Below are 71,476 nucleotides of genomic sequence, written 5' to 3' on the forward strand. Positions count from 1 at the left end.
TATTTAAAAAACAACCCTCATGATTAGCAGATATCAATCCATAGTTAGAAATCTCATTATTCTCACTTTAAAGAGGGAGGAATCACGGGCTAAGGATGCTGATTTCCAAAATGGTCTGATCTAAGACATTTTAAAGATCCAAGGCCACCTTGGGTTGCCGTGGAAGTTGGCAGCCCTTGGTTATGGAATGCCCTCCTGTACTGGCTCTGGGAGTTAAAATTCTCAAAGGCAGCCATCACTTTTGACAGTATTTTGCCCTAAGAACATACAATGCACAAATAAGTAGATGGTAGGTTGAGAGTTGAATCTGTCTATCCATATTTCATGTTTATGACCTCTCTTAGAGATATATAGAAGAAATATATAAGCTTTTTTGCTTTTCAGAATGAAATTGTACTAGGGAGGCATTCTACTTCAAGATGATAAGAGTTAATTCTTGTGCCAAGATTTAACATGAAGCCAAGATATCTTCAAATCCAGACCTCTGCAAGCAACAAAACACTGCCCTTTAATGGCTGCTGGATCAGCTCTGTTACTTGAAAAAGGGATTGAAATGAGTTCTAAAATTAAAGTATTTTTAACATTGCAGTTTTTTAATGGGTTGTAAAATAAGCCGGGACAAGTTTTCACATGAAACATTTGTTCTTACGAGTAAAAACCATGGGACCTAAGCCAGGCCAGCTGTGCAACCACTCCTCCTTTACTCCTATACCAGCGAGTGCCAGAGGCTACAGACTCTGGAGGTAGAGAACATGTTTTATTGCTCTTGTTTGATTGCCTTCAGGCTGACACATGGAGTAGAGTTGTCAGGCTTCATGGCAAGCTGTGTCTAGCCTTTTCTGGCTGGAGGTAGGGCTGCTGATACATCACACTCTGAGTTTTGGCAAGAAACACCACCAGTGTTAAACCAGAAGGGACTTCAGGTTACCAGATCCCTAAGGGAGGGCTGCCTGTGGCATCCAAGTTTACAAGCATTGAGAGAAACAGGTCATGGGAAGGTCCCTATTTAGTTAGATGTAATAATTAGCTGTTCACAGGCTGAAGTTCAAGTAAAAGTTGCTCAAGTCTTGAAATGAAGACTCAAGAGCACAGGTGTCAAGAGACAGAAAAGCTCAAAGATTAGGTCTGGCTGGATGTGTAGCAAGATGTGGTGATGCTAATGGGAAAACAAACTGTGAAAAGAAAAAAAAATAGGTCACAAATTACTCATTTGAAATTACACACATAAAAAATCAAAAGAATTTTTGTATGTGGTTTATCAAAAGAAATTGCATCTTTTGATTAATTTGAAGAACAGCAAGAAGATAATCTAGATCTGGAATGTGAATCAGCAAGGCAAATTAAAATATACATGCATTTGCTTTATTGGAAATAAAGGAAGAAGATAGTCAGCCTCTCAAGTGTTACAGAAATGTGAAGTGACTTGAACACAAAACTATTTAGATGTCTAATATAGTAATACAAGTTTTAAATGCTTATTTTTTTAACCAATAAATTATACAGACCGGTTAGTGATGGATACACACTTATATCACTCTCTGCAAGTTTATGTTCCAGAAAACTGGAAACAATCCTTCCTACGTTTCCAGACTGAGAGTTTGTGAATGCAGTGCAACTTTTTCTACACACAGATCCATGTTTATGTTTTCATGATTCATTTATTAATTTATTTATTCAGCCCTCATGTAGAAATTCTGGTACTGGCCTAAGCATCTTAACATTCTTACATCATGCTGTCTTAAATGCCTATATGTTCAGTAATGTGTATACATTGAACCTGAAGTGGCTGGTACACAACAGCAGTGATAAAAAGGTGAGGTAAAGACATTAGCAGCTCAATGGTTGACTTATTTATTAAAGTGCTTCCCCTACATGAGCTATTCCTATCTTATAGCTATAAGGAGAAGATCTAAAATGCAACTTAAATCAATCAGTGCATAAAGAGGAATGTGAATTGCATTGTTTCAGGATAATTTATTGTGCTTTATCTTAAAAAATAAAGAGACATGATGAAGTATAAAAATCTGCATATCAGGATTGTGTGGTGTCCTACTATGCTTCTGCACTAAAGAACCAAATCCATCTCCAAATTCAGACAGCCCCAAACCATCTATAAAAGCATTTGTTGTGGTTTGGTAAATGAAAACCACCCTAAAAACATACGGAAATTATGTTTGGCCTGGTTTCCATACACATCAAAGAGGAAAGATTCCTGGCAAACCTGGAATATGTATTTTGAACATTGTCTTTTTGCCAGCTGGCTTTTCACATTCTGTAGCAAGTTTGCACATTACTTTAGAAAATGTACTGAACTAGACCTGATTGAACATTATGTAATAAATCACTGCAATAACAAACACTTTATATGATGGACCTAGCAGTCAAGTGTAATCGGCAAGCAAATTAAACCAAAATTGTCTTGATCTTGAAATTCATGAATAAAGATGTGTGAAATTTGAGAACACTATCAGTACAGCACCTTTCTTCTGTTCCCCCCACTGCTGTTCACATGGCAGAAGAACATTTTACTTTGTGTGCAAGCTTTTCCTTACAGATTGGTGCACCCCTCTGCCTCACATCTGTTATAAATGGATATGTTTTGGATATGTTCGATTTTGTCTAATTAGTTAAACAACAAAATTAAATTTAGCAGCATTTTATTAATAACGACAATTGTATATAAATGAATACAATCAAAATATATTAGTTACATAGATTTAAGTAAATACAAAATTTAGCAGTGAGTAATTTAGTATAATTGAGGCTTGGCTCAAATAAAGCATAAGCAAAATGGACTGGGGGAATATCCCAACTGGGGGTGCAGGTAGGGCCATTCCTCTCACACTGTACTAAATCAGTCAAGCTCAAAATCTCTTATATACTGTTTATTAACACACATTAATACAGAATCTTCTAGAAAGCTCCTCCTAGCTTCTATTCCTAAAATCTATGTCACTATGTTATATTGTGCATGCTCCACCAGTGGTCTGGGGTCTCTCCTCCTTTTGGGGGTCTTGTTTCCTATGAAGGTTCTGGGTCTTCCTCAGTGTTCGCTGTTTGACCTCGCAGGTAGTGCAGGCACACTAAACTTAAAGTCATAAAATTAAATATGCATTCCCATAACAGGCCTTAGTCCAGTGTCCAGTGCTTTGGAATCATTCCAGTTTGGCCCAATTCAACATCGAAAGGTTTATATCTAGATGCTGTTCTTAGACCTATCCCCTTACTATCCTCACTCCCACCAAACATCTAGAGGATGATTCCATCTGCTTTGTTTAACCATTTCCTTTATCCTTTATAACAATTAAATACAATTTCTCTATTGATTATAAAGCAACAATTTTGCTAATATTGTTACAATTCAATTAGCACGAATCACATATATATCACATCGACAGTAGAACACTGTTGCACACAGGGTCCCAAACTCTGCTTGAGTGAGTGGGTCTGTCACCGACGCCGCTCCGGTGGCTGGCAGGGCGCTCTGCCGAGGCGCAGGTGACACAGCTCAGGACGCTTTCCCTGCGCTGGGGACAGGAACGGGCGAGCTCGGAGCCACGGGCAACAGGCAATGTAAACAGACCTGGGCCGGGGCGGCACTTGTGTTCTTACCACCCCTCCGCTCTCTTTAAGGTGATACAGCCGAAACCAGCCAGGATGGGGACTAGCAGGGGGAAGGCAGTCAGAAAAGCGACCCCCGAGGGAAGATCGGAGCCAGGAGGTGGATTAGGATCTCCTGACCGGGCGGCGAGCTCGGGGGAGGTGGCGAAGGCGGACCGGCAGCTGCCGTGCCGCCGCAGATGCTCCAGAAGGGTAGGAAACTTCCTTTTGTCCTTCCTCGAAACGTTGTTTTTGTAGTAACATAAAGCTGCATGCGTGGACACGTGATTTTTTTTTTTTTTTTTTTTTTTTTTTTTTTTTTTTTTTTTTTTTTTTTTTTGTAACAAAGCCTAGCGATGCTTTAGCAGCGGGTTGTGCGTCCCCCGACACAGCGCTGGCCGCACAGCACGGTTACCGGGGATCAGTGTGTTAGTGTGGGCACCACGGCGACACCAGCCCGCGGCACCCTTCTGCCGGCGGGAGCGGCTCCCCCCGCGGCCCCAGGGCAGGCGGGCAGGGGAAGCGGCCCGGCCCGGCACTCTCGGCCCGGCACTCCCCGCCCGCACGCCCGGGGCCGCGCCGCGCAGGCGCCCGGGGGCCGAGGGGAGGCGGCCCGGCCCGGCCGAGCGGTGGCCGCCGCTCCGCCATGCCCGTGCGGTTCGGGGTGAGCGCGGCGGGAGCGGGGCCCGGCGGAGCGGCCCGGCCGCGGCCCAAGGGGGCAGGAGCGGGGCTGCGGCCGCTCCGGGGTAGCGGGAAAGGGGAGGAGGACCCTGCGCCACGGCACCGGCCAGTAAACAAGGAAAGAGATGTGTCGTGCGGGTGACAGCGGGTCCAGGCTGTGCTTGCTCCTGAAATCAGACATACGATGCGTGTTTTGGATTTTGATTTTTAAGTATTTTATATTGTATTTTGGTGCATGCAAAGCTTCCGCGTTTTCTCAGCAGTACTTTTTGTTCTCCGTCGGGGGTGGGTTTGGAAGATGAGGAGCAGCCTGCCAGCTTTGCTCATCCTGCGGCGGGGTGTTGGTGTTTGCCCCTTCGGAGATCTGTTGCTGCGGGAGCAGGGAAGCACGGCATGCACCGGTGGCTTGACAGACTCCTTCTATTTGCTGTAGGGGCTGAGTGAATACAAGAGAAACTTCAAATGGAGAAGCCCAGAGTTCTGTAGCCCGTCCCAAGAGCAGAAATCCTTGTGGGCCGGACTTCGGTCGGATCAGTTTGGTAAGTGCCGCCTCGGTTGCTGCCAAGGCCCGCAGAGTTTCGCTGTGATGAGTGCATGGCCACAAGTGAACTGTTGGTGTTTACAGTTTGTGTGCTTAGTAATCAAATTAAAACTATCATCTTGCTCATCATTTAGATAGAGTGTGGTTTTGAACTCCATATTCTTTATGGCTACAGCGAAACTTTCTTTTCAATTAGTGCAATTTATCTAAACCTTAAAAAAAAGAATAGTTTCTGACGTTCAGCATAAGCTAAGACCCAAACATGGAACACAGGTGCAGCGTTAACCCATATAGCATGTTTCGAGGGTGGATTGGGTTATCTGTGATGTATGGAAATAGTAAATAAAATTCATTTTTTACAGGGAGACTATCTTGGGGCAAAGTTTGATGAAGTGAAATTGTTATGAACCTAACGGGTACACAGCTAGCTGAAAGAGAAGGTCAGGCACTACACAGAAAATCTTGTGATACTGCAGTGTAGGATTTAAGGATTGTAGACATTATGACAGGGAAATGTGGAGCTAGAAAGCAGGAGGAAAAAGAAATAGCAGTTGGATTGAAAGGCCTGTAGGGAGCTGAGGAGTGATGACAACTGCAGTGCTTTGAAAAGAAGTAGTAAAAAATAGTAATTATTGTAGTGGTGCAAGGCAGAGTAAAAAAAATCTGTGCAGTTCTCTGCAACTGCATTATGCAGTCTGTGTAATTAGAGTACAATGCTTTCATTCCTACCATAATAAGTGTTCTAAATTATGGCCTTTTAATTAAGAAATGACAGCTGGCAATAGGGTTTTTTTTTTTTTTTTAGTCAAGGTACTAGACAAATAAATAATTTAATCTTGCTAAAGATTATGATTTAGGTATATTACTGCTTTCTTCCATTACTGCAAAATACATCTTTCTTTAACTTTGCTTTCCCTAGCACATGGGTCTGTGTATGGGTACCTCTTATTGAGGACTACAATTGTCACGAATTCTGAAATGCTTAAACGTCTAGGCAGGTTAACTTCATTTAAAAATGGCAATCTATGCTTGTTTTCCAGTCAAACTAAACTGCAAATTATACAAGCCTTGCAATAGACTCATGACTTAGCCCCACAATAGTTTCTCCTCTTCCTCACATTGTAATGATGGTTCTGTGCATGCTTGCTGTAGTTTTTCTATGTATTTGTGTTAATTTTCATTCTGACCTCTTTCTGGCCATTTAAACACCCACATCTTTAAACGTCACTCTTGGTACCTCATAGGATTTGCAGATTGTTGCTGATAATTTACTTTACAGCAGAAAGTTGACAGCTGCAGGTGCTTGTAGTGCCTTTCTGCTACTTTTCCACTGGAATGATTTTCCTGTCCTGTATGTGTAGTCAGACATATGGACATTCTATATACCTTTCACCATAGGTTGTTCTTTCTTTCCACATTGCTTGTTCATGGAATGGGAGTGTCTCTCTTAAGGAAGATATTTCTTTCAGCCAGTTAGGGGCTTTCACTAATTCTTCCATTGCAGTTGAGCTCTTTGAAGTGGTTTATGATTTCCCTCCTATGATTTTCCTCTTCAAATGTGTTCAGTTGTTCAATACTCCTCTTAAAATGGTGGGGTAGTTTTATTTTCTCTTGCCTGTGTAAAACCCAGTAATTCTTAAAGTAACTTGATTCTTGGCTTTGTTATATAACATTTTTCTATTTTGGGAATATTTTTGTGTTCATACTGTAAAAGTTGTCAGTTATCTGAGATGGTTTTAAATTGCAAGAGGGTGGAGATCTGTCACAGTCAGAGGGAACCTGTTGAGTAAGGTGTGTTGTGCATGTGCAATGAGAAGTGCTTGTAGCATACTTTCTCCCCCCAGGCTGGTTATTCTGTACCTGTGTTAACCGCATTTTTTTCACTGGGTGTGTGAGTTTTGTTGCTCAGCTCCCAGAATCAATTGGCACAGGATTGTCCTGTGGACATTTTTGCTTTATAAGGTTTAATCCAACATGGTTCTGGGTCACCATATTCCTGTCTGTTTAGTGGAAATGAAGGTCATTTGCAGATAGGAAGGAACACAGAACTTCTCAGCCATGCCCGTAATTCATAGTCTGTCACTGCTCCAAGATTTGTAGTAATCAGTTGTATGATAAACTTACTCTTCTTATAGAGTGATACTTTGTTGTCAGTGAATGTTTCTGTTAAATCTAATATGGCTTTTTCTCAGGAATCACAAGAGAACCAAAATTCATTTCCAAGAGAAGGGTACCTTACCGTAATCCGCAGATTTCAAAGTCTCTTGAATGGACAGCAGATTGTGATTTGAACGACCCACTGGAAACTGAAGCTGAAGAGTTGCATGCTGACCTTAACAACAATAATGTGAATCAGGAAAAACTTGAAACATCTGAAGGACCCAGACTCCCCCCAGAAGTTCAGTCACATGTGGTAGATTCTAGTGGTGAAATAGCTCTTGCACTTGCAGAGAACAACATGAAGAAATCACCCTCAGAAGCTCCACCAAATCAAAATGAAGCATTTTCATCTCCAAAAATTGAATTGGAAAAAATGGATAATGGGGTAAGCGAATTTTATTTTTTTTTTTTTAATTGACCAGTCTAAAAATTACTGTCAGTAATTTTGCACACATGTTCAGACTCTTGTTGGAACTCTTTCCTTGGTTTTGTATTTTGATACTCTCTTGTAGCTTCTGTGTTGGGAGAACAGTGTGTTAGAGATCAGATTTTGGTGCTACTTAGTTCAATAGAATTTGCTCTTCATTTGCATCTTCAGAATGTGTCATCACTGCTGATTTCAATTAAACAAGATTTAGCCAATTATATATATATATTTTTGGGGTAGTTTAATGAGAAAATGTACTTTGCATTAATTTTGTTCTTGAAACCAAAATCGAAACCATTGCTCTGAAAGTGTGTGTTAATGTTTAAGTTGCAAAATATTGTAGGAAAGGGAACAATCATTGTTATTTTTTCCTTTTTTTTTCCCTTGTCAGTTTCACAGAGCCCTTCAGAGGAAAACAGACATAATTATCCCCAGAAATTCTGAATATCAAAGCCAGTTTGTCTGGAAGAGTCCTCATGAAAAGTCACCAATACTTGCAGCTGAACAGGTAACATTATAGAATCCAAAAACCAAATTAATACTTCCTTTTATGTATCAGTAAAGTTTTCCTTTCAAAAATATTTCCGTTTTTTGCTGTTTCGGTGGGGGAACAACAAAATTTAATGTTGTTACAGGGTTTTTTCCTCTCTCACTCTACAGAAGTGTAGCTGAATTGGATTTTTTCCTTGTGATTCTTTGTTGTGGTCAGCCTAAGTATTTGTTCTCCTCAGGCCTTGTATCTCATTGTTTCTAACAGGGTCCTGTTCTTCTGTTTGTATTAATTTATCTGTGTTGACCCAGTTTCTTATTCTCAGTCTCCATCTCTGTGCACATACACTTCTAAGCCCTAAAGTGTGTCTCTCTAGTGTTTTATTCTTTCATGAAAACAGCTTATATTTAAAAGTGGAGTTTTCTGATTTTAAGATACTCTTGTGATGTTTTAATACATCTCATGAGCTTTTGGGATTTGTAAGGTTGAAAATCCTTTTTCTGGTGAGACCACAAAGAGTCAGTAAGTGTGAGACTGCTTTATGTTTTCAATTAACTGCTACTGGGATCAGGACCTAGGAGACTCAGTCTTTTGGTCATTTTGCAGTGTAAAACAGGCATTTCTGCATTTGTCTTCTCCTTCTTCACTAGAGGCATATACTTTAGTGGGATTACTAGAGATGATGTGCTCTTTTTATCCTCAGGTGGTGGACTTGTTCAGTAACATCTTTCAGAGGCAATAAACATTGATAACTAAGATAATAGCTATTCTATCCTTTTTTGGTGGAATACCAAGCAGGTGGATTTACTGCAGGATGTGTTTCCCAGCAGCCCCTTATCCAATGAAAAGTCACTGAAATAAATGACAGTAGTATAGAGAAGCCAAAGGATCTTTTGAGGAAGAGGCAGCTTCCAGAAAGTCACCTTATGGAAAATGTCAAAGAGAATTCCATTTGATTCTGTGTGCTATCAGTTTGATAATTTCATTATTAATGCTTGTGAACATTGTGCTTTTTTCAGAAGAAAGACTTTTTTCACAGCTTACATAGAAGAAGAAGCAGTGAGAATAAGTCTATAGGCACTATACATCCATGGATAAGTAGAATTTAAGAAAATTTTAATTATAAAAATGGTACATATTAACTAATTGTTATTCTTCACTGTTGATATGACTGAGAATATACCTCAATACTGACAATCCCTTTCTCTTGAAGAGATTCTGTCAAAATATCAAAGTAACCCAAGTTATAAGTCAGACCTAAATTCTCATAGCTAATCTATGGAAAATGCGTGCTTCTCACACATGGCACGGTCTTGAAATTTGGAACCCCATGAAGCGATAATACATGACCACATCTTAGACAAATTCTCTACCTTGATTTATAATACTATATTAGTTGAAAAGAAGTGGATTTTAATTTGCCCAAGCTCTAAGCATCCAACTCTAAAACTCAAAACTTTTTTCTGTTACTTATGGACAAGACATGTACTGAGGACTCACATGGAAGTTTTATGGCATGCCTTTAAAAAACCATGATCTTACATACAGCTCTGAAAGTGAACAAAAAATAAACAAATAAACAAAACCTTTGATAGTAAACTTCAGTAAGTGTTTGATCACAGGTTTAACTGTGTCTGATTTGGTCACTTTTAAATGTATTTAAATTTCTCTTGAATTTCTCCTAGAAGTTCATTAGTCTACACATGCTGTATTTATAGAGATGACTGTCTCTCTGCTCATATGTGAGTGTATTTGTGTGGGTAAGTTAGCAGATTTTGAAAATTTAGCCTTAAGGTAAACAAATCACACTTCTTTGTTTCTTTTTCTTCCTCTCATGCAGCTGATTTGCAACGCAAAGAAATCCATACCTCTGGTTAAACCTCCTGCCATTACTTCTGAAACTGCATATGAGAGAAATTCCAAAGGGTCTCCTCCTGTTAAGAATTCACAAGAGAGAGGTGGTTCAGAAGAGAAAGAATTTCTGGTGTGTTAACACTTTAGTAGTGCTTCTGCAGTTTTGATCTATTCTTTATGGGGATGGGTTTAGGTTGAAATTATTTAGTGTTGCTAGTCACACTGGACTCAGTAGTGGTTTTGCTGTAAAGACCAAAAAGAATTCTGTACAGCTCTGCTCTTTGGGGATTCTGTAGTGGGTCCCCTTAGAGCATTTTTTTTCAGTTTAAAGTTTTAAGTTTCTGAGTTTTGAAGTGGGGTTTTTTTGTTGTTCCAAATTGACACTTCGTTTTTCGTAATTAGGATAGTTTCTGCAATCTAAATCTTTGATTTATACTCTGGTACCAGTGTTGTGTCTTGGTGTGCAGTAGGGCTAGATGGCAGGTCTGAAACTTTTTGAATGTCATGAATTAGAGATTGAGAATTTTCTCCACACAGTGGCAAGCAGTATCTCTGTATTCTTTCCATGTCACCTGACTGTGCTTCCACTGGGCATACATATTCCTTTTTTGCCTTTCTGAGTCAGCTCCCTTAGGACCTGTTCCAAAAAGCTGTCATTTTGGTTTTTTAGGAATCTTCTGGCCTGGGTTGTGCCAGCTGTGTGATGCTCCTGGTTAATCTGAGTCTCCTCACTACCCATCTCTGTTGCTGACAGAACAGAAAGGACTGTTGTCAGACAAGGTGTTCATTAGGACCACTGCTGAGCAGGAGGTGTACTTAACATGCAGTGCCTTGGCTTAAACTAAGACACTGGTACTTCTGAAGGGATTGTTGACTTGGAGGTTTTATCATTTAAAATTCAGACCTGCCCAATTCTTTAAATCCAATCTGGGAGGAGAAGTTTTTATGTCTCTTTTGCCTCTTTAGGTAGATAACGAAGAAATCTTGAAAAGCCTGAGGCTTTTGGGAAGCATTTTTCTGGTTTTGATTTTCAAATTTCAGGTCATTTTCCGAGAACAGCTAATAAATTAATGAAGAAGAGTCATGAGAAGGGAATTTTTGTGGAAGTGCTTTAAAACTCCTTTTTATGCCAGTGCCTTGTCTCTGATGAATATCTTGCAAAAGTTTTGGGGGATTTTGGTGGGCTTTAAAATTTTTAAAAAACTGAAATTGAACAATATCTGTGAAGATCTCTAGCAGAATCAGAAGTCATGTGTTGGATTTCTGAAAGAATGAAATAATCAGAAAAAAATATCTTTGGTGTAAAACCCAAACAAATCAATCTAAACTTTTATAGAATAAAATAAATATCCTAAAATTTGCCTTTTGAACTCAGGTTAGAATGTGCAGATATTGTATTATTTTATTGCTGTGGTTCATGTTGAATTAATTCTGTAAAGTGGTCAAAATGGATCATCTAGCTAGCAGCATGTGTCACTCCATCTTAACTTTGGCATTTTACTAGTTTATTTTTGTGTTAGCAGAAGAATATGATGTTTGTATTAAATACTCAAAACAACTAACACTAAAATTACCTATTTGCAAGTGCTTGATGTCAAAAGAAATATGAGGGTTTTCAGATTGTTAGCTAATGTGGTATTTTTAAAATTATCTTTGCCTTAGAGTAAGAGGGAAGAACCGTTTCAAAAACCAGCAGAAGATGCAGCAAAACAAGGGAAATCAGAACAGAAACATCCTAAACAAAATAATAAGCAACATAAAAGTCCAAAGCCCCTCACTTTACATACAAGTCGTGGGTATGTATAAAATAGGAAAACCTAGACTAGTGAGTAGGTGTACAGCAGCCCCATATTTAGAATGATGGACTGTGGACCTTTAACCACACCCATGCTGCAGCTGCAGGGGAAAATGCCCCTTGCAGTGCTGAGATTGAGCTTCTTGGGGGTACATCAAACCTGATGTTATTTCTGTCCTCTTCTCTGGAAGGAAAAAAAAAAAGCTTCAGTGGAAGCTTTGTAACCACTCCTGTTTAGTTGAACCTTGTGATGCAGTAGTAGTATTAATGAATACAATGTGAATGAAATAGAATCAGTGCAGTGCTGCTGCTAAACTTTCTGCAGGTGCTTTGGAAGTCATAAAACTGCTTTATCTACTGTGCCCACTCCATGCCTTAAAACTGTGGTGATTGTACTTGATGTCTGCTTATTCTGGTCTGTGAGGCCTGGTGTGCCTGAGTAACAAAACAAACACACAAGGTAAAGGCAAAAAATCTGTCCTGTTTAGAGTAATCTGGCAAGCATGGAAATGAAGTGAAATTATATGTTATTGAGTGCTATCAAAGTATCTTTTTATTTCTGCCAGATGCCTACATTGCAAGAATTGAACTCATATTTCCATTTCATACATGTCTGAGATATGTCAAGAACAATAAAAGCCAAGAAATAGGCTTTAAAATGCAGAGATTAATCCATCTCTTTTGTGTTTAATGCTTAGTGTATGGCCCAGCAATTGCTTTCATTCTTTATGGCAGTGTTAGGGCATAAGATTGAAGATGGGAGAGGAGACTTGCCTGTCTGAATTCTGTTGGGTATTGGCAGTTGATTACAAAATGATCACTCAAAATTCCATGAAATAAATTTGGTTTATGCAAAAATGCGTGAATATAGTGTAGCTAAAACTTTTAACCATTTGGTTTTCATACTCTTTGCAGTAGATTGGAGTCAATTTTGCAGTGATTAATGTACAAAATTCTTGATCATTTGCTGGGGCTCTTTGCATCTAAGAGCAAATTTCTGACTCTTATGACTTCAGTGTAGTAGCACAAGACAAAATTCTAGTAAAAAAACACTGGGCAAATAGCTGTCAAAATGTGCAAGTTCTCAATGTGCAGACAGGATTGTTACTTGAATGCAAGCTGTGTTGGAATGCATGGCCTGCTTTTGCAGCAGACTCTAAAAGGGATTGAGGCACATGAGGGTTTTTTTTGTGCTAATCCATTGGTTTTGCAACCAAAAATGAAGGATTTCTGTGAGCTTAAAAAAAGGGACATATTGAGAGAGATTTTGAATATAAAGGGTTTTTTGACCTTCATATTTTTCTTTTTACAAGGTTCATTTTATTGCCTGACTTCAGGCTTTTATGACCTATTTCTGGGGAAGGATTGAAAAATAGGGCTTTTCCACCCGTGCTGAATATATTAAAATTAAGTTGGCAATGTTCTGAAGCATGATTAAATCCAAAAATATCTTTAGATTTAAGCTGATACATCCACAGTTCAATGCTTAAGGACTTGAAGTACTACTTACTGTCTACCATAGGTTACATGATGTTAATTTTTCTGTGTTTGTATGTGTGTGGCAGAGGGGAAAAATGAGCCCAAGTACTGAGGCCTTTTGAAGATCAAAGCCACTAGGACATAGATGAATTATACTGACCAGTGTTCTGGCAGTCAGATGTTCCTAGCTCCAGCAGCTCACCCCACCCATATGCAGAGTGCCTTTAAAGTGGAGTTCATAGAAGGAAATGTCTCAGACACATTAATGCCAAACCAGGCATTTTTACTTAAATGTACCTTCATCAGTGACTTAAATCAGGATCCCACATTTTGCCTTGAAGTAATTGAGGTTGATGTGTGTATTATGTTCTGCTTGTTGACTGTCAGGGCAAAAGCTTCTGGTGGAAGTGTTGCAAGGAAAAAACAGTAGGAGTAACTACTTGAAGGACCACCAACTGTGAATGAATACTTTTCACAGCTTTCCTAGTTGTGTTGGTTTGAGTTATTTGTACATGTTTTTTTTGCATCTCACTGGCATTTAGGTGCAAGCATATTTATGCTTGTTGAGTAACTTTAAAAGTGCTCTTAAAGAGAATTGTGGATATCAAACTTTACTTTTTTTTTCCTCTCCTCATTCTTGATTTCTTAGGAGGATGAACACCGAATATAGGTCAAAATTTTTGTCTCCAGCCCAGTACTTGTACAAAGATGGAGTTTGGTCTCGTATTAAGAGTAAAGCTCACAGCCAGGTGAGTATTCTTAGAAAATCTGAAGCCTGAGTGTGCTTTGTATTTTGATTTTCAGATGCAAAAACTTTGAATTGTGGTATTTATAAGATACAGCTTTGAGATTGTAATGCTAATGACTCAAGCTCCTGAAGGTGAGTATACAAAGACAATTAATTCTGGCAAGTCAGTATAATACATAGGGGGGGGAAAAAAGAGATGATGAAACTTAAGAGAAAAATTAATGTGACCTCCAAAGTCAAAGGGAGAAGTTTTGTTTCCCGTACAGTCAGGATCATTCAGAGCAGAGTCTCTTGTGGCAGGTAATTTTATTCTTGATGTTCAGCCCTGTTGTAACAAGCAGAAGTGTTCAAAATACAGAGCTGAATGCTAGGAGAGTCCAAGGGAATAAAAACAAAAAGGGCAGCATAGGTATCAGCCTAGGTTGGCTTGATGGTCATGCTCAGTTTGTTGGCTTACCATGCATGAATCCATTCAAAACAGTCAACTGAATTCTGTCGTACACAACATAAAATTGAGAATTCTTCTTGCATGTTTCAGTCAGTGCATTTTCTTGTAGTTTATTCAGAAACTACAATCCATATTCTACTATATGAAGTCATATCACAGAACTGTGAAAATGCTGAGTAGCTTCAAGACCACAACATTTCTTAGCATTAGACAAGGAAATCAAAACCATTGATAGTGTGCTAAGAAACTGCTAGAGCTAGCTCTACAAAACTCTGGTTTCACTGAATTGACATAGTTTTCTGCCAGCTAATAGAGGGAGCTTTTGTGAGACACTGTGCTGCTACCTGTGTGGCAGATACTTGGAAATGTGAGTTTCCTCATGGTTGGTCCATGGTGATGTGGAAGGTAGAACTGGAAGAAATGGTTCTAGAGTGCTGGGCTTTCAGAATATAGGTTCTCCTTGAAAATAAGGTTCTCTGAGAATTGCAGGAGTAGTCTGGTAGCTTTTAGTTCTGTGTTTTCTTGCTCGATTTAATCTAGCAAGTAATTTTCCTGTTAGCAAAAAGAAATAATTATAGAATACATACAAAACATGCAATGAGAAATAGATCTCAATATTTAAAGTATATTAAAGCATGAGATAGAGTTTGTGTACATATGCATAACATGACCCATTCTGGGTAAACAACCTCAAGAGGATGTTAGAGGACTGAAAAAGAAGCAATATTCATATTTTTATATACATTGATATAAGCATTATATTTACTGTAGCTGAGGTTTCAAAATGTTATGAACTACTGCATGCAACCTAAGTTGTATACTGAATGTTTCTGTAGAATATTATGTAATTTTTCTGGCATATAATACTTTAATTTGTTGATGTTGAATCATGAAAGATTCAAACCAATAAGGAGCAATGCTCAGCTTCAAGAGCAATTGACTGATGGGTAACTAAAGGTTGGGCCTTGGGATACAGTGTGTTTGTGGCACAGTTTGCTGGGAGGATTCCCTGCAGTACAGTTGAGGGAAAGAATGAGGAGACTGCAAGTGGAGGATAGATACTCAACTTTACATGTGGCATTCAATTAGAAATTTAATACGAACAATCAAATATTTCCCACACTGTCAAGATATGTTTTGAGTGCATCAGACTTTTCCACAGAGATTTTCTTGCTGAAAAGGAAATTGCAGGAAACTAGAAATAAGTTACTTGGCACGTGGGTGACTTTCTGTCCAAAGCAATCTTCCTAAAGTTCTGAGTCCAAACAGGCAAATGCCATAATGGAATCCTGGTGTGACCTTAGCCATAGTGATTACTTGTAGGCTGCTTCTCTGCAATTTTGAATGAAGGGTGTTTTTCAGTAGTTGAACAAAAAGAAGACTTTTCCAATTGTGCTTTTGAAAAAATAATGTGGGCAATTCATAATCACAGTAGGACTCTCTAGGGCCTGTATCCTGCTGAGTTAGTGCTGCCTGCTGAGTTGCTGGAGGAGATGGTTGTCATTTGTACTTCTTCACAATTCAATGGAAACCCAGTATTCTTCCTCCTCCTGTGGTACCCTGTTGCTCTGGATTTACATTCCTTCTGTTTCAGCTATCATAATTATTTATTTATTATTCTAGTTAAAGTGAGTAATCCAGTGAATCACTTGCACATCAAACTTTTAAATTCTCCTCTGAAAATGACAAGCATATATTTTTAATGGGCTATTCTTTGGAAGTTTAGTGGGCCAAATTGTGGGATGTTAGCTGGATATCCATCTACTGCATCCAGTTACTTTTAGTGGGATTACCTGAATTTAGCCCACTAACTCTGTTCCTTGCAGTTGGAATGGTGTGAAATCTGTCATGAAAGAAGGATAAAAAAAAGCTGTGAAAATGTGGTAGATGAAATGTCAGTATTATTTTCCTGCTCTTTGACAAAATACTTATTTCCTGTGGACAATTTTTTAGAAAGTCAGAATTCACATGATATCACAAAGTTATTTTTAATAATTTAAACATAAACTTCTTAGTTTTGCTTTTTCTCCCTGCACTCTAATTGTGTTTGGGTGAAGGACACAAGACAGCAAGTGCTTAAATGGTCTTAACTGTAAAAATGATGGTGCATAATGTTTGAAGAGAGGGGTTATTACTTTTATTGTTTTGGAGTAAAACTGACACCTGAACAGTTTTGTATCTCATTCTTGCAGTTACTGATAGCCTAGAGGGAATAATTTTGATACTATGTCTTGCATACAACAGCAACCCAGAGTTCATGTATTAATCTTAACTTTTCACTAATATTTATTAGCTAGGCACAGTTGCAGTGTTTGCAGCATACAAACTCAGTATTACACATACACATAGATCTGTTGATTTGAATTCATCATAAATTACTGTAGAATGTATTTATAAAATTTATAGAATGTATTTTTGAGTGTAGATGTTTAGAAATCTGAATTAATTTCCTCAAGCTTGGCAAAAGACTGTTGGAAGGCCAGTGCTGACTGTACTTGAGAGCTTTTTATTGAATCTCAGGGAGGCAGCAAAGAGCTATGTTGACAGGCTTTTAGTATTTAATTTCTTACTTAGACTGAAGTAAAATTACAAAGGTAATAATAACATCACTCTTGAGTGTTGAGAGGAAAAATAAGAAACTTAAAAATAACTCTGTATTCTTCTCTTTAGGCATCTCAAAACACCTTAAATTCCATGTGGTATATGGAGGTTGGTTGCATCCAAGTTCCTCTTTCAGTGTTTGGAGCACTGTGTCTGAGCGCTGATGGAAAAAATTAGAATCCAGCACTAAACTTATTGATAGTTGCTGCATAAATTTTTGTGTTCATAGAATGAATAATTGGTGATTCTGCTTTGGCTTCACGGCTCAAACATGCTTACTGAATATATTATTTTTGCTTTCCTCTTCTTACATTTACTGTGGCATGCAATGTTTGTGCTGTGGCTGGCCCTGTATTATGTGTAACTTGCATTTCTCTTCTAGCTGCCAGTAGCTAATGCAAATATTTATAGTAGCCTAATAGTGAAGCTTGAGCAACTGTGAAACTTATGAAACCTTGATGTACATGCAGGTGAGAGAGCTTCGAGAAAGAGCGAAGGCTTACAGGCAAAGAGTGGAGGGAACACACTTCTCCAGATACCATTTCAATCAGATCCTGTCTGATAATAACAGTCTTTGGGATGTGTCCTCAACTTCCAGTTCAGAAGAAGGAATCAGCAACAACATCAGAGCACTAGATCTTGCTGGGTAAGGTCATCATTCCTGCCTGTTAATCTGCAGCTTTGAAACTGAGCAAAAAGCTGAATATAGGCTTGTATGGAAATAGTTGTTTTTTGAGCACTTCTCATAATCTAATTTGCTGTTGAAATTGAAAATACAGCCCTATTTTTACATTGCATTTTTGGAAATGGTAACATAGTCTTCATAAAATCTGGTTTGAAAATGCGATGTCCTTAAGTATTAGATGAAACTGCAGTGGCAGTTTAACCATTCATCATATCAACTGTACTACTTTTTAATGTCTGAACTGTTCTTCTTGCAAAGAGCTGAATTGGATGAATGGTTTCTATATAGACACATATATGTTGTGCAAATAAGTGATGCAAAATGTTGTATTCAAAAATGGCTATGTTCTTTCTTACCTAGTGTTTCTGAAAAAGAGGCTGCACCAAGCCCTGAAGTGCTACAGCAACCTGATTCCAGAGAACATCCACATCAGAACAGCACACAGAAAGACATGTCAGAGGCTTTAACTGTTCCAGTCAAAAGACGTTTAGTTTGGGATGAGCAAGAAGGTACTGAAGAAATAAAAAATCAACAATTAACAGAAGAGAAAGAGGAAGAAAAGCCAGATGAACAGGCTGCACTCATGGCCCAGCAATTAGAAGAAAGCAATAAGGATGCTAAAGAAGATAAGAAAACTGAAGGGTAAAACTGAACATTTTTTTTAAATACATATATGCGTATGCATGTGAGTGTGTTTCCTCTAACAGGTCAGAAATTTGTAGGTTAAATAAGTTTTGTATTTAAGAGAGTGTAAATTGGTGTGGTTGTACTTCTGTTTTGAATAGTTTGATAGAGAATGAAAAGGTTTAAGACACTGAGACGGTTTACAGAAGTGGACCTATCATTAAAAATACTGCATTTCTAACTTGCAAGACAGAAGTTTGTAGACTCATGAATCATTCTAATGTTTTTCTCCAAAACTATGAAATATGCAGTATGGGCCTCTTATTACATTGAATAGACTCTTCATTACACAGCAGCCAAGTTTAGTGAAAATTAAAAATCATGATTTGCTTCAAGTTGACAACAGAATTTGATAGGATAGGATAGGATACATGCTAATATTGTACTTAGGCATCTATTTTTCTTAAAAGATGTCATGGACAAAGATAAGGGACATGGGAGAAAAAAAAAAAACTAATATCCCTTAATCACTGGTGATTATATTTGTAAACACGGGTGAGAAAAACATGGAGGGGAATGTGCAAATAATGGGAGATCAGCTCAGTGTTTCCATAGTAGTGTATTTGACATTTGAGGGATCCAAATTGTATCTGGTTTCAGAAGTCTCTGGCTTTCTACTGTGCAAGTTTTGCATACTATTTTAGTTTGATAGACATTTAATTCTGAATGGCTTTGACCCTTGTAACCATGTCAGCTACCTGTATTATATTCCTCATTGAATTTTATCTTGGGTGTTGCAGCACTAATCAAAGGTAAGAAACTAATCATCTCCATTTGGGATAATACTGTGTATTCAAACCAGGCCAAAAAATTGAGATGTTAAACTCCAACAGATATCAAGTGCAGACTTTCAAAACCATAATCTAGAAACTTTTCTAAGTTTCTGTTCAATTCTAGTCATAGATCATAGATGTCTCTGATTGACATTGTCAGTTTTCTGTCATCTTGCAGTGAGGTTCTGTGTGTTCTGGGATGTGTGCTGGACTCAGCCATGCAGAGCAGCTTGATACTTGCATGTTGCATCTTCTTGAGAGCTAGAAATGAGGAATTCTTTGCCTAAATGTGCCTATCATGCACTGATAGAATCAGGTTTCTCCACATTGTTGGTATGCTGACATCTCCTTTTGAAATGCAGCTGGAGGCAGAAATGGTAGTGCTGATGTAGTTTATATATACTTATATAATGTATGATGTATATATTTATATCAGGATGTATATTTAATAACCTAGGGGCTATAGTGGTTGCATAAATTTGGGATCTTTGGTTTCACTTCTACCACATTGATTGAAGAATGTCAAGCCCACACTCTTGCCTCTAAGGCAGCAACCATATTCAGTTTTTCTGGGTTCAAAGTTTTCCAGCCCTCCTGTTGAGCCTCTGTATTGTGCAGCAGTATGCTCAGGGTTTTTCAGGACTGAGGGTGCCTGGATTTATAGCTTGAGACTGTTTAAAATACAGAAATTGGGGCTTAAGGACTGGAATCCAGGACTCCCCTTGGTAAGCAAATGTTTTAGCTACAGGCTATTGGGTGTTAAGGCCTTAACTGTCTTGCCTTAGGCTTCATTGTAGGAATGGATTGGAAACAGCTTGAGTGCAAGACTCCTGAGTCCTTCCTTAGCTAATCCTTTAATCATTGCTCAATTTTTTTCAGTGAGAATGCCTTAATATTGAACACTTCTGCAGCTGTGTCAGATTCTTCTGAATCCTCAAGTAGAGGCAGCAGGACTCCAAGGTCTCATCGTGATCGCACTACCCGAGCTGTTGGTAAAAAGACTTCTAAATGCAAAGCAGTGTTTCAAGAACTAAAGAAAAAAAAAGTAATTGAATTAGTTGATTAGGTTATTTAATGTAATAAGGCATTTTTCATCTTTTCCAATATAATAGGAGGTACTGTTCTAGTATCTGCTCCTAAAGTCAAGTTTTCATCTTCACCTCAGAGAAAGCGAAACTTATCAACCAGCCCTACCAAAAAAAGGTCCTCCCAGGTGAGCTAGAAAACAGGCTTACTATTATGAATTTCAGGAATGTGCTTTTTAAGTAGTAATTAATAATTTGTTTAAGAAATATTTTTCTTTAATTGTTATTTGCTGTCTTAGACTTGTCAGTATCTGTAACTAGAAAAGGCACATCCGTATACATAGTTTTTTTGGGGTGTCAGACAAAGGACTTGAGACTACTGGAATGAGATTAGATGTGCTTCACTTTGGCTTCTTTGGATAAATGCATGGGATCCATATACAGAAAAATGAAAAGGTTGACAGTAGGATTTCCCCTTAATGTTATTGTAGCCACTGACATTGGGCACAACTCCAGGTTGCTTGAGATCACTCGTTCTCTCCAAGAGGGAGAGGATTGTGCCATAATAGTTTCACTTTTCCTTTCCTTTACTGTGTTGTTGATTTTGCTTTGCAGCTTGAGTAGTTACTAAAAGAAAAATAGAAATGTTTAGAAGTTGTAATCCTCAAAATTTTAATAGTTTTTTTGTCAATTTGTGCTTGTGCTGTGTTCTACAAAGAGAGCTACTATTTCACTGTATACATCCTCTGTAGTAAATTCTGTAATAGAAACACAATTGCATGAGAAGTTGGTTATGTTGTTGTAAAATCTAAAAAATCACAGTTTTAGAAAATAAGCTCTTGGTTTGACCTGAATAGATTACTTTCAGTGCATGTTAAACACTTTTTATTAGGAGCAGATTTTCTTCACATTTACAGGTTTGGAATACTTTTTCTTTTAGTACTTGCATGAGAAGTATAATAGTGTAAAGTCAACATTTGCTATGTATTTGAGGATCTGTACTTGGAGGATGTATATGAGATGTGTTTTGTGCTTTTTTTGATCCTTCTTTTTTTTTTCTATTATGTTGTAGCCTGATGGGAAAATGGAAGCCACTTCACTCTTTAACTCTGCACCTGCTGGGCTGGGATCTGTGGATCCTCTGCCGCTTAGGCAGGATCCTTCTAACAGGATTGTTGAGGAACAAGTTCCTCTTGCTTCAGCCCATCAAGAGGAGTCAAAGTCAGCAAAAAGGTGCTCTGTGCCTTGCTGGAGTCCCTCTCATCGTATTCAAGGGACTCTTAAGGATCCAGAATTCCAGCATAATGGTGGGTTTTGCTTATTGACTGTGGTAGAGTGATGCAGGATGTAAAAGACTGTTGTGCAGTGCTCAGGCCAAGAGGTGCTGAGCTTCTGCCTTACAGTATCTATAAAGAATGTGCTCTTTATAAACAAAAGCTTTTTAACTTGGTTATATTGTTGGTTAGTCTTGCTGAGGAAATAGGCACAATATCCACCTTAGTTTCAGATTCTGCTAATATCACTGTATTACAGTGATCAATTTGTTGTCTGATTTTGCTTTATTAATTTCAATAAATCCTACTCATGAGAATAATTTGGTTTAGCATGAACATCTCTAAATTTTAATATTTAAGCTGCAGCTGGATGGTGTGACACTTTTCCAGCTGCAATTGCTAACTGCAGTGTGTAATTGAAACCTTTATGATTTTGAAAGAGTTGTGGATTTATGAGAGGTAAACTCCTTAAAATTATTTCTGCAGGATAAGAAAACTGGAGAGCTTTCTCTAGAAGGTTTATTGGATATTGAGAAAAACCTTTAACCTCATTTTAGGGTAAAGGAGTCTGGTAGAATTTTTATGTGTACTATTTATAAGATTCTTGTTTTGGAAATAATGTTACAACATTTTTAAATGTTCTAAAATGAAATACTATCCTAGTCTCTTCTTAAATGATTCAAAACTGTGCCTTTTGACTTCTTGTTGTAGGGAATCTTGGAAATCCAAAAGTGAGAACTTTCCAATTGCCTCTTCGGGAAAGAAACCGTAATGATGAAGGTATTTCTTGTCCCAAAGTATTATTGTATATTGTGTATGTAACCTAAATAAATTTTAACTTTTGCATATGAGATATTTCTGAATGCAGTAAATAAACCTAGTTTATATATTTGTTTTAATAACTACAGTGTATTTTTATCGGAATAATTTGAACATGTTCAACCTGGTAATATGAAGTCTGAATATGAAGGTACAGGGTAACCATTAAATGTGGCTGAAAATTAACAGACCATCATGGCTCTTGATATGGTTGCTATAGCTTGCTTAGTTCCATACCTAAAATTGTTTCCTGCCCACACATTTTTAAGCCTTTGTGTTGATAGCAACTAAAGGAAACTGCAACACAGCCCAAATTGCAGCTGGAGTAACTTTGGTTGCAACTTTAAAGATACCACAAACTTTAAGATAAAGGTTTTGCATGGGAGACTCTAGCCCCAGATGTGCAACATAAAGTGATCCATCTGACTTTAATTTTCCCACCTGTCTTTTGCTCATTGTGTTAGGGGTGCTTATGGCATGCTGCTATTCTGATTGCTGTTTTGGCCTTTTTTTAAAAAATGTTTGTTTTGAAGTTAATCTACGAGAGCAGCCATCGCACAGCTGCATTTTCTTGGCCTTTTTGTGGGCAGACACAAATAAACTCTTTCAGTAGCATGAGTCAACCAAAGGCAGTGATCTGCCATACACTTTTTCTTAGTGCAGAGTCTGAGGTTGAGCCTGGTGTGGTGCTGTGCTAGTTGCAATCACCTGTGTTTGGTTCAGAGTATGGGCAGAGCAAGTTTATATCTGATTGCAGTTTATTTATAGTTATACCCCAGAACAACCAAAAGCTTGGTTTCTGTATCCCTTGGTGCTTCTTTGCTCCTTGGGTTTTAACCAAGGTTTGGGCTGATTCTCTGTTTTACTCATTACAGTTGGTTGAAAAATATGTAAGTGGTGCAGATGGCTCAGCCAAGCTTCTGTGCAACTGCATAAAACATGCAAAATCCTGTAGTACTCTGCAGCTTGCTGCACACAGATTGCTGCACACAGATTAAATGCTGTAGCTGCTGTTTCTTTTTTATTTTTCTCTGTTATCTGAATTATAGTGTATGAGCTTCCAGAAATAGGTGAAATGTGCCAGCTGACAGATACATTGTATGCCCATATTTGTTCATATTTGTTCAGGTGCAAACCTGGGAGTTATTCCAATTGCATGTCAGTTTGCAGAAGTGCAGTTCACAGTTTTCTCACACATGGTAATGTAGTTGTTGCACATAGTGTGTTGCCCTGTTACAGGCTATTAGGATCACTGTATTTTAAGAATTTAGAAACTCTGCTGAAAAGTTAATTCAAACACTGACAGAATACTGGTGCTGTTTGGATTGAGTTGAAGAATTTTTTTCTTGTATTTGTTTTTTGTTGGTGAGGGGTCTGGAAGCTAGTGATACAGTTCTTTCTAATCCATTGTAGGAGAATGGGTGTAATTAAGGTCATTTTTCATAGAGGGCATCTTTACAGACCTGTAGCAACATTTTAATAATGCTGTTAAAGAATTATAATGTGCTTTATCAGGCAAGCAATATCAAGACTGATTAGTTTTAGGAGCTTTACTGTGTGTGAAATGGACCCTGTATTCAAAGGAAGACTCTTCAAAAGTATATTTCTAAAGCCTGATTCTTCTTGTCTTTTTGTTAAACTTCTGTTTTCTTCAGAAGACACGTTCCTTTTAGCAGCTTTTGGCATACTAGCTGGATTTGGCACAGAAGGACTCTTTTTGGCAACGTGGGATATTTTAGTCATTTTATTCTAAAGTTGTCTGCTTTGCTTGAAGCAGTGGGTTGTTTTCAAGAATATGTCATTACCAGAGTCTAGTCTATATAGATTTCAGTGGCAGAGGAACAATTCCTGAGGTCTTCTGACGCAGGAGAGTAAAGATCAAGATGACTTGGAGAATTGGGCAGTTCCAGGTGAACACAGGGTTTCATTCTGGAGTTTCTCAAGAGATGGGCACCTAACTCTCTTACCTTCCATACTAGAGGCTTCCTTGAGAGGTTCTTCTCCAGCATGTCAGTTGCCAAATAATTGAGTTGAAGTATATTGTGGTACTGTTTTAGCATCCATTGTGAAAGAGGGCATAAAAATATTCAAAAAATGTCAGCTGTGTTTCAATATGTGTGTTTAATCTTCCTATTTTCTTTTTCCCTTGTTGCTTTCCCCACAGATGACAGGTTGTCTCAGATTTCTGCTCGCTCGGCAGCATCTAGTTCTCTTGCGTCTCAGATACTGGAACGAGCTCAGAAGAGGAAGGATTTCTGGGGCAAGACATAGTTTCTCCTTCCTGTTGTGTAGAAACTACTCTGTAAAATGATGTATTTTGTATAAATTGTAATGTACATTTTAAGAAATTGTGATTGTAGGTTTTGCACAGCATCCTTTCACTTACCATTGATACGGCCCAAGTTTTAGGACTTGCCATCCCAGTTGAAAGTACTGATGATGTCGAAAATTAATGTTCTTTATATCTGAGAGTTAGGTCTTAATTCACTATGTTACAACAGTCTTGTGAGGCTTTACTTTTTTTTTACAGTGGCACCTTTTGAACCTGAGATAATTATTTTTTTATGGAATCTGTGTGTGTGACTTTTCAAGGTATTCTGCTGCAGTCATGCAGTATGACCTGGAACAGTATTCAGGGGCAATACCATCGTTCACCAAATACCTCAGTTGCTTTATTTTATCAAGTTATCTTAAGGGCAGCTGTGGTATATGAGTTCATGTTACTGTATGAATTGTCAGCATAACACAGCACTGTAACAACGAGTTGCTTTTACTACTTATTGCTTTTAACCTTTTACCGAAAAATTCTTATTTCCTAATGACACTAACATAGAGTGTCATTAACTGCAAAACAAACAAAGGTTTAAGAAAAGCAAAGCATTATGGTGTGTTCATTGTATACAGGTTTTTGGCCAGGATGACTGGCAGAGTTCAGTGTACAGTACTGCAGTTTGTCAGCTATACTGATATGAATGCTTGTCTTGTAGACTAAGACTCATGTTTAGTGGTAATTTCAGCTTCTCTAGAAGAAGCAAGTTCAGCCACCTTAGCCAGTGGTGTTCCTATATTCTACTTCAAACTTGGGTATTTAGGACTAGTGATCTCTTTAAGTAAACTTAAAAGAATGGTTTTTCTTCTTGACTTTGATATTTTAATTACCTCTTATCTTAGTTTCCTGTTTTCAGGGAGACTGATGGCATTATGATTGTCACAATGAAAAGTGTTTGTGGTTTATACTGACAGCTCATTTTATCTTTACAAGTGATGAAGACAAGTTAAAATGAAGTAGAGGAAATAGGTAGTTTGTAAGCAGTTTAGTTGTGTGTGACTTCAGGTTTTAATACTACTTAATTTCAAAATTTTATACAAGAACAGTTTGAAATTTGTACACACTTGATTGCATTTTGATTTTGTATGTAATTATGTATGCATATTGCTGAAAATAAAAGTGGTGGTTTGCTTTGTTTCTGTTTAAGTTATGCTGGATAATTTGGCAGAGCCTATTACATTGGTACTTCTCTTTTTCACCTGTTCAGCTGGAATATCTGTAGACTTAAGAAAGACAAGATACCTCAGAGCTGATCTTCAGAAAGAGTAATTTATTATGTTGACACTAGAAATCATAACTGACTACAGATATTTCAAGTGGTGACTCAAAGCAGGTGGGTGCTACACAGGCTGGAAAGGCTGCGATGCCCAAAGGGTCAGTCCCCAACAAGTGATTTAGAGTGAGTGAATTAATGCTGTCCAGTACTGATGATGTTTGAAAAGGGTGTTCCCTTCTTCCAGAAATTGGATGTTATAGTGGCTTCCTACCAGTGGAATTGTTTGAAACAATTTTTATCTCAGGTGCTTCTGGGATTGTTCTGTGGTGTGCACTTAACATGAAAGTTATAATTAGTCATAAAATTTCTACTGAAAGGGAAAATATTCAACAGCATTTATGAAAGTTCCCATTTTTTCTCTAAAATGATAGTTTTATAGTGGAAAACTTGATGGCTAAAAGAGGAAGTATTTTTTTTCAGGATAGTATGTTACTAATGTGGGTGCATTAATTTTGCTGTGTCTATCTACATTATTCATATCAGAATGTTATTGTTTTCCTGGCCAAGAATGCTCATCATCCATTATTTCCCTGTGATACCTGTTAATTGACTTTCATTAACTGTGTTCTCTTTCTTTGTTTTTTCTGTATTTTCCTGGGTTTCCTGGCTATCTGTCAAGCTGTGCAGGTCTGATTTTAAGGCCTGTAAGTCATAGATATTATAACACCATATGTGTCAGTTTTGCTTAGTGTTGTCTGTACTGTGAAGGTGAATCTGGTACATTCAGCTGTGAATTTGTTAGATGTGTTCAGTATAGTACATGTGTATTGATTTCTGCCAGGGAGAGAGTAGGTATGGGAAAGGAGGGAGGCATTTTTGTTGCATAGGGGTACACACCAATTGAGGTACTAGAATGAAATGAATGTTCATGGTTTCTCACACATCACTGGACATTATTTCCCATCTGAACAACTTGTAGTATTTGACTGATATTTACTTTTGGACAGAAGTTTTTAAAGGGAAGTGCAGACAAAATACTTGGTTTTGAGTTACCTTAGTGCAAAGCTTCTGAAGTGTGTTCTGTAGTCTTCAAGGCAGATGTGAAATTCTTCATGCCTGTTCTCTGCTGTTGTTTATCTTGTTCAAGAGGGATTTCAGCTTTCAAACATATTTCCTGTTGTGTTTTCAAGCAAGCTGAATGTGGAAAAAAATACTCAGAAGTGCATCCTTTATTAATATTTACAAGTGTGTGCTGTGCACTGAAAGCATACTGTTCTCTGTCAAGGAGACTTCAGAAGCCTTGAAAGTGGAGAGACCAAGTAGATAAACAGGGAGGAAGGCAGTTGCCAATAGGAGGTGTATCTCAGGAATAAACAACCTTGTGAGCTTTTCAACTTAAGGTCAAGATTTAGAAAACCAACACATGGTTAACTAACCTAGTCAGTAAATGTTGAATGTCTTCAGCTGCTGTTCCCAACTTGTCACCAGCTGGTCAAGGGAGATGAGGAAAGACCTCATTGCAGTCTGCAACTTGTGAGGGGAAGAGGAGGGGCAGACATTTCTTCAATGTGGTTCCCACTGACAGGACATGAGGGAATGGCATAAGGTTGTGTCAGGGAAGGTTTAGGTTGGATGTTAGGAAAAGGTTCTTCACCCAGAGGGTGGTTGGGCGTGGGAACAGGCTCCCTAGAAAAGCAGTCACAGCACCAAACCTGACAGTGTTCAGAAAGAGTTTTGACAATGCGCTCAGGCACATGGAGTGACTCTTGGGGATGGTGCTGTGCAGGGCAGAAGTTGGAGTGGATGATCCTTGGGGGTCCCTTGCAGCTCAGCTTATTCTGTGATTCTCTAACTGGTTTTGCATATGCAGTCTGAATTAAGTCACAAAGTCACTCAATAAGTAGTCTCCTAGTGATACTTTAATCACTATGAATATGTAATAGGGATTTTCCAGCCTTTTTTGATTAATAGATCCACATCTACTGAATTGCTGATGGATTCCTATGTGGTAACAACCTCATGAAAACAGATTTGGCTTTACCAATGTCTTGCAAGTAGCTGGAGTTGCCTCTGCACCCAAGGGCCACAGCCCAAAACTCAGTGTGTGTTGCAGTAAGGTGAAAGGAAATGAAATTATTTACCAGGTAATACCTTCTCCTTATCTGACTTTTGGTGTCATTGCTTTCTGGCCAATGACAGAAAGACTAAAAAGGGATTTCCAAATCCATAATGTTCAATGAGCAAATCTGTAGTACTTGAAGATGGGGTAGGAAACTCTGCTTCCTTGACCAATTTAGTGTGCTTATTTGCATGTTACCTTCTTGGCTCACTACACCTTCCTGTTCTGCAAGGCTGAATTGACACCTAATGTTGTGGTGTCACAGCAATTCTTAACCTGGTGAAATGCGTCATCATTTGATGCAAGTGGAAGTTTTGCTGTGACTGTTGGGCAATTTTTGCTTTTGCCTGAAGAAAAACTGTTTCGTTATCTAGATGCACACAATTGTGTGATAAAATAGGCCTAACAGTAATTTTAATTGTAAGTGGCCTAAAATTAATGTCCTGATTCTAGCAGTTATTCAGACCTTTGCAGACCAGAGCTGGGGAAGAGAGAATAGCACAGTGGAGCTGTAGTTAACTTTTAGGTGTGCAATCATTTCTTAGTTTTTTTGTGGCTGGAACCCAGTGGGAATGTGTTAATTGCAATGGCAGTGAGACACCAGAAGTGAAACCTGAAGAGCAGTCAGTGGATGGTAGGTGACCAGAGAGCTCCAGTTTAATGTAATTCCAGTTTCAGTTTGCTTTTTGATTCAATTTTTCTATTGTGTCAAAGAAGGACATCTGGAGATGGAATGAACTTCCTAAATATACTATTATTTCCTACAGTTCACCTGTGTGGCTTGTGAGCTGACCTTGTGTGGTTTCTCTTTTGCAGGCTGTGTCCTAGAGAAGCCTGTGGAGTGCCTGATGAAGCCTGAACTTGGCATGTCAAATGTGCTGTTCCTGGGAGACTGAAGGATGGTGCTTGGTGGTCCTGTGTGGTGTCATGTTAGGGTAAAGGACTGAGAACTGCACGAGCTTGGTGTGCAGACTGACTGTCCTTTGGGGAGGAAAGAGAGGTCCGGTTTATGTACAGCTTTCATGGCTTCTGCTGGATTGCTTGTTGCATTCATGGGACTCTCTTAAAATTGTAAGAGCCAGAGCACTCATTTGCACAGAGGTTACACTTTGCAGGGAGAGTTGGGTTGTACAGCCAGAGCAGCAGATCCTACTGAGGGTAGATGGTTCTTCAGTGGATGGGGCAAAGGACAACTCAAGCTTCCTACTCCCGACTCTTCAGAGGTCATGATAATGTTTTCTAGTAAAGCATGTCCACTTTGTAAATGTGACTGACTTATATTTATGCCAAGGTAACCAAGTCAAACCTGCAAAGGTTTCAAGTGGACCTCAGAGTTTTTCCTTTTAATTGTGCTTAAATCTGATACCCGCATATACTCTCTGTGTAAGTGCATGTGCTGGAACAGAGGTTTTTTTCCCATAGTGGCTAGTATGGGGCTCTGTTTTGAAATTCTGCTGAGGATAATGTTGATAACATTATACGATACAAAGGAGTTTCTGTAGGAGACTCTACCATGTGAGGGTGGTCATGACAGTCGGAGAGATCTCTGTAAGCCAAGTGTTGAAATTTGTGGTTTATTACATAGGGCGTGGGTAATGTTTGCAGCTCGAAGCAGGGCAGAAAGAGAGTGGGGGGTAGGAAGAGTTCTAAGATGTAAGAGAGTGGTAAGAGAGGAAAGGAAGTAAGAGAGGTAAGAGAGCGAAGTAAGTGATTTTCCTGTTTATAATACAATAAATCTTCTATGTTGAATATTCTAATTTCCACTAATAACCAGTCTAATACAAGATACAAATCCTATAGCATTTACATCCAGCCTATAAAAATCATTGCATTACATTACCATGTGTTATACTTTAAACCCTGAAAAGTACTCTTTCGACCCCTTCTGCCAAGCTAGCAGGGTCTTCTCTGGCCTTTGGACCTGCTCTCCAGCAGAAGGCATTGTTCTATCAAGAGGGGATTACTTTCAGCCGGCCATCATATTGTCTTCTTGTTATTTAGTAACTAAGGTTTGGTTTCTCAAAGATGGCTTTCATTTCAATATTCTTATGGTTTCCATATTATCAGAATCTTTTTCTAGACAGTCATATTTATAAGGTTTTCCTCATTCATCCTTCCCAACATGTTTCCTTTATTGCTGGGCACAGGGTCAAGATCTATTCTGCTCCTCACCCTACTCCATTAACATGTAAGCTTGGGGTGCACAAGAAGTTATGAGGGAACACAGCCAGGACAGCTGACACTAACTGACCCAGGGAATACTGTACAGCATATGGTGTCATGCTCAGCATATAAAGCTGGGGAAGAGGAAGGAAGTGGGGGGACATTCTGAGTGATGGTGTTTTTCTTCCCAAGTAACTATTATGCATGATGGAGCCATGCTTTTCTGGGGCTGAACACCTGCCCGCCCGTGGGAACTGGTGAATGAACTCCTCATTTTGCTTTGCTTGTCTGTGGATTTTGTTTTACCTATTAAACTGTCTTTATCTCAACCCACAGGTTTTCTTACTTTTACTCTTGTGATTCTCTTCCCCCATCCCATTTCAGCAGGAACGTCTGAGTGGGGCTTAGTTCTGTCTGCTGTCTGGCTGTGGCCTCACAATTGTGTGTACATATGTATATATAAACATGTATAATTTATTTAAAATTCAAGGTGTCCTTGTGTAATGCTGTCATGTGCTGGGGATATTCATGTACTTTAGGATGTGAATTAGAATAGGAATGGCTGGCAGGATCCAGAAAGCAAGTACTTTTGGATTTCTCACTTTCTAGGCCATTTTCTGGTTATTGGATTGTTTTGACACATACATTTAATCTGTAAATGCACCCTATTCTGGAGAACTGGGTGCCAGGTCTTGCTGCAAGGTAGTCTGTGTGCACTGGGGAAACCTGCTGGGGCTCAGTGCTCCCCCAGCTAGAGTGGGCCTGTGAGTTCCCAGAATGATGCTCTTGTGAGGAATGCTTATTTGTGTTTCCAGTGGGAAGCTGGCTCCAGCCTGTTGTGAATTTTAGCTTGCACAATACATGGCTGAAAACAGATATCCCAGGAAAACAGCATCATAATTCCTTTGCTATTGCTGTTTTTTTCTGGCCTCATAAGTCTCACATTCTTGACAATAGTTCTATTCCAAGAGGAAACTCATTGGCTCACAGAACTCTCTTGGGAGATTGGCAATAGCATAACTCTGGTTTGGGGAAGGACTGTGACAGGGGCTGTTGGTTTCCTAGGGATGGACACAAGTTAAAAAGTTGCTGTTAGAGATATGAGAGCTGTCACCTTCTCTAATGTTACAGTGAATAGGTGAGCTGCCAGAGGCTCGCTCTCAGGAGATGCTGAGCCCAGAGTCTTAGTGCACGTGCACTATATGAGCAGCGTCTGGGCACAAGTACTTAATGTTAAATAACGATGTTTCCCTTCAAAACAACTTCATATAATTACTCTGTTACACGATACAACTGCTAGTAACTTGGTCAGCCAAGGTGCTGGGGCTATTTCTTAACCTGAATGACTATTTGTTACTAGATTTTTAATTATAAGCCAGTTTGCAAAATTGTGTTCCCATTTAGAGTGGTTTTCTTTGAGCTACGCTATGTCAGTAATTCCACTTCATCATGTTACTGAGTCGCGGCTGTGCAACCATACCACACATTGACAGGAAGCTCAGAAGTTTCAGTTCACCTGATCTGTCTGTTCCCAAGACATAGTTGGATACATGTAGGTCACTATATAAAGTGACAGAGCCTTATAATATGTATGTGGCTTTACATGCTGAATTAAAAGAGTTGCCGTCTCGTGGAAGAGTTAATAGTGGTGCCTTTGGTGCTGTGAGGCTCTGTGCACTGACATGGTCTCAGTTCTCTTTTTTTTTTCTTCCTCTGTGTGAGCTGTGTTGACTGCTATTGATAAGTCTTATTACTTCTGTTTATGTTTTACTGATGTTGGCAGGAGTTTTTTAACGAAGCAAGACTACTGGACTAACATCCACTGCAGTTACATTGACATAGGCTTTTTTGTCTTTGTTTTTGTATTAATTAGTTAATCCTTTTGAGGCTGCAGTTGAAGTTACTACCTCAGTGATCCTGGTAATAACAAGATATTAACACATTAAGAACATTGGCTTTGGTTTTTTTGTTTCATTTTGTCCGAGAATATAACTTAAAATTGAGGTAATGAGTTTCTTTCCTCTTGGATGTCTTAGGATATGAAATACCAGCTTTATGATATAACATCTTATAATTATGAGATCTAAAAATGATACAACAAAACCATGTAAAGGTCAGAGACAAAGATTTTGGATGAAGTATCAGATATGAAAACCTAAGTGTTACTAAGTGTCAGAGGAAATGTGTTACTCTGTGTTACAAAACTGTTACAGCCAGGAAAGGTAGGAGGTGGCACATGATTTGTAAAAACCCAAAGTCAGCAGTGAGAGCTGTCAAATGTATTTAAAAAAAATCAACGCGAAGCCGACATATGACGGTCAAGTGTCCTACATGTCCTCTCCCAGTCTCTGTATTGGTGCCATTTGCTCTGTAGAAATTGAATCCCTTCTGCCATTTCTAATGAGTGTGCCCAGAAGACACTTGTCTCTGTACTAGGATGTTTCCGTAAGGAGTGGCTGGATTACAGAAAAGCTTGTTTCAGGTTGTGTAGAGAATAATTAATTTCCATTACTGAGGTTTTTATTGCTGGCCAGAGAACTGATTAAAATAAGGCTTTACTGGAGCTTTAGCTGAAACAATTCTATAGTCTACTTTAATCTTTGAAAGTTTGAAAGTCTGGACAAAAGCAGAGAACTGAGATAAAATAGACCTGACCAGCAAAATGAGGGGATGAGTGTGACCTGAACCCTGAGATGGAGTGTTCAGTTTTAAGTGTTGCTTGACTTTTGGCCCATTTATACAAGTGGCTAAGGGGGGAGAATCTCCATGCCAAATAAAAGACCCAAGACCACAATACACAGGCTTGCTTTTTTACATGGCAGCTCTTGACAGAATTTCTAGCCCAGTGGCCAGTCCTGACATTTCCAATAATGTAGGATAATCCTGGCTCATTGAAGATGTACTAAAGTCCAAGAAAATGCCTGCCTCCTACTATGTTGCTGCTGATACACAGGAGCTGAACATCAAAATATGGCACTGATTGCTCACCTGTGACCTCATTCAAAGTCAGAAGGAAATGTCTGTGGCTTTAGAAGCAGATGTGATGCAGAGTTCCAGTCCTCCTCAAAAAATCCTCTGTCTTCAAAATGGGTCAAGAAGTCATTGTCGAGAATATTTACCACTATGGTTTCTTAATGAATTAGGGAAGTTCTATGTAATATGGCTTCAAAAGTTTGTAGGTGAGTAAAGTGATAGGACAGACACTTAATTCTTGGGGCAGTACCAGGGTCTTTGTTATTTTTTAATTAAAATGAAAGCAGAGGGGATGTATTTTCTTGTGAGAATTTTGTATTTTAAACAGTGTTCCTAGCCTTAAACATTAAAAATATCATTAAATATATTTTAAAAAAACATGAAATAAGAAAGGGAAATTACTTCTCCGTAATTTTTCAGATGTGTTTTGTTCAGTTTACTCTTTCTCCACAAAGCAAGACCCTACAATGATGGTTTTATCCACAGTACCCTAATTTAAATGAAAGGCAGCTTTCCTTCCACTCATCTCTCCTGCTATGCAGTTCAGGGTAGCCCATTTGGGAAGGGAAATTTAACCAAGCAATTTCCCTGAGGTTCACCCTCAGTGCTGGTTCAAGACCTTGTTTTTCAAAAGTCTATTGTATTTACTCCTCAAACAAGAATGAAATTAAACCCTTCCTCAAATGTAGCAGAAAATACAGAGCTGAAGTGTCTCTCTGGAATTCAGCTGGGGACTAGAACAAGAGCCACCACTAGTGCAGGTTTCTAGCCCCATCTTTCCATGGGATGTATTGCTGGATGTGTATCTCCCATCCAGGGTGTGATAGCCAGGGGAAATAGGGGGTAACTGTGACTAGTCTTTGTTCAATGGAATCTTGTAACAGAAATACAAGACCCTGGGAATGGGAGGTGTATCTCCACTCCCCAAGAAATTCTATTGATGTGTTACAAGGAATCGCTGCAGCCATGACTGTGGCTACACCATAGCATGTCCAGTCCTGGGAAAGAGGCCAGGAATGAACATGGGAACTGTAAAGTCTGCTTATGTTAGTGTCTAGTAACATCTTGGCTGTTTGCTTTTGGGCTGGACCATGCTCAGCTAGAGGGGTGAAAGATAGTTGTAAGTCACAGCTGCAAACAAAAGAGCAAATAATGCAAAAGCTTTAGCAATGTCATAAAAACAGAATTTTTAAAACATGAGTTAATTAGCTTGAAATTTGCATTTCAGCATCTCAGTGCCTGGAAAATAGCAAGGGAAACTAAACAAGTGAAACAGCCTCAGAAGGAGGACATGATACCACAAAAAGTGGCGTGGCTGAGATGGCTAACAATACAAATGGGAGGCTAACTTAAGGTTTTCTATGAAAATAGGTACATCCTAGTGCAGTGTATGGTTTCAAATAAAAAAGCAGGAAGACAGAAGACATCCTGTAATTACTGCATAGGAAGGGGAAGAAGAGAGATTCAGCATCTAATTCCTCATTAATCTGCCTAATTTTGTTTAAATATCCATCAGGACAAGGGACGAGGTCTGCTCCTCACGTGGTTTGAACTGATGGGAGTGGCACAGCATCTCCTTAAGTTATGCACCCTTTCCATGGGATTGGAACCACAAAAAGAAGTCAGACAAGCTGAATCTGTGTCTGATAAGTGAGTGACCAAAGGGATGGAGAGGTAACATCTACCAGAAAGATAAGAGGACAGGAGATCTGAATGTCTGTCCACAGCTCCTGTTCGGAGTATGGGACTTCAGTTCAGATGGATGAGCTGATGGAGAAACCTCAGTTAGAAGCTGACTTTGGTTATCAGACTGTGTTTAACACCTAGGGAGGAGTTAGTGGAAATATCAATACTTCAAAGCAGGATTCATCAGGATTCTCCCTGTTTAGTCTTTAATGTCTGTCTTTTGGTTAAGTAAAACTCAGCCCTTTATCTTCTCATTAACCTGTTTCAAGCTGTTAGCTTGAAATATATGTGGAATATGTTTACTTGAATACCCTTGTGGCACATTTGGGTGTGAACTTGACTGTTGACATCCTGGGTCCAGACTCACTTTCTGCTGCCTGCTGCAGTCAAGATGTTGTTGGAGGCTGGCCTTGTGAATGGGTGCCTTAGAGGGGCATGGAAAAAGAGATGGTGATGACGGCTCCAGGGTGCAGCTTCAAGGGCACAGATCTGTGCAGAGCTGATACTGTTGATGTCTAAGGGCAACTGAGGTAGGACTGAGACATGGAGGGATACATTCATGCTGCAGATGCATCAGAGGAGGCTGAAGAATAAACCTCATTCCACTCAGCTTTTAACTGCTTCCTTTCAGGTGTGAGAAAAAGATCTGGGCATTTCAGACCATGAAGTTAGGTTGATGATGGCTCTTGTCCTGAGAACCTGAGCCACAAAGAATGGTGCCCAGACAGAGAGGTGCCCACCCTCAGAGCTCTCACATATCCACTCTCAGAGGCAGAGCTGAAGCCCTGATTTTCTAGATCTGTTTTCTCCTGTTTGTCACCTGTGTACCTTGTGGGTATTAGAAAATCAGGAGTTTACATTTGTACCAGTTCTGCATTCTCATGCATTACTGTCTACAGAAGGGTTGAAAATTACCATCTAAAAAGTGCAGTTTCCCATTTGGAACACTGCATGGTGTTTGAGACTGAAGGTGCAGCACTGCCTTCATGTTAGCAGAAGAGCCTTAGGAACATGGAAATCACCTGGATAAGTACATGACCACAGCTCTGGTCATTACACCTGATTACAGCCTTAAATACAAATTATATTTTTGAGAACGGGAATTTGGAAATCAGGCATTTGATAAATGGTCCTACACAGTTTCTGTTCTCTCAGAGAGGATTGCACAGTGATGTGCAGATGGCCATTAACTCCAGTATGGGAAGGGATATTTTCAGGGTAGGAGCCACCGGCGGTCAGTGATTTGGTTCCGATACAGTCCCTGATCACTTGTGTGCACCAGTCAGCAGTAGTGAAACCAATCTTGTTCCACAGAAGATTTGATGGTTTTCTGCCATCAAATTGTCAATCAAGTTGTATTATAATTGGGACAGGAGGCACAAACTCACAGAATTCTCAAATATTTTTATGCAAAAAGAATTCAGGATTCCTACCCTGGTAAAAGCCCCCGCTTTGCCCCACATTAATATTTGGGGTTTTTTTTATAGGAAACTGAAGATTAGATAGCCTTGAACCTGTTTGTGGTTAGATAGTGGTTAGATAATTCTCAGAAGAGGATACTGGAAAGTAAGAGAGTTGCTGATGTCATTCTCATTTCACCACCAGTACCCCCCCAAAAAAAAACAGCTGAGAGAGATGTTGGTGGCCCTATATAAGGTGCAGCTCACCTCCTGCAGAGCACATCCAGAACCACAGCAAAGGTAAGGCTTGCAGCCTCTGTGCTGCTCTCACTTTGGCTCGCCTGCTCTCCTTGGTGCTACTGCTGCCTTCTCTCCCCGCAGGGCTGAGTCCGGTGCCTGCAGCCAGCTGGGACGGCAATTTCACACTGGGAGCCATGGCTGCCCTGCAGACCTTGTCCAAGAGCTTCCCAGCATGGGTTTTCTTCTGCTGCTGCTGCTGTCTCCCCCTTCTTCTCACCAGCTCTCTGCCTCTGAAGGGGGGTTCCACTGCCCATCATGCCTGCAGGCTCAGGAAGATCAACTTCCAGCAGCCCTACATCAGGAATCGCACCTACACCTTGGCTAAAACGGTACAGTCATCCGTGTGTCCTTCATGGTGGGGTCTGGGGACCTGCTCCTCTCTTGGTGCCATGACTTCTAGCCTTTGGCATTCCTCCCTCTTTCCCCTGCCTTTCTCCAAGAAAAAAAGAGAAAAGTACATTTGCAGTTAAGGCAGAGTTTGGGTGTGTGGAGCCAGCAGAAGCTGTTGCTTTTCTGCTGCTGCTCCCCAAGGAAAAGGCAGCCCCTGGGACGGTACAGCTGCTTCTTTTCAAGCAGCTGCTGCCAGGGTGGGTAAAATTGTGAAATATGACATTAAGTTTCTGAGTTTGCTCATTCCATTTGGAGCTGGTCCTGTCCATGACTCCAGTCACAGCCAAGCAGATGCTGGGGTGTCACAGTGCAGCTAGAGCAGGTTTCTTGGCTGCTTTTGCCATGGGTGGGTCTCCCTGGGTGCACACATTGAGCACCTCCCTGCAGCATTGTGGCCACTGTGAGGTTGGCCACCTGCAGCATGTGGTTTAGTCACCACAACTTCTGACTTTTAAGTGAGCGATATGAATCCAGACTTTAGCTTACTTATTTTCCTGCCATACTGGCCTTGAATCTCACCCAGCTGAGGGGAGAAACAGACATGATGCCCAATCTAATCTGCCTCTAACAGACTGTGGTGTCCATTCCCTCATTTTTATTGCCCTTTCATTGCTGATGAAATCTTTTGGGTTTATTATTAATCTTTAAGTAAGGTTCCCATCACCACCTAACACTTCCTTTTTTCCTCTCAGGCCAGTGCCTCAGACAAGGACACGGACAACAGATTGATTGGGCAGCAGCTCTTTGTTAACATCAGGGTAAGCCTTACATGAGGATCTGCTCTTTGCATCCCCCTGCAGCACTTAGTGCTCTCTTGCCTTGTTTTAACGTGACCTCTTACTTCCATACGTAGGAAAACAACCGCTGCTACCTGATGAAGAGGGTTGTGGAGTTTGTAGTAGAAGATGTTCTCCTGACTGAAGTCAAGAACCAGTACCCTCATGTGGAGGAGGTGGCACAGTTCTTGGCATCCCTGACCTCAGAGCTGAGAAGTTGTGTGAGTAACACTGGGTTTCTTTACCTCTGACTGTCATTGTTGCTCCTAAATCTCAGATTGCTACAAGCAGTGGCAAAAGGCAGTGGTATGAAAGGAAACCTCAGATCAAAGAGATGAAAGTCAGAGTTAATACAAAGGTGTGGAAAAAAAAGCTACTACATTGTTGCATATAGCCATCTATCTTATGTCTGGATGTTTCCTTTCTTTTAGCAATTCTCAGGAAAGAAAGAACATGTTGAAAAGAACCTGGAACAAATGAAGAACAAAATGGAACAGGTACATTTCCCTCAAACATTTAAAAAGAGCAGTTTCAAACACCAGTCATTTAGTTGGATTAAGGCTGACCTAACAATGAAACAAACTCGAGATTATTTAGGATGTGAAGCCTATGAGGGCATTAAAGAGGGGATTAATGATACTTTCCTTTCCAGCCCTCCCTCACTTGTCCTGTTAACTCTCTGCACATGTTATGGTAATTTAAATCTTGAAAAGTTAAGTTGCATGAAACTTATCTGCTAGTCTAGATTTGAATGAACAAATTTATATCTTACAATACAATGACGCTAACAGAACTGTGTAAGAAAATTAGGAAAGTAAATTATTGATTCAGTTTCTGTGACAATCCTAAATTCAATTTTCTGAAAAATAACTAGTTGCTAAGATTTGCCTTCTGCTCTCTTCTAGTTGGGAGAAAATGGAAAGACTAAAGCCATTGGAGAGCTGGATTTACTGTTTGACTACATTGAAAATGCCTGTACTGATGTCCCAAAGAAGGGAGGTAACAAGAAGAAAAACTGAAAAAATTCTGGATCAGACTTTGAAGAGATGCCTCTGCAGACCTCTTGCAATACCTCAAACTGATTAGCTGCAGCTATGTCCATTCCTCCCATATGCATTATATTTTTCACTTGTGTCAAAACTAGCAAACTAAGTGGGCAGAGGCAGCATGCATATTGCTGCCTTCTTTGAAAATGAAAACTCCAGGGCACTGCCTCTTCATTGCAACACAGGGCATTAGTTATTTACAAAAGCACTGTTCTGTCCTCCTCATCTTCACAGGAATGAGGAAACAATTTCTATCTTTTGTGTACTGAAATTTGACACCTATGAATCAGCTTTGATCAAGGCAGTGATGTTTTGATGTGATGTTTTAGCCAGGATGCTTTGAGCCTCCTAGACGGAAATATCACTTGCATATGTTGCCCCCTTCTGACCTTTGCCTGAAAAGTTGATATTTCTGACTATTTCAGAAAGAATTTTTATCACTTGTATTTAATGGTAACTTATTTTAAGGTAATAATTATACAATACTTTTATTTATATAGATTAATTGAGAAATGTCCAAGGAAATGTATTTATGAAGCTTAACCAGAAAGCAACACTTCTTTATTATATGCAGTGGATATTTATATGCAGGTGAAACATTTTATAAATGCTTGCACTTTAATTTATTATAATAAATATTTTGGTCCTCAAGTATTGCCATTTGCAGAGCTTTTGCCTTTTCTTCAAACACAAGGGGGATGATACACATGGAGCTGTGGAGCTGGTGGCTGTATTCTTGTGCCCAGAAAGGATGCAAGCTCTGCCTGGGGCTATGCTTCTTCACCATAAGCCTGCAATTCGACTTCTCACAGGCCAGGGCTTAGTGGGAGGCATGTCAGTCAGCCTTTCTTGTAGGGGATGGTGGGAAAAGTAACATCACCCCTGAAGGTCATTGGTTGGGTTCACTGGTTCTGCCTCTGACATGCAGAGACAAGATCCCCCTTGAATAGATGCTGATGAAAAGTCCCAAACTGTCCCCATGGGGTCGGATGATGTGGAGACAAACAGGCAGCAGCTGCTAATGAATACTCAGAGAGCTGCATTCCCACAGCCCATGCATACTGAGCACAAATGATGTTCTGCAGCATCAGGGGTCTGAGAGTCCTTCAGAAGAGAATGTTTGGTGCCTATTCTCCACACAAACTCCAAGACAGAAAAAAAAACACCAAGTCCCTGAACAGTGTTTAATTTTGTCATTATCATGTCGTGTCCTTCAGCAATTTCTCCTGGCAAAGACAGGAACTTTGCTCTGGTGTAGCCAGGGAAAGTGGTGACTGGACCAAGGTTAAAGGGGTGGAAAGCATCCAAATTATCAGAAAGCCAGAATAAATATGTAATAGGAAATTCCAGCAACTGCTGAAGTCTCCTTGAGCAAGGCCTTACCATATATTCATCAGGGCCAAAAGTATCCTGTCCACATTTAAAAAAAGTTGCTCCTGAACCAGAGCAAATTAAAGATGGATTTAAAAGAATCTGTCCATACCTATTTGAACATGGTGTATGTGAGTGGAAATCACAACACTTCTCATGGGAAATCACACATTAGACCTGACATATGGTCTGTTTGGGTGATGGATGCCTGTTGCCTGTCAAACTAGATGCATCCAACATGGTTTACTTTTTCCCACACTTTCATTTGCATATCACAACATATGATTTACATGTCTGTTCACAGTCAAGGCTGAAAAGACTCAGTAATGACAGGCAGCCAGGATCTAGTACTGCATGCCAGTTCCAGGGATTTAACCTTTCTTGTATATTCAGTTGGATATATATTTCCTTTCTCCTGGGATAAGGAATGATGCTGTCAAGAGCTATTGGTCAACATCCTTTCTCTTATCACTCAAACTTTGTGACAGCAAAGGAAGGGGGTTTAAATACCAAATGAATAGTTCACTTCTCTTCACTGACCTTTGACATACACAGTCTTTCCTTGAACTACATCTGTCTCCCTTTATAGTCAGTGGAGGATAAGAGGAATTAAACAGGTGTCACTTCTCTGGTCTACATCAGAGGTTTATAAAGATTGTGACTTTGGGAAGCATAACATGACTTTACCCTAAAAGTACCTATTTTGTTCCTTAGTGATAAATAGACACCAGATCATGGGCCACATACATGCTGTTCCTTGTTGATAAAATTACTTCACAAACAGATAAATAGCTTATTTCCTTCTTCTACTTCCTTTAGGTCTCTTCTACATTGTCCTTATTGAGTTGCCCTACCCAGAATTGTCAAGTCAGTCTGTCAGGTTTTCCTCATTGAGGCTAAACCCAGATTAAAAGCCATTTGTCTACAAAAGTATGAAAATCAAGTCGACTAATTATCAGCTTCTCTAATGCTAAAAACCACCAGCAGGAAGACTGTACCACAGAAACCTCATGAGCTGGAGCCCTGGAAATGCCACACAGCAAGGTTTGTAGAATTTCCTTCTCAGGTTTTCTTGCAGGGTATGTGTGACTTGTGGATGTGTGAAGCATGGTGGTGATGGCCAGTTTTGAACAAAGGAAGTAGAAGTCAGAGCAGGTTTCCCTTAAGCAGGATGAAATGTCTGGGACAAACAATTACTGACAAAAAAAAAAAAAAAAGTAGTTTCAGTCAGGCAACCTGGGTTTTAATTCAGTTGATAGTGAAGAAAAGAAAATCCTGCTGAAATGTTTCATTCTGACATTTTCTAAATAGCTTGTGTTTTGGTTTTATGTGCATTTCTTTCAAAGGTTGAAAAGAGATTTGAAAGTAAAGTAAATTGTTTTATTTTGAGTCAGACAAGTTCTTTGGGCCTACCCAAAATTACTTATTTTGGTTTAATTTTTCAGTTGGGTCACCAAAGAGAAACTCCATTATTCACACAGTTCTAATTTCTGTTGCCCTATTTTGCTTTCCTTTTTCTTCCTCCAAGTCATGGACTGTTTGCAATTCCTAGAGATCCTTAACTAGCAACCTTAGGGAAAGCACCTGCTCCTCACCCTTCATTGAGGACACCTCCACTGTGGGGGCTGCAGGACCTCTTCCTGAGCAAACACAGACCATGCTACTGTCACAGATGCATTTCATTAACTCTTCCTCCCCTTCTCTTACATTTGGTGACCAGAACAGGTGCCTTTTTTTTTTACACAGATGTTTTCTGAAACATTTATAAATCTGCCTCTGAAATGTCATACTGTGAAGAGGGAACCCAAAGCATGAACAGAAGTTTCCACATCCTGCTTAGTAAGCATTGGTGGCAGTTTAAGAAACATGTCTCAAATACATTGCCTGGAGTCTTACTCATTTAAGAGATTTACATATTCAGTGTATGAATATATACTCCCCAAGTGACCCAGAATAATACAGGGTTGATACTTCCAGTTTGCTGCTGGAAGCATATTCTAGGCAATGCAAAATGTTGGAGCTATCCTGTTCATAAATCAGTGGCATGTGGTTGTGCCAGCCTGTGCTTTAAAGCACAGTTAGCTAAACAGTTCAGTGCACAGCTAAACAACTGCAGTGAGCAGCAGTAAATGGCAAACTTTTCTGTCACAGTCATCATCAGAAAGGTTGTTTGTAAAGTCACTGTAACTGGCAGCAGAACTGGCCTGCTAATGTGAAGCAAGATGGGCAGAGACATTAGAGCCAGTCTCAGGCTTATGTGTGATATTGCCAGGAACAATGTAATGACCACAGAAAGAACAAAAAACTGCAATGCAGTTCTGCAGGACCCTGGATCTTATTGGCAGGCCACTACCCAAAAACTTGTTAGATGAAATAACATATTTAGGATGGAAAGTAATGCAGCCTCTCAGTATTCTATGCCATTCAAGAATTTGTTAGAAAGCCAAAATTGGGTGAGGTAAACTACAAAACACAGACTATGCTATGGCTGATGGCACTTCTGGGGCTACATATGATTCATAGCACGTATCAATTTGTGACACCTTTTTCATGGTTAGCACAAAGCTGCAGACATTATCAGATTAACTGTATGAACTTCACCACTAACAAAAGTGCTAAACAGCAATGCAAGTGAAAAGATTTCTTCTCAAGTCTAGGAAATCACTCTTTCTGTTAACCTTTTAAATACAAGTCCCTGGCCAAGTTCACATATGTCAATTTCTATAGTTTAATTTGGAATTAATGATGAATGGTTTGAAAAGAAAAGATTCCTACATCTTTCCTTCCCCACGGAGAAATTAATGTAAAAAGTATATTGAGAAGAATCAGTTATCCTCAACAAACTAGCTCATGGGATCCAAATCAAAGTATTTTTCCAGTATGAAGGATTAAAACACAGCATTTAATATTTCCAGGATCTAGTAATTTTTCTTATCCAAGTTCAAATGTAAAAAAAAAAAAGAAAGGGTATTCTTCTAAACTAAAAGTATTTTCTCTTCAGCCTAGGACAGCATGGATAAAAATATTTTGAAAAAAGACAAACTGATAAATATGTCTTTAACTACCTTACTTGAAACTGTTTTATGCTTGTTTGTTCAAGAACCAGTAAGGCTTTTCCCCTGGAAATTGTAGCCCTAGTTTCAAATGACTGAATGCAAAGTGATGTTGTTTTCCAAAAACTGCAAAATTGCACCAATTTAAAATTCACTTTGTTCTACAGTTTTTTTCAGGAGATTTCTGACTCCTACTGCACATTTAAAGAATAGTGATGATGTTCCTTAAGATGTGGAAAGAATGGGGCAATCATGCATCTGTGGTAAAGTTTAAAGCTGTGCAATCATGAAGATTGACTTTCTGATTAGGCCTTGTGATGTAAGAGCTCCCCAATGGATCAGTTCATCCTGCATCTGGTCCTGCTCCACAGAAGGTGGAAAAAAAACACCTATTGACATCAAAGTGTGTAAGACCAGACTTGTAGTTTGTGTATTTATAGGGTTAATTATATTTTAAAAAAAGGGGGGGAAAATGGAAAAAGAAAAGAAGAAAGGTTTCAACACAGAAAATGGAAGTGATGAATTGGACTGTTCTGATGGAAGTCTTTTTCATGAAAATCTTTTACATGAAAATCTAGTGTACCAGCAGAGGTTCCAAAATAAAGTTTAGATGCTGCTTGTCTTTGCAGTGACATTGTTGTGATATTGCAGTGATATTGTTGGCCTAAAAATATCCAGACCTTTTCTTACGTTAATACTTCTTGCCAAACACATCTGTTAAGTTTCTGGTTTGACCAGCTTTTCTCCTTTAGTAGTTATCCTTTATAATGTGAGTCCTGACAGTGTTGAATGGGGGAAGAAATGTCAGATTCTCTCTTTTTCATATGTTGTCAACAAATAAATAAATTCTGCCACTGAGATTTTTAGGTAGACATTACCAGACTTGGGGACCAATTCTGGGGCATATTTTACTTAGACAGCTCACAAAGAGAGAGTGCTTGTTTGTCAAGTACAGCATTTGGCAAGAAGTATTATTGGTTTGGAGTCATTAATGTTACTATCAACAGTGTGTTCATTTCTCCTCTGTGTAATAGAGGTTCAATTAAGTTAAGAAAGAAAGCATCATGACTTTTCCATGGTGGGAACTGTGTGTGTCTCAGAAAATGCAGGACAGTTACTTGCACATGAGATATCTGGTTTAACCTAGCATGAGAGTTTGTAGCCCCCAAAACAGGAGCTGCTTGGTGTTGTCATTTTGCTCTCATTTTAATATCTGCCAATGAATCAGTTCTTACATGAGATGGATTTCTGGGAACTCGAAACAACTCAGTGACCAAGACTCCGATCCTGCAAATCTCTGAAACGCCACATACTGTCCTCATTTTGGTAGTAGCCTTATATGAGTCATCTGCCCTAGCTGTGGTGCCAGAAGGCAGCCAGCAGGGCTGAGGTGCTGTCCAAGGGCAGAGCAGGCAGAGGAGAGCCTGGTCCCCATGAGCAGCAGACATCCAGCATGGGCTCTGCAGCTGTCCCTCACCAGTTCCAGGCACGGACTGCAGGCATGCTCATGGGCCAAGCTAAGGGCAAGTGAAAGAGCCAGAATCCACCAGCTTTTCCTGTGCCATTTTGCTTTGGAAACCTTTTAGCAGTAAGAATGTAACTGCATTAGATTTCAGTTTTCATTTCCTAGCTGTTTTCCATTGGTACCTGCAGTTATGGATTTCACTTTCTGTTGGCAACCCAGTGAAGCTGGAAATGAATAAATAATAGAGAATGTTTTTTAGGGGAGGTGGATATGTGAAGTTTCTCTGAAAATAGGAAGACAGGAGCAGCTCTTTTTTTTTTTTTTTTTTTTTTTCTACACTGCTAAAGAGTAAACCAGAGAATTTCTTAGACCTGCGGTATGAGGTTTTGGCTAGCAGGCTTAGGCTTACACCATAATCTCATTATCAGAACCAAGATATGAGAGACTGATAAATTACCCCCTGTTCCTTGCTATGTGTGTATGATAAATAAAATGTTTGCTTTTCCAAAATGACAGATTAATAAAATAAAATTTTTTAGAATTTGAAACTTTTTTAAAACTTTGAAAATTAAAGGTTTTTTTGTTGTTTAAATTGGAAAAATCATTAAAAGTTTCCTGATCTAAAGTGAAAATCTCAGTGGATATTTTGACATCTGTAGCTTCTTTCTCTTTCTTTCTTTCTTTCTTTCTTTCTTTCTTTCTTTCTTTCTTTCTTTCTTTCTTTCTTTCTTTCTTTCTTTCTTTCTTTCTTTCTTTCTTTCTTTCTTTCTTTCTTTCTTTCTTTCTTTCTTTCTTTCTTTCTTTCTTTCTTTCTTTCTTTCTTTCTTTCTTTCTTTCTTTCTTTCTTTCTTTCTTTCTTTCTTTCTTTCTTTCTTTCTTTCTTTCTTTCTTTCTCTCTTTCTTGTTATATTTTGTGATATTTTATTTTTCTATAACTTCTAGGAGTCTTGACAGTGCAATCTCTATTTTATAAACCCCATCAAAAGATTTTACAGCACCATCAGAAACTTTTGGCACTTCTCATAAGTAAATATTTGGCTGCTGTGTCTTTGCTAGCAAAAAAGTGCCAGTCATGACTGTATCTGATAATTAAATAAGTAAATTTCCCCAAAAATCCCTCTAGTGATGAGTTCATTGAAGCAGCACTTCACAAATAGGGAAGATGCACAGTGGAAAGTCTGAAGCCAAGCAGGGGCTGTTGAATGGAAGGTGGGGAGATGGTTCCCTACAGCAACTCTGACTGAAGGGATTGAGGATGCTTCTGAGGGAAAGACAGCACAAGGAAGCACATTTATTGCCAATAAGGAGTTAAGTTCACTGGAGGGAGAACAGCACTTCCAAACAGAAAAACACTCTGGGAAATCATTTTTTGTTACTTCTCTAGCTTTTGTTCTCTGGTTCTGCACTGAGGGGGCAGACACCCTGCAGAAGAGTCCAACAGGGTCCAACAGTGGCCAGGATTTTGGAACAAATCTCACTTGTGAGACAGTTGACCTGAGAGATGACTTGGCAAGATTTTACATTTTCCTATGCAGAAGGTTTCCTTTATTGTTGAAAATTGCCTGGCTAAAGCTAAGATTCAGGTTTCAGTAAGCAGAAAAGCTTTAGCTCTAAACCAAATGGATGATTTCCCTTCTTTACTGAGTGGTTTTTCATATTGTGGTGCATGGGCATATCAGCTCAGAGATTCAATGCCAGTCTTCCAGCCCAGCTCCCAGATGCTGTTACTCATAGAGCTGTGTGGGCAGCCTGTGCTGGCATTGCCAAGATGCCCAGGAATGTCCTGGGTTAAGAAACAGAGGGGAAAAACAACCTTGAAAAAATTTGTAAAAAGAAGCAAGAATGAAGGTTTATAAAGATCATGGGGAGAGAGAAAACTCAAAAAGTGGTGCACAAAAGTAGAAGGAGGACAAGCTTTCCTGGATAAGAGCTGTGCCGTGCAAACTGACACATTTCTACCAGCCTAGCTGCTGTGGACATCCTCCTCCCCCAGAACCAGACCCAGGTTTCCATGAGGTTGGCTTTTTCCTCTTGTAATTTTAGCACAACTTTTAATTGATGTCATGATGACATTACAAGAGAAAGCAGGTCACAGACTTTTGAACACTCCTGTATGTCACAAGAGAAAATGAGGAGTTTGGAATTGCCACAGTCCCACGTGGAAAGGGTGAGCTGTTATTGCTGAGCACATCTGTATACTCTGCAGAAATGCTGCTGTGCTGGGATTTCCTAGTGGGAGTTTGGTGGTGGAAAGCAAATGTTTTCTAAAGTTTTGGGGATTGAATCACTGTTGCTAAATGAGATTGACTGTTTGATGGGAACGATGCTCAAACATTTTTTCATATCTGTTTCTTTCATAATCTCTATTCTCAAATGCAAGACTACATGAATGAGACTAGTAAAGGCTATATACATAAAGGTTTTATGTCAAATTGACCTCCTTGTCCAGACAAGAACTGATTACTTATTTTTTACTGCATAACTGGACATTTGAGTTATATCTTGAGTTACTCAGCACTGAATATCTTCTAAAGAAGTTAATAGTTGGCCATAAAAACTGCTACTGCTTGGAAAACTATTTTGTTTGTTGTCTATTTGTGCACAAATGCAAAACTTTAGTTCTTGTACCTTAGTGGTTTCAAAATGGATGCTGAGTATACTCTGCAATCTGTCCCTGAAAAGACTGAATATATTGAAACTTCCTCTCAGATTTCTGAAGAAAAACTAGCTTGACAAATAATTGTCACCATCTGTCACCAAAATGAAACACCAAAGCAGGCCAGTAGCACAGGGAGATGCACCACTTGAACCTGAGAATGACAGAGGAATGACAGAATGTTTTATAGAAATTCACATTTGAAGCTTACTCAGAAGTCGTTATACATAAAGTGCAAAGGAGTGCAAATATAATTGTGTTTGGGGCTTTTTGTTTTGTTTTGGGTTGATTTGGTTTAGTTTGTCTTCTTCATATGAATTTGAGTCTGATTTCTGCTTTACTTAATATCTTAAAATTTTTATGAAATTTGTGTAAGGCATAGATTGAAAATCTTCTGAGAGAATTGGATTTATGGACCTGGTGATGAAGTACCACAGAGATAATTAAGGGACTGGAGAGCCTTTTGTTAGAGGACAGGCAGTGAGATTTGGGACTGCTCAGCCTGGGGAAGAGTCAAGAAGATCTCCCCTATGTGTACAAATGCCTGAAAAGAGGAAGCAAAGAAGAGAGCCAGGCTCCTCTCAGTTGTGCCCAGTGACAGGACAAGAGGCAATAAGAAGTAATTAAAATCTTTGAAATTCCCCCTGAACATAGGACTGTTTTCCACTGTGGCCAAAAATTCACACAGGTTTGCCATAAAAGTTGTGAAGTCTCATCTTCAGAGATATTCAAAACCTGACTAGACACAGTCCCAGGCTGCAGGTGGCCCTTGTTGAACAGGAGTGTAGGACAAGATGACTTCTGGAGGTCACTTCTGACCTAAATCTTCAATGCTCTTTAGCAAAGGCAGTTGAGGGTCACCCAGACAGGCAGCATGAAGAACAGGTGAGCAAATGTAGGGATTCCGTGTGTAAGGGTGGGAAAAGCACCAGAAAGGCATCCAGTCCTGGACATCCAGTGATTCCCATTTTCTTTGCATTGTCCTTATTTCATTTATGTGGGTTTATTTTTCCTAACCAGAGCAGTGTGTATTTAATATGTAAGCTGTAGGTGTCTGTATACCATCTATTTGTGGTATTCTGTTGTTCCCCTGATGTTTATGACTACTGAGGCTACTGGCAGTGGATCACTGGTGCTGAGTTTGCATGGGTAATTTAGGTACTCTTGTCTGAAAAATTGGCTCATAATAGTTCTGCATTTGTACAAAATCCATAGCAGCTCCAAGGGTTTCTATTATACCAATAGAAAGTCACAAGGAATAGTTTAACTCTGGTGGGTATTTAGGGCTTACCTATGTGTTCATTACAACCATCTTTAGAACATTGCAGACTCAGTATTGAATGCTAGGAGCTTCTTCTCTCCAAATTACTCTCTCCAAGGGAGGTAGTAAGGTTCCTCAATTTTTTTATGTCCTAGCAGTAGTGTTGTCACCCTCTGTTTTTGTAAAATCTCTCTAAGTTTCTTTGTTATCAAATCATGTTTCTGAGGACAAGTACTGCACCTATCATGAAGACCTCTTATTTTTCAGAATACCAAAGCAAATCAAACAGGATAAGGAAACAAAAGAAATAGTAGAGAATAGTCTTAAGAGAAAGCATAACATTAGCAGGAGTTAAGCAAATATGAGTAATGTTCATAGGAAGCACATGACATTTAATTCTAGTTATACTAACAGGAAATGAAATAAACAGAAATTGTGGAAAGTGAGAAGATTCATGAGAAAGAAACAAGACAAAGTCTTTTGTGGATGGAGATCAAAAAGCCATTTAAGCTGCCAAACAGCCAGTACATATGATTGTTACTTTAAATGGACCAACAGAACTTTGCAGCAGTGGTAGATGCACGTGTTTGTTCTCCACAGATCAAGACAATTTAATGTTCATAATATCTATTAAGCTCATGTAGATCAAGACAATTCTGTGGCTCACAATAACGCAGGGAAGGAAGGATCTTCCTCAGGCTGTTGTTTTCATGCACTCACATAGGTCATACACAACTTTCTTTGAAACTTAGTCCCTACACAGGGTAAATCAGGCAAGATTTTCTTATCCAATGAGCTGACTGCACAGGTGGCTTTTATTACACTTTTTTCATAGTTAATCTTAGTTTGTCTTAGTAATTTTCTTTTTTATGGTCATAAGCTTTACACATTCTGTATAGAAGTAACACATGAACTTAACTTGTGTTATCAGAATTGTATTGCTCCTGAAGTATTTGCCAATAGTACACCTAAAATTTTCCATTACAGAGAGAGCCCATTTCCTCTGGGTCGGGGTCCTTGAACTTCTCTGGTTTCCAGCCTATGCATGGAAGCCAACATGCTCTGTGGTGTGCTTTGTTGCTGTCTTCAGGCTATCTCTGCATACATCAGTTCCACTGCTCAAAGCTTTGCAGGTACTTTCTGTCTTCATTGTAAAACGGGTTGGTCCCCAAATTTGCTTTCTCTTCTGCTTCTTATAACTTTAAAATACTGAGTAATGCTGGTTCTTTGGTATTCTGCATTATTTATATCATAGTTATGTCTTAGTGCCAAAGTGGCACTAAAATACTAAAATACAGTGTGCAAAGTGCTAGACAAAACCCAGAAAGAAAAGACCATCTTTGTTCTGAACAAGTAACACATGAAAAATTTGAAGAATATTGGCTATTTCTTGACTAGAAACCAAATTGTTGCATCAAAAATTGTAGAAGTGTAATTGATTTTATAGAATTTGTTATTAATTGCTAGCACCCATTCTTTTATGAAAGGAGTGAGAGGAAATCCCTGTTTTATTTTTATTTACTTTTAAAGTATGGCTATCTTGCACTTGCATCCATCTGCATCCTTTTACACCACCCAGTTGAAAAGTTAGTCAATTCAATAAGACATTTAGTGATTCACATCCAGAGGTGTCTGGAGCCCAATGAAAAGGTGTCACTTACAGCCTTGTTAAATACGGTGATAGAAGTTCACAGAAGAGACAAAATGAAACTTGTGGGCTCAAGGGTTTTCCAGCAACATTAGAAATTTCAGAGATGTGGAACATTATTGATTTTCTTATGAAAAGCCACTAGAGACTGGCTACACGACCCATTGATTCCATTTAAAGGAAAGCCGTTGGCCAAGGAATACCACACCAAGGCAGTTTTGCATTCTGACTGTATTGCTTTCACCCAAGATCCTCTTCTAGGAACAAACTAGCAATAAGAGGCTAACCTGCTGTCCACATGTCATGTCTGCTGAGGTTCAGTGTACCTCCTCTGGCAACCCCGACCAGCATTTAACGTGTTTAAATACAGACCACAGTTCATATGGGCACCAAAATGCACATAAAGCCTCAGACATTCATCATCTCCACTTTCCAAAAGTCTAAGATTTCCTTCCCTTGTTGGTAATTTTTGTCCCCATACCCCATCAGCACTTTAGTGCTGGTGAAGCTACTGTGATATGTAGATGGTTCTGTGGAAAAATGCATTTCCCAGAACTGTTCCAGGTGGGATGCTTGAAGAACCCTGTTTGGCCTGTAGGCTGCATGCATGCTTGTCTGTGTAAATGGCCAGTGGGATTGAGGCTGGAGTGAATTAATTACCCAGCTGGTCTCACCTTTCTTCCTCCCAGAGCTGACACATCCTGGCTGGTGGCCATAGAGGGACAAACAGCTCTGCTGCTGGATGAGATAGATCACAGTCACTTTAAGTCATTTCAGTTGCAGTTTAAACCACTTTCTCTGATCTATTTAAGGCTTTCTATGCTGCTTTTGAAACATTAAACAAGTAAAAAGGCTTGCATTTACATGCATCAAAAATGTTCTAGACCAAAACCTGCTTTCTTTGTCTTCTTGCACACATCTCAGGCAGTTCCTTGATCTTGATATTTGACCTAAAACCATCCTTGGCTTAACAGCCTCACATGGCTGGTGTTACTTCATGATTTCCAAGTCTATCTTTGGAGTGATGTTCTTGCCTGTCTGGAGTGATACCTGAGAAACCCAGAGCATTTTGCTGTCTTGGAAACAGGCCAGGGACAGAGATTGCCCAATCTCTGTTTGACCACATTTGCAGAAGAGTGATCATGGGCTTCTACAGTTTTACTTTTACCACCTCTGTGATGGATGTGCTGGGGTCTTGCACATTATTGTCCAGTGCCCACGACTCTCAGTGGGCTTTTAAAGTGACTTGATAGCCAAGGATGCCCTGGTCCTTCCACAGAGCCCTCCCTGGAGCCCTGCCTTTCACAATAAGCATCCTACTGCTCCTACTGGGACAAAGCCTGCCCTGGAAAAATACTACAGGATTTAAAATAGGCAGCAAACAGCTTTGCTGGTAGATGCTATACCCTGGGAAAAATACCTTTCTCAAAAACTGAGCAGGGAAGTTCTAAACACCATGCAGTCCAGCTTCCTCATAGATAACTGATTTTCTAAAGCTTTTCAGGGTAAATTTTTTCCTTTCTGGGCCATTACCTTTTAGAAAAGTGCTGCCATAAGGTTTTGTGAAAAATTAAAAAAAACCCCAAGACGCATTTGGCATGCTTAGTTTCGAAACTAAACTAGTGCTCAACTACCTTTTCCTCACTTGACCACCACCTAAATGAAAGCCTTCTCACATGATAGGGAAGTTCTTCTTTCTTGGAAACCTTGACCCTGTTACCCGTAAATATGGAGATATAGTTTAGAAAAACGTCACAGATGATTGTGGTCAAATTTGTTGAAAGTGGAGCAAGATGTATAAAAAAGCACAGCAAAAATACTGATCAGCCACCACATGAGCAATAGGTTATCTACGTGAGCATCTCGGGGAAGAAGCTGCTTTGAGTGTTAACAAAATTAGGTTAACCTCTGTCATCTAACCAGTCTGGCTGCATCACACATGCTGCTGTGACTGTAGAGGCTCGAAGATTTGGGAGCCAAGATGAAAGGATGTTCTATTTTCAGACCTGGGCATTTTTTATTTCTGCTTTGTCTTTTTGCTGTGGAAGGCAAAAAATCACCTACAGGAAAACATACCTGCCGAAAAGGACTCCTCTCCCAGGTGACAGAGAACCTGTATGTCAAGGCAACTAGTTTAAAATCATCTGTTCCTGTAAGTTGATCCCACTAATTGAAAAAGTTTATTTTATTTATAGATGTTTCTTTATTAGTTTAATTACTGAGCTTCTGGAAACTTTAATAAGTTGAATGATCTCTACAGACCTGAGAGTCAGGGTAATGCAGCTACTTCTTTTGTAAAGGTGGGAAAAAATGATGCACAGAGAGGCTGGATGAGTTTTCCTTGAAAGAAATTTGCACCTAGGCTAGGATTTACTGAGTCTTCACCCTGTGTCTGAAGAAGATGATGAAGATTAATATTATTGTTACTAAGTTTTGTACAAACCAGACTTGAAACTGTTTCCCTTCCTCTGCTCAGGTTAATTAATACTATCACATTGTATTTTACAGAGGGATCTCATCAAGACCACGAGACTGCTTAAAAAGACTACAAAAATGCTGTTTATGGTAAGATTTATACTACCAGTTTCCCATTTTCTTACTTTGACTTTCCTTTGGTTAACAAAAACAGGAATATGTGACCAAAAACAGTGCCAGCTGATGCAAAAATCACTCGTGTTTAATTGGGAAAGACATTGAAAGCCACATGCTTAATGAAGTTCTCTGCTTAGAGGAAGGGTGTATTTCTACTGCAAGAAAGGGATATTCCCCTGAACAGGAAGGGACAGTCAATCATGGTATGGGGAGAAAGAGGTGGATTTGGAAAGCCTGTCTGGAGGCATTTCTTTGTAGGCAGCTGAGTCATGCTCTGCCAGGGAAGTTGGGGGGAGGATGTGTGTTGGCCAGGGAGCAGTGTGCTTGTGCTAGCACTGGCCCCTCCTGTGAGCCCTGGCTACTTGTGAGCCTTCCAGGAATGCTCCCAGGCACCAGCCCTCAGAGGAGAGCCGGAGCCACAGCCACTGTCCTGCAGCTGAGGCACCTTCTGCAGGGCTGTGCAGCACCATGGATAGCCTGAGGATGCTGCAGACAGCTGAGCTGCTTTGAGCTCAGAGCTCTGCAGCTGCACTGGAAGAGGGATGTCACAGCTCCTAGTGCAATTCAGCATGGGAGTGAGAAACTAACCTTGGGGTGCCTAATTGTAGCTCACTGTAAGTGTATGAGATATTTCAGTTTTCTTCTTGCAGGGATCTAGTCAGCAGGGCCAACTGAGTTGGTTTATCCCTAAGTGTAGACCAATTGGCTTTTGATGCTCCTTGGACTTCACCAATTGCCTTGGGAGTGAAGGCTCCTCACTTGTCTGTAGGACCTATACACATTTGAGTTGTGTCAGTGCATTGCCCTCCTGACAGGAATCTCACACCTGACACTTCATTCCATTGCCTAAAAATAGGCATACAGTCATTTGAAACACCTTTAGATGTCCAAGACAACCCATAGGTAAGGCAGATAGGACACAGAGTTGACAGGATGACTGTCTGGAGCTGTCTTTTCTGGAGCAGCAGATGGGGAGGGGCTGGATACCAAACAGCAAATCAAATGGCATGGGACAGTGATGTGGAGGAATGGAAAAGTGACACTCACCATGATTCCTACAATTTGATCAAGATGGTCTGACTTAACTTCCCAATTCATCTTCCATTTACTCTTTGTGTGTTAATTGGTTGTTGTCACTTCTGTTCATGGTTGGTCTTACCAATAGTCCTGTGCCTGCCCACACAGCACCCTCCTGTCTTTCCCTCAGGCAGATTGAGCTGCGTAAAACAAAAGGAAGCATGTCAATTGGATACTGAAATTCACAAAAATGGTTTTATTGATTGCACACTTTCTAAACATGTATGCTTATATGAGGCTGAAATTTTAGGCCAAAGTTGACTTGCAAATCATTACTTGATTTGTTTTCAGACAAACTGCAGTGTTCGAGATCAGCTCCTCTCCTTCTATGTGAAAAATGTCTTCAGCCGTCTTGAGGTAGGAAGGGACAAGTTGTACTTTATTAGTGCCTTCCAGGTCCTGCAAGCAAACATGGATGCCTGTGTGAGTATATTCCTGAGAGCTAAGCTAACTGTGTCCATCTGGAAGGTTAGGGAAGGGCTCCATCTCAGTTTCTCAGCAGATGGAGAGGCAGAGGGTGATTCAGAGTCATGATGTGTCCCATGCCACAGGGGACCCAACTTCACAAGGGCTTCTCCACTGGGCCCAGGGAAGTTTAACCCCATTCATTCCCTACCAGAGTGATCTTGTGGGGAGTGTGCAAGGTGGTGGTGATCCCATGGAGCCAAGCCCTTCCCTGCTGATGATGTCACCTTGTGCTGCCCTCTCATCACTAAAGCTCAAAGAAACAGGGTGATTGCAGGGAGAAATGTGGTTGCTCAGGTTTCTGTGTTGTCACAGTGGTAATGCTTTCCTTCTTCAACAGCTCTGCAGGTGTAATCTTCACTCATATGTCATCTCTGCTCCTCCATACTGAATTTTGAAAGAGCTGGTGGTGTCTCATGAGTAAGCAGGGACCACAATTGTGAAGCACATGGGAGCAGTTCCCATGTATTAGCTGTGCTCACAGGCAGAGCAGGTTGTCAGAGAGTGATGCTGCTCACAGCAAAATGTCTCCAGAGAAGAGGCACTTTTACCAACTCTGCCTAAGTACAAACAGGATAGCAGTTAGAACACACTTTTGCCTGTGCAAATATACTTACTAGCACACCAGGTAGGGCACTAAGGTGATGCCATCACTTGTTGGTCATTTCTCATTTAATTTTCAAGGTGTGTCTTAAAACTAAATATCCTATGGATATTTTTTCTCCACTAAACCTGAAGTCCTCACAAATAACAGTATGCCAGGAAGTGAAGCCTGACCTTGTGTGAAAAAGTAGCCCATGGGTATTTCAGCAAACATCTTTTGTGATTTTAAAAAGTGAGAGCAAGATGGAAAGTCAATGAATTAATGGATTAAATTAATTGAAACTTTGTCTAATCTGAACTGCATGGTAGCATGAAAGAAAAGGACAGTGGTTCTACGTGCACAAAAATATTTGGAATGCAAAAACAAATAGCTGCAGAGATCTTTTTGCAGAGTTATAGGTCAGAACTGGGATATTTGCATAATGTAAAAAGATTCAAATCTTAATGGGAGAAAATTTCACCAGCTTCCAGGTTCTGTATTTCTAACTATGCTAAACAGTTGTGATTTGCAGCCATTATTCAGAGCAGTCTGCTGTAATCATACTGCTGTGATTATTTGTGTCTGTCAAAATTCCAGATAATGTTGAACTTCCAGAATGTGTTAATATAATTTCAGATGGTATAATATGCCTTATAGAGATTACATTCTTGTCTGGAAAAACAATTACATTCTATGCAAATGCCAGTACACACAGGAGTTTAGACTGTCAGCTGTGTCTGAATTCAGAATATCCAGGGGCTGTGGCTTGCTAGATAACTTTGCAATATATTTCTCTGCTATATGGGGACAAAATGTTGCAGGTTTCTCAGAGCTCCTGCATTCTTTTTCATAATTAGTGCCAGTGTTTTACCCAATAGAAGTCTAAACAAAACAACTTATATTTTGGGGTCTTAAAAAGTGCTGCTAAGAGAGATAAGACTGCCCTTGCTAGTAGAAAAACAAGAGCTCTTTGAGAAACAATGGCTTACCATGATTTTCTAGGAGACACCTCATTTCTGGAAACTAATATTTTTTGAAATGTGTTTAATATGTTTTGACATGATGTATTAATTCAAACCCAGCAATACAAAACTATATGAAAGAATAGCAAAAATTATTAATAAAGTGAAAGTAATGGGCCCTTTGCTAATAGTAAACTTGAGATTTTTCATCATATTATTCCTCAATAAATTAGCACTCATTTGTCCATGTACATAAGCTCTTCAGTTGCTATTATCTAATTGAGCTATAAGATGTTTATCAGAAGGGATTTCCACCATGACAACAAACTTATGTAATTAACTGTTTACCTTTCAAGAATGAAGTTCTCTATACAACTAAGGGAAACAGTGATACATTTATAGTATTTGCCTTATATTCTTTCACAAATTTGGGCTGTAATTCAGCCAGCTAGAGGCGTGTGTGCTACCTAAAAATCTTGACAGTATTTTCCTCCTAACCACTTCCAATGACTTTGTACCACAACATTATGATTCTCACCCTGCCAGTTCTTGGTTTTGTCCAATCAAAGAAGCATTAATATTTTTCACTGGTATAGGGCCCCAAGTTCAGTTTTTAGAAATAAATAAGTTTAAAAATATCTAAACTGATTTTCTGCAATCAAGTCAGACTTTTTCACTTAGACTATGACTGCAAGGTAAAGGGAATGATATTTTTCCTTGTATACTTAGAACATCCACCTGCACCACTGCCCTGGTCAGCATTGCTGAGAACAGTGTGAAGTTGCTTCTTAGGTTGGACTTGTGTTCCTACATCAGTTGTGGAAGTGTTTTCTCATATTTGAATGGAGTGCAGAAGGACAGCATATTCCCAGCAGACTCTTTAATATATCATTTTAGGCAGAGCTTGTAGACTTCCAGCTGAGTAATATTCTCAATACTCTTGCTGGCTAGCTCATTTAGTTACTTGCAGTGCATGCAGGATGGTAAGAGTCTGTAAGGTGTATCACCACTAAAGCCAACATGCTCATTTAAGGTCAGCTCAGCTAATGCTACCAAATGATACTTTGTGGAAACCTGTATCATACAAGATGGAGATAATAAAAAAAGAAAAAAAGAAAAATAAAAAAAGAAAAAAGAAAAAAGGCTCCATGTAAGAAAGAACTGCCCTAGTGGAAGATTTTTAAAAATCTACCTTTATTTACACTCTCTTTTAAAGATCTGCTTTTTTTTAAAATTTTTTTTTTTTCCACTTTCAACATGTGAGGTGACTTTGGGAAGCACAAAAGGTAATATGAAAATGTTTGTGCTCCTTTTTAAAGTGCTGTGTGTGAGATAGAAAGGGACTAACCATTCGTTTCAAAGGAGCTGTTTCCTTCCAAGAGTTGAGATGAGGACCTTTGCCTGTTTCCTTTTCAAACATGTTGTCCTCGGTTGTAGATCGGAAAACATCAAATATTTCCTTTTTTTTTTTTTCTGTGAACCGTGTATCTTCCCTTTTGACAATCCTCAGGTAGCTGAGGATCAGCAAGCCATGGTGCACAGAAAGCTTAGTCTGGCAGCTCTAAACAAACAGCTGGAACAGTTTTGGGTGGCCAGTGCTGAGTGCCCAGAGATAGGTGGTGAGGAGACAATTAAGCCCTCCAGACTGTAATTAGTCAGACAGTGGAGAAATGGGTGGGGAAACAGAGAAAAACATAAATTAACTTTATAAACTTATTTGGAGGGCTTGCAGAAATGTGCAAATTTGCTCTCCGTGCTTTGCAATGGTCTTTGGCCCTTTACTTTGCCTTCTCTTGGGAGCTCGATACAATGTGCAAAAGCTGTAACTCCAATTTATGTAAAAATTCCTGAGATAAATAGAAAATGTTTCATGAGAAAACTCAGAGGTACTCAGTACCAATTTTGGGTGCTGTGAACTTGGCAGGAAGCACGGAGGTAAAAGAACACATTTGAAGAACTGGGAGATACTGAAATGATGCTGAGATCACACATTTTACTGGTAGCGCTACAGTGCCACACTGGGGCAGAGTGGGCTGGACTCTTCCTCATCATTATGCCTTATATCAGCATCTTTGGGTCTTTTTCATCCTTCAGCTTCCATGTGCTCCATCCACAAGGTTAACTTCTGCAGTCAGACAGTTAAAGAGAATGTTCTTTAAGGTAAGGACAGGAGTTGCTGGCTCCCCACTGCGTTGTTCAAAGGCTGTAGCTTTTTTTTTTTTTATTTTTAGTTCAAGGGCTTTCTTTTCTAATGCCTTTACCTTCTCAACAGCTTGGAGATCAGGGAATCTACAAGGCCATCCATGAGCTGGACATTCTCCTTCCCTGGATTCAGGCCTACATACAAACCATCATATGAAGAATGAGGAGGTGACAGACAACATACTGGTTCAGTGAGAAGAGCAGACCAATCCCCAAAAGGCCTGAAAATGAACTGAGAGCTGGATGAACAACGTGCCTGGCAGTAACTCCCTCCCATGGAAAGAGACCCTCTGTAACACAAGTGGCATAAATGGGTTTTCATGAGCTTTCATGGCCAGCCTGGCATGGCAGCTTTGCCTGCTCTGCCTCTGGAGCAGCCAGAGCAGCCTGTTGTGCTCCCCATGCTGCCTGCCTGCCTGCCAGCTGCCTCCAGGCAGCCCCAAACACGCTGCACCAGCAGAATGAGGAATCTGCTCCCCTGAGGATCAGGCACAGCATCCCATCTGCTCTGGGCATGGTCCTGTCAGGGCTTGTGCCACCCTGTGTGAGCACAGCTCAAAGCAACGAGGATCACTTTGGAAAATCCCTAAGCTGTATTTCTTCTGGGACTTGTGATTGTGGATATATAACTGTATACACAAGCCATTCTACATGTAAATAAGAAAAATAATTATACACTGCTTATCTTTGTTATTAATTTAAGGTAATAATTGATACTTAATAAAAATGCACAATTAATGTAAAAGCATTTTTTCACACTCATGCATGACCTTTAGATGTCACATGATCTACATGAGATCAGACACTCAGAAAACACAATAAATGGATTGCTTTCACTGGGATTGTAAAATGATTTGTGAGAAGTTTATGAAAGTTGATGGTAGTGGTTTCCAAAATGTCTTTCGTATAGTGCAGAATGAAGATGAGGCTCTAGTTTTCTCACATTTTAAAAGATTCATCAGGAGAAAATATCTAGACGATGACCATTGTCTTGGGTTGCAGTACAGGATGTGGCCAGAAATGTGTATTCTATCACCATCTGTTGAGGCTGGGTGGGGCAGTGATTCCTTATCTCCATGGCACATACCATCTGCTAATGGGAAATCTTTAAGACAAGGTGGGACAATCATCTTTATCTTTTCCACAGCCCATCCTCCCTCCAGGATTGTATCATCTGCTGCTGGCCCATTGAGTCCTACTGTATGACTGGTAAAATTACATAATCCCATTAAAAAATGCTCCAGTCAGGGGGAGGAGCCAAGAATTTCCTACCTAGATAAAAAACTGAGGTTTTAAACAGCAACTTACCTTCTTTCCACTGGATTCCAGAGGAACACCGGACCTTTCCACATCATCCCTGGACCTTCAGAAGAAAACTGCACCTTCTACAGGAGCACTGCTCCAGCTGAACCACATCTGCCACTGCAGGAGGATGCAGCCACCATTTAATGGGACTGCTGCCAACACCCTGACTGACAGGGTGTCAGGCTGTATTCTGACTCTGTCAGAGTTGGGATTGCTCTTTGTAATACTGTATTCCTATTTTAATTTTCTCAGTAAAGAATTGTTATTCCTAATTTCCCCTATCTTTGCTTGAGAGCCCCTTAATTTCAAAATTATAATAATTCGGAGGGAGGGAGTTTGCATTCTCCATTTCAAAGAGAGTCTTTTGCCTTTCTTAGCAGACACTTCCAAACCACAACAAACATATTCCCAGTCTGTATGTTTGGCAGTTCCATGGGGTGGAGATTCTGCAAATATTCAAATCTCATACTTCTACTGTATCAGGAGCATTTGAAACCATCAGTGTGATGGCACTGATAAGCCTGAGCTAGTTCCTCTTCTGGCAAATGTCTAATACAAGGAAGTTGCTATGAGAAATATTGTTTTTTCCAGTTGAAGACAAAATAGTTAATTAGAGGGACAGTGGAAAATTTAATGTCATGGTCTGTTTTTTATGGCGTGTAATTTAACAATTTAACAATTGTAATTTACAATGTCTCTTTTAATGGATTTTTTTCACATAGCTCATCCATTAGTTTTTGAGATTCAGATTTCCTTTCAGTTTCAGTGCTTTTTATCCAAACTCTGGTGTAACTGCCTAGTACTTGCACTGGTAGGGAGCAGTGTCTGGGATCTGGGAGCCCTGTGTCTGTGGGAATTGGAGGGACTGCTGCTTCCCTGCCTCAGAAGTTAGCCAGTGACACCTGCAAACAGAAAAACTGCCACATCTGACTGGGAAGATCCATGGGTGATGGTTTCAGGTGATTCAGGTTGCCAAAGACTTCTCATGTGGAAATTTTGCACATCCAGTCAGTGGGTGGCACATGAAGACACGAACAGACAGATGACCTTTAAAAAGGGCAAGTAGCACCTTCCCTGCCACACTGCATTCCTGGGGTCAGCCCTGAGTGGGCATGGGCAGCCAGCAGACCTCCCTCAGCATGGTTTGAGGTCAGCCTGCAGCAAGGTTCAGCATCCATTCATCTGACAAGGAAATCAAACTATTTTATGGCATAAAAGCTTAAGATTTGTGTATTTCAGGCCTCATTTTCCATATGGCTTGGGACACTTTGCAGATTCTTAGTTCCTTATAAAATGAGAGTACCTCTGGGAATGATGAATCCCTTCATACAGCAGTGAAAACCACATTTGCAAACCAATTAAACACTCCTGGATGAAAGCCAAAATACAGCATCTGCAGAATAAAGGAGTTTCCCTAAGGCAAAAGTGTTGTGGTAAGTGATACATGCCATATGCAGGCTACCTAACAACAAATATTGCTTTGAGTTTTCACAAAAACACAGCAAAATAATTGGTATTAAATATATTCAACTGGCAATTCAAAGTAATAAGTATGGACAAAATCTTGTTGCCTTTTAAACCAGACAAGTGAAGGAGTGCATTTTAATTTTACTGATGAGACTCTAGGTGTCACTCTTAGAAAACAAGATTTGTGTTAGTCTCAGCTAACTGCTGACTTCAGTTGATGGAGAAAGTGTTAGAGTGTATTTCATAAGTAGTTTCCTTGGATGGAAACTGAGATAGATATGCAGTTAGGTCAGAAAGAATGAATTTACAGAGTAAGAATGATGGGCATGTAAGCAACAAACTGATTATGATTTCAGTCTCTAGTTTTACTATAGAATTCTTATGTGACTATAGACAAGTTCCTTTATTAAGGTACTGCTCTCTTTTGACAAATGAAAAAAGTCCATAAATTATTTGTTCAAGTTAATTTAGAGTACAGAAATCCTCAGAAGGAAATTATTTCCCATGTAATGTTAATTGATGTCACTGTTGCTTAGTGTGGCTTGTCTTATCACAGTGTTTTGGTCTTTTTGAAGTGGTGACTCTTATTACGTGGAAAAAAAAAGGTATTTTATGACTGTTACTGCAAAATCAAGAATGAAAAACATGTGCCTGTGCATTAAAATTGACACTAGATCATAACTCCTTGAAAAACACTGATCTAGTGGAAAGTAGCAGCTGCACATGCAGTTTTGGTATTATCTAAAGAGTACAGCAACAGTCAGCGAAGACAATTTCCATCACAAAGAAGATAATGTAATTTTATGGTTTCCCTGAAGTGTTTTTTTTTTTTTTTCTCTGAAGGGCAAGATATTCAGAGCAGGGGTAATCACTTAATAAATAATTTCTGCTGTAGGTCTAACCATCAACAGCAAATTCCTGATCTCAGCTGCAGCCCTGGTGTTACAATGTAGTCACAGAATGATGGAATCATAACATCATAGAATTGTTCAGGTTGGAGAAGATCATTCAGATCATCCAGTCCAGCCATTAACCCGGTGGTGCCAAGTCCAATGTAAAACCATGTCCCCAGGTGCCAAATCCACAGGTCTTTACCTACATTCATGGATGGTGACTGCCATGGGCAGCCTGTTCCAGTGCTTGACAGTCTTTCTTGGTTGCAACTTGACAGACTTTTCAGAGAAGAATATTTCCTAATCTGCAATCTAAACAAGCCCTGGCAAATGCTGGGACAGTTTCCCTCGGAGAGCATTAGAAGGATTAGAAGATTATATTAGAAGACTGTTTTCTGAATCATGGAAGTAAGAATGGTATTTGGACAGTGATGCAGCTTGAGTTGGATTTGGCTGTTTGGTCACTGTTTCTTTGTGCCCGTAACATACACTAACTCATAGAGACTGCAGTAGCAGAGATGTGTGACCAAAGGTGAAATGCTTGGACTTTAATGAGCAGCTTTAATGAGATGCTCCCCAACTAGCCCCCAGTAGCCAGTGAGACCAGATACTCAAGTCATCTTCCCCCAGCAATTGAAGGGCTGCCAAGAGAAAGGGTGCGTGGGCAGGCAGTGCTGTTACAGGAATGGGAGGGATATGGCAGTCTCTGTGCAGCTGCAGTGGTCACCTTACAGCTTCTCCCATCTTTAGCCAACCTTCTTCATATTGCAAATAATGAGTGCCCTGGGGCTACTCCCTCTGAAATACTGCCAGGAGCTGCTGAGCTGTGGAATGCTCATTCTCTAAGAACAATGGTCTCACCTCAAATCTGTTTTTATTGAAATATCAGAGTCTGGATTGACATTCTTATTCTGTTTGCTTCAGTAGAAGAGTGATTTAGAAATGTAAAGGCAGCCAGTAGTTTATTGCTCTAAAGGAGCATTGATTGCCAGAGTGGAAAGGGAGGGAGGCATAGGAATACCATCAATTGAGGGTAGAGATTATTGTGGAATAAAGATGCTGCTGAAATATGTCATAAGTAAGTTTGAATTGCAAAACTTTATGGATAATTTTTTTCCAGTCCTTTGGATGGAGTGGGTTGAGGAAAGGCATCAGTGATCATCAAGACACAGGGTCCAGAAGATAAATGAGGCTATCAGGGACTCTGGAGGCTTCTGGCCTGAACTCCTGCTCAGGGCACACCAGGAGGTCAAACCAGGCTGCTCAGGGCTTTATCCAGCAGGATCTTGAAAAATCTCTGATAGGAATGATGGAAAGCTGAGTTTGAAGGGCCATTGCATCATTTCTAGTTGTGTTAACTATTACAAAGCTGAACAGAGCCACAGCTGAAGGAGAAAGGGCATTGCTTCTGTGCTTGAAAGGAAACCTATGAGAACTGCCTGGTCACAAAATGTTTGTGTGAGGTGAATGACAAATTGCAGGCAAGTGTAGAGTCTTGTGAGAGGAAAGGTTGGAATGAATTTTGAAACAGGATTAAGGCAGATGAGAAGTCACAGATGTTTCACTTGTGAAACACCCTTCATCAAAAAATTATTTCTGAAGGTTGCAGGCCCTGCTCAATTTATACTGAGGTTTTTGGTCCAAAGCCCTGGGGGTGGAAACCAGGCCACTCCTGACCTGGCTCCTGGCTCCTCTCCTTGCAGCATGGGCACTGCCAGGGAGGTTGCTAATATGTGACCCATAAAAGAGTCAGGCAGAACTCCCTACTCCTTGGCTCTGGATAGCCCCAGATTGCCACAACTTCTCATCTCAGGTCATGATGCCCTTTTTAGAGTTTTGCTGGCTTCTAGTAGGTTTTCTGCCTCAGTAAGCTGACAAAGAGCAGAAGAACATGTTATGCTAGGATATTAAAGTAATATCATCTATCTGATTACTATTCTCCGATTTTTGAATCACCAGAGATTGAAACCTGAGAAAACACAATTTTAATTCTGTTTAGTGGATGAGGGTGTACAGATATAGAGGCAAGGAACAAATGTAGAAGAGGAGTGATGGTGGGTGAATAGAGGACCCTGTAACATATCCATATGTTTCAGCATATTGCTGTATTTTGCACATTAAAAAAAAATCTATTTAAAGAAAGCTGGATGTAAAATTTCTAGCAGCTGGAGTTGCAGAGAAAAGAAGGAAACTTAAACAGAAATTATGAATGAAGTTATATATAGGTATTAAGGTTAATGTAGATATTGTAGATACTATAGATACTAAGATATCAAGGTATGAACAGGTTTGATTTTGCTTTTTGAACAGCCTTTTATGTTTCTTCATATTTAATAAAATGTTTTTTTTTCTTCTATTTAAGACCTCAAAAAGCCTTTCACACTCTTGACATAACAATAGTTTGGGGTTAATGGTGTACATCACTTGTTAATATTAATAATAGATGCTTTTCCTTCCACTTTCTGCCATTGCTGCTTATTCAAGTTGTTTTGGCTGTGCTTACAAAAGAGCTGATGAGAAGGAAGTGCCTTCCTCGACGTAGCCGTGGTGCAGGGGGGCCTTTTGTTTGCTTGTGTCTCCTAAAGATTCAACAGGCAGTGGTTAACAGCAGAACACACCCTGCTGGTTTTGTTGCTGTAGGTGAAGCCTGTAGCCCATGTCGAACTTTGATAAAGCATCATCAACTATTTTCTGATTTTTCCCTCCCCACATAGAAATGAAGTGGTTTGTGCCAGCCTAGCTCATTGTCCCTAACCACGCGTGAAGAACCCGCTGACGTGTCCTAGGCAAATTTTGTCATGTCAGTCTAAATGTTTTCTCTGTTCCTGTATAGTGACTAAGGAATAACCAGCAGCAATTTCCAAGTGATGAAGAAAGCTTGCAGAGATAAACCACAGGTGCCTTAAATTAGTCACTTGATAAAACTATTTACAAGTGTCACTCTTAGATGTGAGGAAAAAAAATTTTTGTGAATGAGAAACCACAGGCTGTCAGTGGAAAAGACAACCTGTTTTTCTCCCCGCTGCAGGGGAAAGAGTGCTTCACGTACAGCGAGGGCATGGATGTGAATCCCAAGGTGGAACACAGCTGCAGGGCACAAGGAGAGCTCACAGTTTGGAGAAAATCACAGGGTTGCAGAAGAACGCAAAAAGGGGTTGCAGCATCAGATGCAGAGCTGCAAATTGAGTCAGGTTTGGCCTCTGTGAGAGGCAAACTGATCTTGCATGGCCAGAGTCCCTAATAAAGCCTGCTGATACCAAAGGGTAATACTGGCAAATATCTGACTGATACAAACTGCGCTCAGCTGATAGATAAATTCAGCACAATCTGTTTTCAGACTATTTGAAGCAAGATCCTGGTGATTATTCCTTTCTATGGAGAAAAGATAAGTGGCTCTTTAGGGAGGTTTTATAGAAGGAAAGGAAGAGGCCATGCAACTCTAGTGGCAATCTATTAAAGAGCATTTCCCCAGCCTAAACTCTTGAATGAGGATTTCACCCATGAGTGTAAAAAGATTTGAGAATTGTTACAAACTGTGTGTGTTGTGGTATGGAAAAAAGAGTGAATATATGTGTTCAACTCATCTGTGCATGAGGACTACTGAGAGGAAGCAGAAAGATATAATTTTTATATGTTGTTTCACTATTGATTTTCTGAGTGTGCTCCAGCTTTTCCTTTCTGTGAAACATTGGAATATTGCAAAGAATTTAAAGAATTTTAAGAAAATTTGGCCTCTGGTACAAAGCATTAAAGTTACCAGTTTGATCCCATCAATGAGAGGGAAGATAAAAAAAAAATCAGCCAATTGCAATTCATCTACAGAAATTACTTCATTAGAAACTCCATGTTTCCTCAGTTACATGGAAGAAAGCACAGCAAAGCTGTACTCTGCAGTATAAATCCAAGAAATTCAGTTAGTCTGGAACTAGCAGTAAGACAGATACTGACCAGGCCAATTGGTATAAATGATCACTTTTAAGACTGTAAATGGAATCTCTAAGTATTTCATAATTTACATCCAGATACTGATCACAGGAGTGGAACGAGTTCCTCTGAATTGTTTAACCTATAAACCTATCTCTGTTTCTTTATTTGGAAGGCTGTTGTGGAGTTTCACATTCTGATTGCCAGAAATCTTTCATTTTCTGGCCTGAGTTCACTCACGGACAGTTTATAGACATTTTGTCTCATGTCAGTTTATTCTGTTAGCCTACATGACTAACTGAATTTGCTGTTTTCTCACTGTAATGTAGTTCAAATAATAACTGGGTCTTCTCAGTTTTTATTTTTCTAAAGCTGAACAATCCCAACATTTCTACAATTCTTTTATAATTCAGGAGCTCTCTGTTTGTGTTCTGGACCATTTCTACTTTGAACTAATCTACATAGCACAGGCTTGTCTCACAAATGTACATTGGCATTGCTCCCCTCAGTCTCCTGGAAGCACCTTGCCCAGTTGACCTTCACAGTGTCCATTACCATTGAAGCATTGCCTTGATGATTCCTGTGATGAGCAATGGCACCATGGAGTCATTCTCCTCCTCCAGCCTTCCTTTGTGAGTGCCACTGTGGGTTAGTATTTTGAGATCCTGCCAAGCCCAGTATTGAATAATTGAAGGTAGGTTCTACCACTTCTTTGGGCTACTCATGCTGGCATTTAATGTTTCTCATGCTGAAGCAATTTGAGCCTGTTGCACCATGTCCTTTCACTATGCCCTGAGGGAAAAGTACCTTCTTTCACTACCTTTTGGGTAGTGGGAAACTGCAATTAAATACCCCTGAACCTTCTTGTTTTGTGGCTGAACAAATGAAATTCTGTCTGTCCTTCTTCATAAATAGAGACCTTCAACCCTCCCATCACATTGGAGACTATTGGCAGAACATTCCCCCATTTTTCAGTGTCTCTCTTGAGCTGGGGGCCCTAAGCTGGTGCACTGTACTGGGTGTGGTCTGAGAGGTGCCAAGCAGAATGGCAGAGAACATGTCCTATGGCCACTGGCTGCAGTTCTGATGCAGCTGATGGAGCCCAGGACACCGTTTGCCTTCACAGCTCCAAAGGTAAAATCCATTTCCATTCAGCCATCCACCTGCACTCCCAAGCCCTCAGCAGTAGACTTACAGTCCTGTCTATCTCTTTTTTTTCTTTTTTTTTTAACTTTTGAGGCTGATTCTAAGTAATTTCGCACTTATGACTTGCAGAAACCCAGGTCTTTCTTCATGTTTATCTTTAGTTTCTGACCCATTGATTAGCTCCTTTAACTAATGTTTCTTTTGGAAATGTTAGTGAGAAACAAAAGGTTGCTTTTTGAAATGAAAATATAGTCGTTTAACTAAGTTACAACTCAGATGACAACATCCATTCCTATTCAGAAAATGGGCGTCTACTGTAATGATACTTTTTTTTGCAGTAGTAGTAACCTTCAGTCAAAAAGGCCCACACACATCCTAAATCTGTGAATATCATCCTAAATCTGTAATTTGGGATGACTAAAAAACCAAAGTGAATCCATTCCTTCTTCAACCAAGCAACACTTCATTATCACTGATTCCTTGACACAAAGGCTTCCTTGGAAGCAGAGGAGGAGCTGATGCATCCCACCACAGGCTCTTATAAGTGCAATTCAAGCTGTCATGCCATAAATTAGAGGGATTTTTAATGTGTTTCCATGTGTACACATAAATGAGAAGATCCATGACTTCTTTTAAATATTTAATTGCTTCTTCCACAAATATTTATTACTATACACTCATCTGTCTACTTGCATCTGATTACTCAGGGTCAGGGTCTAGTACAAAGAACATTTTAATTTCATGCTTCCTGTTGCTTAGACCATTTCTTTTCAGTACTTAAACATTTCAGGTGAGACCCAAAATTGTTGCAAGATAATTTATGTCTTTAGTAGCAAAAGGAGCAATACTATAGGAGTAGATTAGTAGGTTACAAAAGCTGGTCTTGAGTACCCATCTTCCACACTGTGCTTGTTATGACTTTATTTTGAACTCTAGCCTGATCCTTTGGCCTGAGCTCCTGTTAACAGGATAACATCGAGAGAGTCTCAGAAAACACTTTCCAGTTTTATTTTATCTGACAGGAACTAAATTTTGCTGGCTCCTAGAGTCCTCCCAAATGCAAGGCAAAGTGAAGTGAGTGGTGATCAGGAGATTGATTTTAAGCTCCTGTATGTAAAATAATTGGCACACAAACACAGAGGATCTTGCTGATATGTCTTTTTGCCTTATGTGGGCAGAAAATAAATATAAAAGTCAGTCTAAAATGACTTTGGGCTTTTTTCTCTTTTTTTTTTTTTTGCAACTATTGAACCAGAATTGATAGTTTTCCTGAAGAAATTTCTCTTATGGAAAGGGCAGGGCAGGTCAAGTGTGCTGATGAGTGGGTGTTCCTGAATTCTGAGCTCTCTGCAGTTAATACTCAGCTTGCCTGTGTACTTTTGCAAAGTGTGGAAGGACTGTTGTGCTTTACTTGTGCACAGGGAGGCAGAGGTAGAACACTACAGCTAAAGTCTGGAGTATCACAGCTCCTCTGCTACTGATATTCACACTACCTAGATCAAAATAAACCCATCCTAGTTATTGTGGCAATATGTTACAGTTTTCCCTTCAATTTTGCTGCATAAATATGCACAGAATAGGCTGGTGTGGCAAAACCAGAGGTACTGAAAAAGGATAAAGTAAAAGCCCAGAGCCCTGTGCACATTATTACAAAACAGAATGACCAATTTAGGTGGCAGGGGAAGGTTCCTTTCACTACTATTTTTCATAAGTTTTGAAAGTTTTTCATAACTGCCATATAGACTTTCCTAGATACTAATAGGGATATTAATAAAATTGATACTTTCCTAAATCATTAATAACCCATGAATTATTGATGAAATTAATATTCTTTCACAACAACTGAACAGCAGTGCTAGGAAAGGTATTCCTCTCCTTATGGTAACAAAGTCATATAAACACTTTAAAATACCAACATGTTGGTATCATCATTAGTAGACAACCTTGCATTTGCTTAGCTGTCAAATTCAGTGAAGGTGGAAGGAGTTAAATTATCTGTGAGACTTTTTTTGAGCCTCTCAAAATCAGAAGAAACTGCTGACTGCTCAAAAGTTACTAACAAGGAAGGAACTGACAGCTAAAAAACTGCATAAGTTTCATTTCCTTAGGAAAAGATTAACAACTCAACCTGCCACAGTACCTGCATTTCGATTACTTTAAAGTATGAGACTTGAAACTGTATTTTGTTTTTCTTGAAAATAGTAGTATTGCAATTTGTGGGGAAGGAAAGCAATATTTGGTTGTTTTTTTTTTTTTTTTTTTTTTTCATTTTTAAAAGCTTGTTTTATTGTAGTTTGGGGTCAGAAACTCAATAGTCTGTTAAAAATGCAACAAAATTCAGTTTCTCATTTCTTGTGTTTGAATTTTTTTGAAAAGCATTACTAAACAATTAAATATTTTCCTAAGGAGGACTAGAATATGTTCATTCAGAGCACTTCATAGTTGTTACTTTAGGCCTTTCAAAAAGAAAGATGAGCAACTTTAAAGTGAAGTGCCTCTACACTCGACCCACAGTAGCTCTTCTATAGGCAGCCTTACTTCCTGTGGAGATGAAGAGGAAATGTACTTAGGGTGTGAAGCACCATCTTCATTTTTTGACTACTAAAAAGCAAAGTTCTTGCATATTTCTTCTTTCACTTGAAATTCTGAATCTAACTGAAAAATCATTGCAAGTAAACTCCTCTCAAGAAGTCTGTTTCTAAGTAAAATGTTATCTGTGGATGAATTGCTTGTAAGCCTGACTTTGTGGCATTCTCATATGTGTGCTGGAGGCTGGGCAGAAACAGGTAGGACCAAATCTGTGTACTGGTTTGCTTTTTCTCTGTGAGTAAAGATGACTGGCTTGCTTAGTCACACAGTTATGAATGGCACTAAAGAGATTGGCAGGTGAGGGGAATCCCCACCAAACCGTCTCCTGGATTGTTTTAGAAGAAAAGATTGCACCACATAGAAGATTTCTTCTAAGAAACGTCCTGTGGAGGTTTCCAAATGATTATGACAGAAAATGTCCACTCTCTAGGCTGGTTTGAAACATTTAATGGATATTTTCTTACTGATGCTTGGAAAAGATAATTGTCTTAGCCTTCAACATGTGCCCACTCCTACACACTTGTGTTTCCATGCACATATGTGATAATTAACAATTACAAATTGTGTAACGAATAACAAGAAAATGATCAGATTTTTTCCCTCAGATGATGACATTTCAACTTACAATATTCAATAAGAAATTAAAGCAGGATTGTTTTCACTACTGTGTACTTTCCAATTTAAATGTGAGTATTAATTACTAAAAATAAATATGTCTGTAAGATAAAGTGAAACAACCGGGAAGTTTACCCCGTGAAAACAAATGCAACTGTACAATGAAAACTCAAATGGACTTGAATTCAAAAATCAAAAGGCTCCAATTCAAATAAAAACCAGCAGCAGAGAAAATCAGTGTAAGGAGAAGGAAAAAAAAAACCCCAACATGTGGAGAAATTCTAGAAGTATAATGAGAGTAAGACAAACAGGACTGGCTCACTGACAGGTTGATCATCTGAAAAGTCCCATTTTGATAAAGTGTTAAGAATGTATGAAAAGTATTGTTATCAATCTGCAATGAATTTTCAGTTGAGTCCATGCTTTTTTGTGAGGTTTCAAGCTGGCCTCCGATGAAGTTAATGGAGATCCCTGAAGGGATTGACCGAGCACATACAAAAACCAACGGCTGGCTCAAGAGTAGCATCCTTGGGTCTTCTCTCTTTAAAAATTACACAGCTCTTCTGAAAAAGGGTCTTGGGCACAAGGCTCACAGGTCACAGATACTTGGATGTAGAAGTTCCAGCAGCTTTTTTGATTCTTTTCAAGGTGGATCTGATCCTATGAAAATGAAACTGAGTAACGGACCGAAAATAGCACACATCTCTGTATGGAGAGTTGAAGTATAGAGGAAAACATGAATTCATTTACTGGGAATTGGGGAAAGACACTGTGAGCAAAACATGACGTTTTTTCTGTCAGTACTGTACAGCAACAATAGATGTATACACATCACATCACAGGAAATATCAGAAAGTCAGAACTACAGAACACAGTCAGTGTTACAAATTACAGTGGAATTGTTTTCTTCATGAATTAGCCCTCTCAAAGTGAATTAAAATACTACCTTGAAACGAATGGAAATATTTGTGGTAAGTGTTATCATAATACTAGCATGTTGGTCTTATGAAGAGTAGGGGTATTAAGGAATCACAGAATCAGGGAATATCTTGAACTGGAAGGAACAGAGGAATTAAAAAACCTTAGAAGATCGCTTTGGGGGGAACTATTTCAATAAAATATATCTTTATTTTGTAGAATGCTTCACATCCACCAAGGCACAAAATGTCCTCTACTGCAGTCAGTATGTTGCACTGTCAGCATGGGATAGATACCATTGCCTGCTTAATACTAAAAATCAACAATATGAATGCTGTCAGTGCTAGTGTACAAAAAGCCTAGGCAAAAGTATTTCAAAAATATTAGTAAAAAACTTTGAAATAATTGTCTTTGAATAATATGTTTTTCTATTTGCTTTATTCTGCTTTTATAAGTTCATGTTTTCTGTTCTTTCCCTGCAACCAAAATCTCAACCCCCAGACTCTAAAATGTATCCCAAGATTAATAAAATCATATAAAGCAAGAAGCTGGTGCTTTGAAGAGGAAACAAACACTTTAAGATCTATGATATAAAGCTCATAACAGGCAGTACCTCCAAAGGATTTTATGGTGTTGGACACAGAAAACTTTGAAAAGTGTTTTATTCCTCTTGGAAGAATGAAGAAGAAAGGGTGAAAATGGAAGATTTTATGTAGAAAAACCTGTAGACAATCTATGGTTGTCCCACAGGAGGTTGTAAACCAGCCACAATTTAGACAGCTGATGTGCCAACAGTTTTGCT

At 39.5% G+C, this 71,476-nt stretch overlaps 3 protein-coding genes across 7 annotated transcripts; all 3 read left to right on the plus strand.

Moving 5' to 3' along the window:
- The first annotated feature begins 3,607 nt into the window (after positions 1-3,607).
- MDM1 (Mdm1 nuclear protein) lies at positions 3,608-25,559 on the plus strand. 5 transcript variants are annotated; one of them, XM_079304897.1, is made up of 15 exons: positions 3,609-3,813; positions 4,715-4,820; positions 7,015-7,367; positions 7,801-7,917; positions 9,740-9,883; positions 11,416-11,549; positions 13,677-13,776; positions 16,894-16,932; positions 17,295-17,470; positions 17,870-18,151; positions 19,846-19,958; positions 20,079-20,179; positions 21,064-21,298; positions 21,977-22,045; positions 24,249-25,559. In XM_079304897.1, the coding sequence occupies exons 1-15, from the start codon at positions 3,658-3,660 to the stop codon at positions 24,353-24,355; spliced, it is 2,232 nt and encodes a 743-aa protein (XP_079161023.1). In that variant the 5' UTR covers positions 3,609-3,657; the 3' UTR covers positions 24,356-25,559. The 5 variants fall into 5 exon arrangements, with proteins under 5 accessions (XP_079161024.1, XP_079161023.1, XP_079161025.1 ...); XM_079304900.1 differs by lacking the exon at positions 3,609-3,813 and adding an exon at positions 4,115-4,264; XM_079304898.1 differs by lacking the exon at positions 16,894-16,932 and having other exon boundaries at positions 3,608-3,813.
- Positions 25,560-36,379: 10,820 nt separating this feature from the next.
- Positions 36,380-39,068, plus strand: IL22 (interleukin 22). Its single transcript, XM_079303949.1, has 5 exons — positions 36,380-36,599; positions 37,353-37,418; positions 37,514-37,657; positions 37,868-37,933; positions 38,342-39,068. Exons 1-5 carry the CDS (start codon positions 36,405-36,407, stop codon positions 38,453-38,455), a joined length of 585 nt encoding a protein of 194 aa, XP_079160075.1. The 5' UTR covers positions 36,380-36,404; the 3' UTR covers positions 38,456-39,068.
- A 12,849-nt stretch (positions 39,069-51,917) lies between these two features.
- On the plus strand, positions 51,918-57,974 carry IL26 (interleukin 26; the record flags this gene model as incomplete). The annotated part of the gene is made up of 5 exons (XM_079304468.1): positions 51,918-52,088; positions 52,445-52,501; positions 53,897-54,028; positions 57,710-57,775; positions 57,888-57,974. The coding sequence occupies 5 exons, from the start codon at positions 51,918-51,920 to the stop codon at positions 57,972-57,974; spliced, it is 513 nt and encodes a 170-aa protein (XP_079160594.1).
- Positions 57,975-71,476: the final 13,502 nt, after the last annotated feature.

Source organism: Erithacus rubecula (assembly GCF_903797595.1).
Source record: "Erithacus rubecula genome assembly, chromosome: 4".
Taxonomy (NCBI): domain Eukaryota; kingdom Metazoa; phylum Chordata; class Aves; order Passeriformes; family Muscicapidae; genus Erithacus; species Erithacus rubecula.

Coding starts and splice junctions, on each gene's coding strand:
- MDM1 (XM_079304897.1), top strand. CDS start 3,658: ATGGGGACTAGCAGGGGGAAGGCAGTCAGAAAAGCGACCCCCGAGGGA. Junction 3,814..4,714: donor GCCGCAGATGCTCCAGAAGG/GTAGGAAACTTC, acceptor TATTTGCTGTAG/GGGCTGAGTGAATACAAGAG. Junction 4,821..7,014: donor ACTTCGGTCGGATCAGTTTG/GTAAGTGCCGCC, acceptor GCTTTTTCTCAG/GAATCACAAGAGAACCAAAA.
- IL22 (XM_079303949.1), top strand. CDS start 36,405: ATGGCTGCCCTGCAGACCTTGTCCAAGAGCTTCCCAGCATGGGTTTTC. Junction 36,600..37,352: donor CCTACACCTTGGCTAAAACG/GTACAGTCATCC, acceptor TTTTCCTCTCAG/GCCAGTGCCTCAGACAAGGA. Junction 37,658..37,867: donor CCTCAGAGCTGAGAAGTTGT/GTGAGTAACACT, acceptor CCTTTCTTTTAG/CAATTCTCAGGAAAGAAAGA.